The 71,393-nt window shown below is 49.9% G+C and overlaps 1 protein-coding gene across 3 annotated transcripts; it reads right to left on the bottom strand.

The window, feature by feature from the left end:
• Positions 1 to 10,893: 10,893 nt before the first annotated feature.
• On the bottom strand, positions 10,894 to 33,755 carry SSUH2 (ssu-2 homolog). 3 transcript variants are annotated; one of them, XM_069562101.1, is made up of 13 exons: positions 33,641 to 33,697; positions 26,571 to 26,669; positions 26,152 to 26,233; positions 24,730 to 25,577; positions 24,509 to 24,638; positions 23,298 to 23,358; positions 22,142 to 22,266; positions 21,013 to 21,075; positions 19,344 to 19,429; positions 17,915 to 18,007; positions 17,426 to 17,531; positions 15,678 to 15,785; positions 10,894 to 12,544 (listed from the first exon to the last, which is right to left on the bottom strand). In XM_069562101.1, the coding sequence occupies exons 4-13, from the start codon at positions 24,828 to 24,830 to the stop codon at positions 12,398 to 12,400; spliced, it is 1,020 nt and encodes a 339-aa protein (XP_069418202.1). In that variant the 5' UTR covers positions 24,831 to 25,577; positions 26,152 to 26,233; positions 26,571 to 26,669; positions 33,641 to 33,697; the 3' UTR covers positions 10,894 to 12,397. The 3 variants fall into 3 exon arrangements, with proteins under 3 accessions (XP_069418202.1, XP_069418200.1, XP_069418201.1); XM_069562099.1 differs by lacking the exon at positions 24,730 to 25,577 and having other exon boundaries at positions 33,641 to 33,755; XM_069562100.1 differs by lacking the exon at positions 24,730 to 25,577 and having other exon boundaries at positions 17,915 to 17,986; positions 33,641 to 33,726.
• Positions 33,756 to 71,393: the final 37,638 nt, after the last annotated feature.

Raw genomic sequence — 71,393 nt, 5'->3', positions numbered from 1 at the left:
CTATCAACCACTCGTAGGCCCACAGGAACCAGGTTATCCACTGTTCAGTCACCAGCTTGTTCAGTCACCAGCTTGCTCTATGTAACACTCATTCTGCCCCAGACTTACCTGTCTAAAATCTCCCAAATGGGCTTCACCACTGGATCGTAAAAACTCCCTGCACCTATTAGGGCTCATTGATGGAAAACAAGACAAAGATTCTAGGTACTTCAAGAAAGGAAGAAAGGCAAGGGCAGGGAATATATTGGAAAGACACTAAGTAGCTCACTTATGCGAAGCATGGAGCCAAAGATATAGAAAGCACTCATCCCAAGTTTGTTAGGTGGAAAATTGAAAGAGAGAATAGTGACCAAATAGGGCAAGTTGCTTGGTGAACATCATTTGTTTGTAATCCAATTTGGAATTGCTTTAAAAGCCCCTAGCAGATGAGGCCGTGGGCTACACATACCCCTTACCCACTACTGCCATCTGTTTCTGAGTTGGAAGGATTCCCAGAAAAGCTTCATCAAATCACAGGTAAAATAAGTAAAGCATCAGCCTAGAACCTAGAGATTTACACATTAGTCCTGGCTCCGCCACTCACTGGGTGGCATTCTTGGGCTCAACATGTCTCCTTTCTGCCTCAGTTTCCATGTTTGTAAGATGGTCATGCCTAGTAACTCCAAGTTCCCTGTGCTCAGAGGGGAAAGCGGTGGAGTGTCATTGTGCAAACCCTGAGTAAGTCCAAACACAAGCTCTGCAAATCAACATTCTCAATCATATTTTGGAACTAATATTAAAATAAACTCTACCCAGCCATGGGAAATAACGGGGCCATGATGGCAGCTATAGGAAGAGGGCTTTGTTCGAGGGAAAGGCAGTCCTGGGTTTCCAAAGCTGCTGCTATTATTATAGCTAAGTACATTTACAGCACCAGGGCAGCAGAAGGAAGTTGACAGTTTAAGATGAATGAGCTGGGACCTAGCCACCCTCCAGCAGGTAGACTGTACAGGAGAACATATATTTTGGATGTGTGTGTGCAGAGACATGAACACATGAGTGTGTGCACACTCAATGGAAAAGGCCCAGCAAACCTTCCAGCAGTGACTCACTCAGAGGAATGTGGAGGAAGCTGAGACTTTGAGGGGTCCTGCTGCTGCTGCTGCTGCTGCTAAGTCCCTTCAGTCGTGTCCGACTCTGTGCGACCCCATAGACGGCAGCCCACCAGGCTCCTCTGTCCCTGGGATTCTCCAGGCAAGAACCCTGGAGTGGGTTGCCATTTCCTTCTCCAATGCATGAAAGTGAAAAGTGAAAGTGAAGTCACTCAGTCGTGTCCGACTCTTCGCGACCCCATGGACTGCAGCCCACCAGGCTCCTCTGTCCCTGGGATTCTCCAGGCAAGAACCCTGGAGTGGGTTGCCATTTCCTTCTCCAATGCATGAAAGTGAAAAGTGAAAGTGAAGTCACTCAGTCGTGTCCGACTCTTCGCGACCCCATGGACTGCAGCCCACCAGGCTCCTCCATCCATGGGACTTTCCAGGCAAGAGTACTGTAGTGGGGTGCCATTGCCTTCTCCATTGAGGGGTCCAGTATCTGCTTTTTATGTGGTCACTGATTTTTCATCAATGGTCTCTGCAGCCCAGGGGTCCTGCTTCCACAGCCAGGGTGTGCCTGCTCTCCCGTCAAACCCCCACCCACAAATCCTTTCTACCACACATCCTGATGCTTCTCCTCCACGGGGACCAGCTGCCCGCCCCCCTCGGTCTGCCGGTGGCGGCTGCCCTGAGTCCACAGGAGGCAGGTGCAGACACGCTCCTCCACGTGAGCACAACACACAATGTTTTTTGTTCTAAGTGGATTGGCACAAACCCACCCTCAACCTGCCAAAAATCTCCTGTGTGCTTTGGGCTCAAGCCCAAGGTCATCATATCACTTTCCAGGGAGCCACGGAACTGGACCCAGAGAGAAGCAACATCTGGAAAGCAGAAAACGGACACATGTTACTCTTGGAACCAAAGCAGCTTTCACCCACCACACAACAGGCGCCAGGCTCACCTTCAAGACCAATACCAACAGACCAACAGACGCAGAACCTGGGGGAGGGGCCAGGACCTGGGGCAGGGCCAGGCTAGCAGCAGGGGGGTGGGGAGAACAGGCCCTGAAGAGAGGCCTACCAAACTCCCCACAGGCAAAGCTACTTTGAGATCTGCACCCTCCTGGGTGACTGGCAGGACAAACAGGGCTAGTAAAGATTCTCTGCAGGGCCTCAGTATACAGCAAGAGTCTTTTAAAAATGTATATAATGTTGCACACAAACCCTGTACTCACAATTTTGTGTTTCTGCGTTTACGTCTGACATCTCCTCTGGTGTCTGATCCTGGGCCAGGCGCCCTGTTTTCACTCCAGCTCCTTCGATGCTGCCTTCTCCTTGACGTGTAACTTTGAACCACTTAGAGCCTCGGTTTCCACACCAACGAAATTACTACATCCAGTAAACCTCAATCCCCCACTCTCTGTGTCTTACGACTCTGGCTATTCCCAGTCTCTGTGGAAGGAGGACCATCCCATGAAGGCCGAAGAGGTCTCAGCCCTGATGACATCTCAGAGCCACTCTGGTATTCTGAGATTCCCATGTCCAAGTGACCGTGGCCACAAGGGGCAGCAGGGCTGCCAGGACACCCCAGGAGAGGTCCTGTCTGTGTCTGCTGTAACTGAACCCAGCTCTTCGCTTGTCTGAGTGCACGCGATGCAAAACTCAACCCTTTACAGACTGCCAAGAGAAACGCACTGACCCCAGGTGGGTTGGTCAGAATCTGGCAGGAAACAGCCAGGGTGATCAAAACGAGCATCATTTAGGCAATGTTTAATAGAGGGACATTTTGCAAAGGTATGGGCAGGGTGCAGAGATACCCCAGGAGATCATGTGCCTCCCTGCCATCAGCACAACCCCCAGCACAAGGTGATGGGGATATAGGAAAACAAATAGCCTCCCCACTACCACTGCTCTCCTCCATCTCCCTGAAGCCCCACCCAGACATAAATGGGGGCACCCCACTGGCCAAACCCAAAGCTCCCTGTTGCCCAAACCCAAAGAAAGCCAGAGGGCAAGGAGCCCATGCAGGATGGCCTCACTCGGCGAGGGAAGTAGAGAAGAGGCACTGCCCACCGCACACTGGGGGATTTCTTAATAATTTTTACTGGCGACTCATGTGTTCACAGGGAAGGCAGGCCCACATCACCCAGCACCCTGGACTTCCCTTGAGAAGCTCCCCACCTGACTACCTGAATCCTCAGGCCCTCTCCTCTCAGCAGTGCTGTTTCTCCCCCTCTCTCCTGCCCTTCCTCTGCCTGAGGGTCAGCTTTCAAAGCCAGTCACTCCCTCCCCAACTTCAAACCCTAACTTCACACCTCTCCCTCCTTCACTATGCAGAGCAATTTACAGAGCATCCTGCCCTCTGGTCCAAGGGGTCATCCACGTCTGACTTCCCAACCGTACAGCGCCCTCCCTGAGAGGCCATCTGGCAAATCATCTTCTTGTCTCAATTCACGTTTCTGTCATTCGCACTGTGCAGTTCAAACTCATTATCAGCTGCGAAGCCTTGTTTGGGGAGTGTTGCAAGAAAAATAATTTCCCCTAATTGATCTGGATAAACATGTGTCTGTCAATACAAATCCCATCCCTTCACGGATCATTTGCTGTGTCTCCAGCTATCTGCCCCAGGGCAATGCTAAGGAGGCTGGATCCATCTTTGAGAAAGCTCTCTCTGAGCCAAGCTGGAAGAATGAAAAAAAATAAGCAGATGCTTCAAGCCAGGAGGGTTTTCATGTTGGCATGATCAATTCTGGTCTGCTCCCCTGCAAAAGTCCAGACTCCCTCGTCTCCACCAAGAGTCACTGCCCTGGAGCCCCGGCCCACACCTGCCCATCACTGTACCACACTGGCCCCGCAGCCTGGCTTGTCTGCATTCACTCTAAGTGTGGAGGCTGCTTTCTGCCGCACCTGAGGACAGCGTGTGTCACTTAGAGGAGACTGGCCCTCTGTCCTCCTAAGCATCTCCCCCCTTGGAGGCAGATGGACCATCAGTGGATGCTGCTCATGGCAGGAAAGAAGAAAAGTTGGGAGCCTGATTTTCCTCCCAGTTACTTACTGAGCTGAGGCCAGTGTAGACGGAGCACCTCCAGCCCACCCCTTGCATCCTCAGAGGGCATCTGCACCCGGGTCTTCATCAAGTTCATGGGTGACATTGAACAGGCACAAGCTTACTGTCTCTGGGGAAAGAGGTTGGCTGGGGGATGCCTCATGTCCAAGATGTGCACAAATCCTGCCCTGGTTGTTGGTTGTTTTGGTGTATAGATTCCCCAACCCCTTCTGGGAACAGCACCCAGATTTTCCTAAGGGAACCAGCTGTTCTGAGTTCTGGATCCAGGAGGTTTCCACAGGGCAGGTCCTAAGCCCTGGATCCAGACCTCGCCAATCAGCTCATTTAATCCGCCAGCTGTCAGCTGCTCTGCTCACTCGCAGGAGGCCGGGGCCTCGCCCCATCTCGCACACACTGAGAAGCACATCATCCACACTGCCACACCACCCATACCGGCACACCGTCCACACCGGCACACCGTCCACACCGGCACACCGTCCACACGGGCACACCGCACGCGCACCCAGGACTGAAAGGCAGACAGCGCGATTCTAACTTTCCTGTTATGTGACTGTGGGTGAGTGATTTAAATTCTCTGTGCCTCAACCTGCTCACCTGTAAGACGGGGATAAAAAATGTCCCTCCTTATAGAAAAAAGGGAACCTTCCTTCACAGTTGGTAGGAATGTAAATTGGTGCCGCCACCATGGAGAACAGTATGGAGCTTCCTCGAAAAACTAAAAATAGAGCTACCATATGATCCAGCAATCCCACTCCTAGACTTATATCCAGAAGACAAAAATTCTAATTTAAAAAGACACATGCAGCCGATGTTCATAGCAGCACTATTTACAACAGCTAAGACACAGAAATGTCCACTGACAGATGAATGGATATAGAAGATGTGGTGTGTATATATATGGAATATTACTGAGCCATAAAAAGAAGGAAATAACACCATTTGCAGCAACATGGCTGGACCTAGAGATGAGCGTACTAAGCAAAGTAGGTCAGACAGGAAAGACAAATATCACAAGATATCACTCATACTTGGAATCTTAAAAAATGATACAAATGAGCTTACTTTTAAAACAGAAATAGACGCAGACCTGGAAAACAAGCTTAACGTTTACCAAAGGGGAAAAAGCAGGGGAGGGATGAATTACAATGTAAATAACATACACACACTACTGTATACACAGGCCTACTGTATAGCACAGGGACCTCTACTGAATATCTTGTAATAACCTATAATGGAAAAGAACGTTAAAAAGGATAGATGCGTAACTAAATCACTTTGCTGTACACCTGAAACTAATATGACATTGTAAATCATCTATACTCTAAAATAATAATAATAATAATAAAGTTAGAGTTAAGACTTCAAACAAGGAGACTGCTTTTGCTAAACAACACAACACAGTTTAGGAATACCTTAAATAATCAATAATAAGTGTTGGAAGATTAAATTAATAATGTTGAAGAAAAAAAGTCCCTTCTTCCTAAGATTACTGAGATTTAGGGTCTAGCTTCCCTGTAGCTCAGATGGTAAAGAATCTGCCTGCAATCTGCCTGGGTTCGATCCCTGGGTCAGGAAGATCCTCTAGAGAAGGGACGGGCAATCCACTCCAGTATTCTTGCCTGGAGAATCCCAGGGATAGAGGAGCCTGACGGGCTACAGTTCGTGAGGTTGCAAAGAGTCGGACACGACTAGGTGACTAACCCAGCCACATACAAAAGCACATGATAAACTTAGTAAAAGCTTAACAAAGATTTGTCATAATTATTCCCAGTGGCAATCAGTGAAAAGGCAAAATGGGATTGGGCGGAATCACAGCACCTGCCAAGGCCAGATGAGATGAATCCCACTGGGCTCTGTCATATGAGTGAGGTGGGATGAGACAACACTTCTGTTAATGTAACAAAGTTCTGACACTAGGCTGGGTCTCCTGCATGTTTGGCCATGAGCTCCCAAGGTAGATGCTTGGATTTCTACCAGGTCCCTGGGGACATCTGGAAAAAAAAAAAAAACAGGCAGGAAGTACAGTATCTCTCCCTCTGATTTCTTCCAGGAACCCAGGGCACCACCAAGGAGGGCAAGGATCACACTAAAGGGCTGTCCAGCACCCAGGGAGGGGGGTGAGGAGGAGCAGTGAGTGGCTGAACTACCTGCCGTCACAAGACGGGAGCCCACTGCCTGGCTCAGAAGGCGTCACCAGCAGGCCTGGGGACAGGAGTAACAAAGGCATGCATCTCCTGTTGCGTCTACTGCTGTCCTGATCACGCCTACCTCCCCACCAAACCAGACACGGCGTGGGCTCTGGAGCCAGACCGCCCATACCCATGTATCCAGATACCTGCACGTGGGAACTGGATTTAACTCCTGTGGGCCTTAGTCCCTCCTTTGTCAAGTGGAGTTGGAGTTCATACGTCCCTTGCAGGACTCTCATCAGAGGACACGTCAGGAGTCAAGAACAGCATCTGACACATGGGTGGTACTCCCAAAATGTTCACCATTATTTTGAAGACAGGGAGTCCTCAAGGCAATATCAGGGCCTGATCCACCTTTGCTTCCCTGGTCCCTTAGATCCAACAGCTAATGCGCTGACCTGCAGCCCTAACTTCCAGTCTGGCATCCCAAGCCTGCTTTCCTAACTGTCCCTACTGATTTCTATGGTCTCTTTTTGGAAGGAGAAAGCAGTTTTAACTGGAGTCAACGAATAATGGAAGATATTCTGCATCTCTGAAGAAAATTTCTGGAGCCACATCGAGTTCCTCCATAGCCTGAGGACCGCTGAGAGACCCTCACAGGGTTCTGGGGCAGGCTCACCGGTGCAGGAGAGGCCCTCCAAGGTTTCATGTGTGTGCGCCTGCTGCCCCCTGGTGGACAGAGCCAAAGTGAGCAGGAAGTCTTCGAAACGATGTAGGCCGTCCTTGCTACTCCTAATAGGAGGAATATCTACGCAGTGTTTTAGTTTGCAAAGCGCTTTTCCGTTCAGCATCTTATTGTCGGTTGTTGTGTTTGTGCTAGTCGCTCAGTCATGTTCGACTCTTTGCGACCCCATGGACTGTAGCCCACCAGGTTCCTCCATCTGAGCCTTCAAACAACCCGCAGGGAGGGAGGGCAGGAATTCTCCCCCACTTCAGACAAAAAAACAGGGTTAGAGAAGGTAAGTCCACAGCAAGCTAAGGAATGAAATTTCAGGCTCAAAAATCTGATCCCAAAGCTATTCTTTTGACTCCAAAAGTCAGTGTCCTGTTCTGACCATTCATAAGAATCATCTTGGGCACTGGTTAAAACTACAGAATCTTAGCCACCAATACGCCAAATACCTAGGGCTGTGAGTGAGAATCTGCATTTTGACAAACTTTCTAGGTGATGATAAGTAGAGTCAGGTCCAGATACTGCAACTGGCTTTTGAAAATCACTGCCTGGTTATCACATAGCCTCAGATTCTGTGCTTAGACACCCTTCTAAGTCTGTGTGGGCTGCTAGAACAAAATATCATAGACGAGGTGGCTGATGAACCAAAGAAATGTATGCCTCACGGCTCTAAAGACCAGAAGTCCAAGATCAAGGTGCCAGCATACCCATGTGCTGTGCAGGAAGGGTCTCCTTTTTAGTTCACAGTCGCCTTTTGGCGTTAACTTCACACGACAAGGGAGCTCCCTGGGGTCTCTTTTAAAAGGACACTGATCCCATTCACGACAGCTCTGCCCTCACGACCTAAACACCTCCCAAAGGTCCCACTTCCAAACACCATCACATTAGAGGGTTAGGATTTCAACATATGAATTCTGAGGAGACATGCAGTTTATAGCACCCTCCCTCTGCTCTGCCCCCAGTGCTAAGGGTCTAATCTCTTCCTCCCAATTTCGGCCTCTCCCTGGATCCTGTCATACTACCAGCCCAAGTCATCTGAGAGCTCATTTGCCATGCACACTATTCCTTGATGCTCCACCCCCATAATCCTAGGGGTCAGTGTTCCCATCTCACAGTTGGAGGCCTCTGGGCCAGTACAGGTGGGCTGTAGAATCTGAACCCTGGACTGTGACCATGGAGACCACGCGGTGTGGCTCTGTGCCACGCTACCCTATCTCCCCGACAGAACTCCCATCCTGTGTTCCAGCCCCCTTAAAGCCCTGCCTGATTTTCTGATCATGAGACAAAATCAAACTGTCACTGAAATGACACTGACTCATTTTGGTCTAAAAGACGAACTGCCCACGTCCAGGTCACATCTTTCTTTGAGGCGGAAATCCCACGGCTAAATCCCATGTACTCCTACAGCATGGGGACCCGGCTAGAGGGAAGGGACCCCAAATCTGGATGTCCTTAGGATGCTCCAAAGTACAGGATTAATACCAACAGCTTAGAGAACCGCTAGACAGAACATCCTACTGTGCTGGTCTCGATGCATGCTTCACTACAAGAAATACACATTCCGAAAATAAGCTCAGGCCAAAGGTTTAATTCTCCGACGAAGAAAAGAAAAAAAAGACATAGAAAGTTCCCAGGACTGACCCACGGTCTGTCAGAGAGGCAGCCCACCTCCCAGTAGTCAGGCGCTCCTGACTCTGTTCTAGTATGTTCCCAGAAGCGGTAGGAAGGAGGTGAGGAGGGGGCACTGTATGGAAGGCCTTTGGGATCTCCAACCACAGCAGCCCCTCTTGACCTGTGAGCCTGGTGTATGTGTCTGGGTCCCAAAGATTTTATTTGAGGGAGAACAGGTGAAATTTTAAGAGGAAAAATAAGAAAAGGAAAAATGGGATCCAACCTTCACCTCGGAGTACAAAACTGAAGGCCCAGAGGGAGGTAAATGGCCTCGTCCAGGGCCACACAGCTGGTAGAGGCCAGACTGGAATCAAAACCCCATATTCTGTGTTAAATGCACGTGTGGCACCTCAATCTAGCCCGTGGGTCACGCTCAGCGGTTTTCTCTGATACAGGCCACGCTCACGTAATGCAATGATGGGCAAGACCCAGGGCCCGGCGGAGGCGGAGACCAGGCAAATCAGGGGCCGGCACTTGCGCATGCGCCCTGGGAGACAGCGAAGACGCGATGCCGCGGGACGCAGCCTGACCTCAGGGTGAGGGGAAAATGACCCAAGGAAGCAGTGTGTGAGGGCTGAGCTGAACAGGGGAGCTGGTGGAACAGATGTCACTCACAGTCACTTTGGTGCACGAGCTCCCACTCGCTAGCCACCCGGAGAGGCACTGTGACAAGCATTCAAGCACTGACTGCCCCCACAAAGGAAGAGATTTCCCTTCTAGGTACTGAGCACTACCCACGCAGAGCTCTGCAGTCTGATCTGTTTCCAATCTGCCCTCCAAAGCAAGCTGTACCAACCACCCCATCTCACAGAGGAGAAAAATGAGGTTCAAAGAACTGCCTGGTGTCACAATGCTGGTAACAGGTGGAACCAGAATTTGAACCAGAATGTATACGTTCTTTCCACAATCCCTGCCTATGAAATGTAAGCAAGCAGAGACTGAACGTCCCAGCCACTGAATCTAGATGGGTCTTTCCTGCTGAGAAACATAATGCCACAGTCCTGACTTAGAAAACACAGTTCTCTCATGGCTGTCTATATCAAGGGCTGCCCGTGAATTTGAAACTGAAGTTGGCTGAAGTACAACAAGCTGATAGGTGTTGAAGGCTGGGGTTAGGGAGCTACAAAGAATGACAGAGACCAGACCAGGAGGGAGAGAGGAAAACCAGGTCGGTGAGAAAGTCCCTTCCGCCTTCTAAGGAGTGACCCTTCCAGCCTGGCAAACACACACATGCAATACACACAAACACGCACACATCATGCCTGCACACACAACATACACCATGCACACACATGTATACACATGAACATACTCATGCACAAATCCAGGCATGCGCATCACATGCACACATCTATACACACACGCACATATACACACACGCTTGTACCCACCACCGCCGCCGCCACCTTGGCCCTTAGGCATCCTCGTCTTATAAAGCCACCTGACTCTCACACGGATTCTTTCATCTTCCTCCACTTGCAGACAGCCTCTTCTTCCATCCTGTAGTCTGAGAGCAGAGACATCAGATGTCTGGGAAACCCTCACCAAGCCCTGCATGGCTCTGGCCGCCTGGCAGAGGCCCAGCATCTGTCAGTGACTGGTAAAGAGCAGGGCTGGTGTTCTCCTTTGGCAGGTTTGTAAAGAGAAACCTAGCCACTTGCGTCTGCTGTGCTTCTACAACTGAACTGCACTGGGACCAGAGCCACAGTGTGCAGCGGCCCGGGCAGGGGTTAGGGCTGCCCTCAAATTCTGCACTCTACCCTCCAATGACTTTAACTGGTCTGGGGCGAGCAGTGACAGCCAACTCAGCCCTAGGATAACAGGCAGAAAGAGCAAATTAAGTCACATCCTGGCCACAGCTAAAGTCATGAAGACAGATAACACTGCAGGGGAAAACACACAGCAGTTATCAAACAGCCAGAGGACCCAGGGACCATCTGGGATTTTGCCAGAACCACCAGAAGCAAGGATCCCTGTGGCTGCTGACTCACAGGGGCTCAATTAGAACAGTATCCCCATGACCCAGTTTATTCCAGCTAGATTTTCTCATTGGGTCTGGTTCGCATGCCAACAGCACGTATGACTACATGGCCTCAACTCTAACATATTCAAGGTTTCCTTTTCACCCTACAATGACACTTATACACAACCCACTTACATCCCACTTTTAAAGCAATTTAATGCCCAGACTGAAATATAAAGGAGAAATGAGAAGAAAACAGTGGTTTAATGCATGTATTTTGATCTGTGATTCTCAAGCACGTGGCCCAAGGAACTCCACTGAAAGCAACAGAGTTACAAATGCAGACTTAAGGGAGAGGATCAGAAGCCATTTCAAACAAGACATACCGTAAAAATCAAATAACAGAGGTGAACACTAAATAAAAATCAACATTGCATTAATAATTGATAAGACCTTATCAAAGTTCTCTGTGAGTGTCGGCGGGGTATCTGCCAGCCTTGTAACATGTGGCATGATGCTCCACTGTGTGAACATCCCTGAGCACTGCTGGACACCCAGCTCTCCTGGACTCTGTCCACCAATGAGAGCAACAACCAAACACTACCCCTCCATTTGTACAATGCCCCGGGGGAATGGCCCCAGACTCCCCCCTCCACATCAAGCGTGCCGGGAGCAGTCCTCTTCCAGGTGGAGGCAGGCATTGGAAGATTGGCAGGGGCATCTGATGACTCATAGCCAGGCACACAGTGCCTCACACAGCCCCTGAACCAGCAGTCCAAAGGCGACCAACTGGGCATTCGGCGGGCAGGATGTACCCTCCCCCCTCCCAGCATCCCTGCACAGGACAAGGTACACAGGACATGCAACTCACCTTATTCTCAGTGGGTGGGTTGTAAATTCAGCATGTGATATAGCAACCTGCATGTATCCTCTAAAACCCTCTAAAATGTACCCATGCACAGGCACCAGAGTAGAAATGAGCATACAGACCCTTAGTCTACCCAACAAGCAGACTTGTTCTCCAGTCTTGGAGCAGATCTCTATGTCTTTAATTGGGGTGCACATGAGGGGTGCTTACCCTGAGAGCTGCCACGCTGTGAGGAAGCTCACGCTGCTTGGGGAGGCCATGTGTAGGTGTTCCAGCTGACAGTCGCCATCAACCACTAGATATCTGGGTGAGCCAGCCTTCAGATGATGTCAGCACCCTTGCCCTTGAGCCACCGCAGCCTTGGAATCTTCCAGGTGAGGTGCCAGACATCATGGGACAGAGACAGGTCATCACGCAATAGCTGCGTCTGAATTTCTGACCCACAGAATGAGGAGTAAAATTTTGTATGCATTTGCCTAAGTGGCATCAAATGGCAGCAAATTTACGTGTATCTTTCAACAATTCAAGATCACTCAGCTCCACAAAAGGCCCATGCTAGCAGACACACACCAGAACTGAGACTGACCCAGCGAAAAGCAACATCAACCCCACCCTCGATCAGCACTTTAGTTCAGAGGCCAGAGGCAAAGCCCCTGGTTCAAGTTCTTCTCCTAAAGGAACGTGCATAGATGAATTCTTGAGGGTTAAATACAAGATGGATTCTGCCAAAGGGGCTCCAGAGGGACTTGTGGCTAGACAGAGGAGATGAATTCTCTGGAAGGATACGCAGGGGTTTGTGACTATCCAGAGGGGCCAACAGTGAGTGAATTCAGAGACCTCGGCCGTCCTCCTTGGCACATGTGAGTGGCGGGCTCTGGGGGCAGCTGTGCGGCGTCAGATGATGGTGCAGCCACAGCAGTACCTCTCGGGGTAATCCACCACATACACTTGGTGGTCGGTGCCGTAGATGTAGTAGGCGTCAGTCTTTCCTCGGTACCAGTAACGAACTTCTGTGAGGGGGATCAGCTCCAGGGTCTGGCGCTGAGGAAACCATTGGCCAAAAAGAAAACCTCAGTGTTCTGTTCAAGTCACTCACCTCCTCAAGAACCCTCAGTAGCTCCCTACTGCCTATAGGAGGAAGTTCATACTCTGGAGTTGTCATCTTGGCCCAGACCTGCCTTCTAGATGTATCTCCTCCTAGGCTCCTTCACTCACCCGAAGCTCTGCCCCCAACTGACTTCTCATCTTTAACCATCACCTGATTCTCAGTTTCATCAAGTGAGGGCACAGGCAACCCCAGGGGAGTTTCAGGATGTAGGGAAAGTCACCAGCACAAAACAGGGCATCTAACAGGACAATAATTTTTAGATGGTGGTGGGGAGAGAGTGAGGTGGAGAAAATTGCAGGGTAAAGTCATTGTAAACATTTTTATATTAAAACAATCATGGAGATATTAGGAAAGGGGACATTAGGGCCCCATGTATGACAGCTGTCTCCTAACTGGATTCTACTTGCTAATGTCTTAACCCTGAGCAAAATATCATCACGAATCTTGGTCTATAGATGCCAACCCAAAAGACAATCTGGGGCGAAGATGCACAGAAGTGTTCCCTTATTATATCTCTTTTTAAAAAAATGCATGTCTGCCCCTAGTTCACCTCTCCCTGCCCCAGGACCACCACACAAATGGCCTGTGTCACCTGAGATGGGGCTGTGCCATCATAGAAAGCCCAGGAGACCCAAGGTGTAGATGGAGGCCTGCCGCCAACATACTGTGTGGTTTTGGGTGGTCAGTGCCCCTTTGCCAAATGAAGGGTTCAGAAGGACTCCAGTTGCCAGCCTCAGTAGTAAAAACATCCCAGGAGAACCATCTGTATCCACAAACTGCTAAAATCATGTCCTGATCCTCTTGCCCAGTCCCAAAACAGACACCTCAATATTTGGAGGTGTTCATTGTAGTGTCCCCAGAATACACCAGGGCTGCAGGAGCAAGGGTCCTTAGGTACCAATCTGGGGTCCTCTCTGGATGGGGCTGCAGACCAGGCCTCACCTCCAGGTGAACAGCCACTGAGGTATGGCTGACACTCAGAGTACTGCTTACGCTGCATCGCCCCCTTGCCTGACCATCCTGCTCTGGCTCCCCAACCCCTTCACCCATTTTCCCTGGGAGCCCTTGCTTAACAAGTGATGAGCACACAGATCCTTGCCTCAGAGCTGCTTCTGCAGAGCCCAACCTAATGCAAGGTCCAGCCACACCCACTTACAGGTGAGGACATGGAGGCCCATGAACAGAAGAGAGGGTTCAAAAGTCGTGACCACGCGCCAGAACCAGGGAGCAAAGCCTGACCTGGTAAGTGAACTCTCCCTGCAGCAGTTGTCAGGTGAAAAGCACCCTGAATCCCTCAGCAGATAGCCCTGCAAACCTTCCCTGGCTTTCAGAGAGTCACTTGTATGCCTTGAATGTGGTGGATAATAACATATTCCTTAGAGTTGAAAAATTTGAGTGCTACTCCTGAGCTCTTCCACTAAGAAGCTGTGTGTCATTACCTAAATTACTTCCACTCTCTGGGCCCCCTTTGATGTATTGGAAAAGTCATGGTTTGAAGTAGACCAGAGGTAGCTGAGGATGCCCACAGGCTAAAATTAGCCTGGCAGCCCATTCAGTGTTCTTAGCATTTAAAAAAAATTTGTTCTCAATATTGAAAAACTGGAAGGTTTCATATAAAAATGTGGACTTCAGAAGGTCTGAAATCTCTGCCCCACAGGGTTGAGGGGAGGCCCAGCCTTCTGGATAAGGGGCCCTCTCACCCACAGTACCACCCACCCTGCCGGCCTTTGAGTTTGCAGTGCCCTCATATCACGCTGAGGTTCATTCCAGCTCCAAGAGGGTCACTATTAAGTTAAATGCATCCTTTTCTCCCCTGCAAATAGGGTAGATGTGCAGAGAGAAGGGGAATACTCATTGCAAAGGGAATAAAAGGACACTTCTCTGGTGGTCCAGTGGTGAAGAATCCACCTTGCAATGCGAGGTGTGTGTGTGGGGGGGGGGAGCCTGTTTGAGCCCTGTTTGAGGAACTAAGATCCCACATGAGGCAGAGCAACTAAGCCCCTTGCATAGTCGATGTGTGCGCTGTGCGCTTAGTCCTATCCAGCTCTTTGCGATCCCACGGACTATAGCCCACTAGGCTCCCCTGTCCATGGAATTCTCCAGGCAAGAATACTGGAGTGGGTTGCTGTTTCCTTCTCCATAGGCCACAACAAAAGGTCCCGCATGATGCAACTAAGATCCGACACAGCCAAATAAAATTATTTTTCTTTTTTTTTTTAAAGGGAAAGGAAGGAATACTGACATTTTAAGTATCGGGTTCCGGGTGGTTAAAGCAAAGGATCTCATTCCTTCAAAACCCTCTGAGGCGATGGTAGCATCTCTTTTTCACAGGTAAGAAACTGAACTGCAAGGAGTTTGCAGCTGGTGTGGGACCACTTTGGGATATGGGAGAACCAGGATCTGCACCCAAACTGTAAGACTCGGACCCCGGAGAGACTCCTCACCAAGTTCAGGCGCTGGGCTTTACGGCTCGACCCCTCATCTTCCCGCCGCATTTCTTTTACACACACACCCGTCCCTTCCCACACACCACGCTGCTTCTGGAGGCGCGATGGGCAGCACCGCCACCTAGTGGCCAGGAGGATATAGCCGCGCAACTGCCCCGGCCCAGGCCGCCGGTCCAACACATAGGGGCCGGAAGATTTGCCAAGAGCCCTGTCGGGCCGCACGCTGGGTTCCAGCCCTGCCTTCCACCCGAGATCTTGAGCTTTCCATCCCCTCTCTGAATACCAGGGGGTGAGAATCAACATCACACTGAGCCACATTCCTGCATGAAACCCTGCAAGCTTCTTGTCACTGTCTGGATAAATTAACCCAAACCTCTCCCTGCAGTGTTCAGCTAGCCCGCCCTGTCCCTGCCCTGCGGCCGCTGTGGCCCCAAGTCAGTCCCCAGTACCTCCGTGCTCCTCCCACTGGGGCTCCATCCGTCTGCCCTGCCACTCGGGGCAAGGAGCCTCCCTGCAGAGGGAAGGGCCCACTCCCTCCTTTATGTCCACAGGGCAGTGCCCTGGAGCCCCAGCCCAGCCGGCACCTCACCTCCCACCAGCCCGGACGCCCTCAGCTCACCTGCTGCAGGACACGGGCCCGGGAGGCCAGGGCGGCGCTGTGTTCTGAGATGCCACGCCTGGAGGCCAGAGAGATCTCCCGCAGGGGGAAGTCCACAATGGGATACACCTGGGGGAGACGCAGACCGCCTGACCCTGAGCCTCAGCACCTGGATCCTTAGAGGGCCGAGGGGAGCATGAGCCCAGAGAGCGGAGGGCCCAGGCCAGGGGCGAGTGGGATGCATGGGGCTTTTTAAGCCTCCACAGACCCTGGATCCAACCAAAGGGGAGCACTCTGGACAGAGTACTCCCCCACCCAGCAGACCTTTGCTGCTGCCTAACTCAGGTTGAGGGTGGCTGCAGGGCTTCCTAGAGCGGTGAGCCTGAAGTGAGCCTTCAGGAAACAGAGTGACTGGGGCAAAGAAAGAAGGCTAAGGACTATAGCGCAGTCATAAAGAAGGAAACCCTGCCATTTTCAACAACATGGATGGCAAAGGGCATTATGTCAAGTGAGGTAAGTTAGCGAAAGATAAATATCCTATGGTCTCACTTATATGTGGAATTAAACAAAAACAAAAAACCAAACTTCTAGATGTGGAGAACATACTGATGGTTACCAGAGATGGTAATGGGAGTCGGGGGGAGTGGGTGAAGGGGGTCAATTAGTACAAACTTCCAGCTATAAATAAGTCTTGGGGATGTAAATTACAGAGCTGTGACTACAGATAATACTGGATAGTATATTTGAAAGCTGCTGAGAGTAGCTCATAAAAGTTCTCATCACAAGAAAAAAAATTTTTCTAACTGTATGGTGATGGATGTCAAACTAGATATATTTACCAGCCAATATGAGACAGCACATACTGTAAAAAGAGAAAGGAAGGAAGAAAAGAAAAGAGAACGAAAAACTGACCCTCCCAATAAACCTCTCTGCAGACGTCCTATAAAAGCCACATTCCCTTACCCGGTGGACAGCAGGGGGCAGCAAATCTTTTCTGTAAAGGGTCAGAGTAAACACTCAGGCTTTGAAGGCCATAGGGTCTCTGTCTCAACTGCTCAACTCTGCCCTTGAAGTATAAAGGCAGTCACAGACAGCACACAAACAAATGTGCTGTGCTCCAATAAAACTTTATTTATAAAAAGCAGGGTGAGGGCCAGAGTTTGCAACCCGCAGTGTACAGACGCTCCCTAACCTGGCTGCTGGTACCTGTTGTGTCACAGCCCCTTGCTCTGGCCGGTTCACTGTCCCCAGCCCCTCTGCTCTCTGCTGCTCTTTACGGCCTCTGTCCTTCTGCTTCCTCTGCTGGACACCTTGACGCCTGTTGTCACACCGTCCACTTGCTCCCAACACCACTCCCCACCCCAACACCTCTGCCCCTTCCTGCCTTTCTACCATACAACACTGTGAAGAAAATGCCAATATCATCTTCTTCCTCAACAACTGTGAGATCTAAGGGCAGAGATTCTGTTTTCCAGGATCCCCAAGGTCTAGCATAGTGCCTGGTATAGGAGAAAGGTCTCAAGATTTGTGCAGGGGAAGAAGGGAGGAAAAGAGGGAGAGAAAAGCAACAGGGGAAGGATGGAAGGTTGACGATGTAAAACTCAAAACAGAAGTAGCCCTGAAGGGTCCCAGCAGCTTGGGTCCTGCCTGGGAAGCTCTGCTCCTGCCCATTCTCTGGATGAAGGCAATGCCTGCAGAACTGGAAGACCCAGGCTCACAGGGGAGGAGGGACCCCGCTCCCTTTGGGGCAGTCACAAAGCCCTCCTCACCGTTGTGTTTTCATCCTTAAAGAGGGTCTCTCCTCTGGCTTTAGCAAGCAGCTCCCCAGGGAAGTCCAGCTGGTGCTCAGACACAAACTCAAATAGGCTGTTCTTCCTGGAAGTGAGGAAGATGAGAGACGGAGCTGGGGGTTTGGGTTAAGAACATGGCCTTGGCATCAGGCAGCCCAGGGCAGGAGGGCTTGCCATGCTACCCTTGGGACTGTGGAAACATGCTTTAGCCTCTCTGGGCCTCAGCAGCCTCACCTGTAAGGGGGGAAACTAGTCAGGTGCTGATCTAGCAAGGTGCCTGATGGGAAAAACCCTGAATGTGTGTGAGCTTTCCTGACGTGGGAACTCAGGACCTGGGACTCCTATCTCCCTGCAGGCCTGCACTGTGAGAGCCCCAACCAAGCGGACCTCCTCTGCAGACGCCACTGCAGGCCATGCCCCACCCCAGCCACCACCCCACCACGCCACGGCACGGAGAGGCCCACGTACCACGCGATGACCAGCTGGATGAAGTGCAGCAGCTTCTTCTCGCCCTTACAGGTGGCACAGGTCTTATTCCCCCTGCCAGAGCACGTGCTGCATCTGAGGGAGGCCCCGATGGTAGCAGACATTCATGGCATCCCAGGGGCTCCAGGGCCCTTGCCCCACTTCCTTCCTCAGAAAGGTGGGCTGTGGTGGGCAAGGCTTGCTTCCATGTGCCCACCATCTAGACGTGCTTCTCATAGCAGTGCTCCAACCTCCTCCTGGAGACCACCCTTCTCCCCGCTCCCCAGAGCCTACACGGTTCAAGGGCTTGTGCCCCGTCCCTCCTGCGACCAGCCTGAGACCTCAGCCTGGCCAACCAGTTCATTGCATCTCTCTCACCACAGGGCTGATATAAAGACTGACACATGGGCCAGGTGGGCGTATTGAGATCTACCCCAGAACTTTTGTTGGAACTATCAGGAAAGGGTCATCCTTTTCTACTGAGGTCGCCAAGCCTGGAGCTGCTGGTGGCCACCTCTGCCACCACAGGAGATAAGGTGCCTGAGAATGAGGCCAAAACAAAGGCAAGCAGAGAGGGGGACAGAGACAGATTCCTGGTGATACCACGGTAGCACCTGGATCCAGCTATACCTGAAGTCATCCCAGAAATCTATTCCTAGTCTTTTCCACTGCATGGGCCTACAAGTCTACTGTTTTGCTAAAGCCAGTTTGAATTGGAGTTGTCTTACTTTTTAAGTGAAAGAAACCTGAGTTTCCTTCCAAATCTAAGAACTTCTTTACCAATCACAGGTGGCAGATCCTCCAAAGCTCACCATCTGGCTTGTTAGAAGGATGGCCTGGGCCTCGGTGAGCCCAAAGTGTCATTAATCAGTGCACCTGTTGAGAGTTTCACTCCTCGGGGTTTCTCGTTCCCTTTTAAAATTTTATAAATACATGAAAGGCCATCATTTCCAAAATGGACAACAGCCCATTGACTGCAAAGTCCTGCGAACAGGCACTTTGTTGATCTAGCCAATCAGCTGACCTTCCTTGATTCCTCCTCCATTTAGTCCCTGCAGTGGGTTATAAATAAGGTGTGCCCAGGCCTGGATCCTCCGAGTTAAGAGTCTCACCTTGGGTGCTTTTCTATATTCACTTCCCCTCCACATGAGCAGGAAGAGGTCTCCTCTCTTCACCTACTGCCTCCCTTCCTCCTGGAAGTGCCTCATCCCTCCCACCACCCACCCACCCACAGATTGCCTGACGGGCTCCATCTGGTCTGGAGAAACACTCTCCGAGGTGACAGGCACCTACAATGCCCAGAGCTCTGGGGACATGGGTGACAAGACGGATTGCGCACCCACTTGCCTTCCTGAGGGCAGGCAGTGACAAGCAAGAACACCCGTGAGAGCACACTCAGCTCCTCAGCTCTGGCTGGGGACCCCGGTCTTACCTCCGCCTGCCAGACCCCGAGCACATCTGACACCGCCGGGCGGACTTGGCTTTGCGCTTGGCGCCACTGCAGGAGGAGCACCGAGCCTGCAGACACACACAGCCTCAGCCCCAACCCACCTCCCGGGAGCAGGCAGAGGGCGTCCTTGCTGCAGGCCGGACTGTGACCCTCCCCAAGCCACTTCCCAGCTCCCTCTCCCTGGGCCTCCGCCCCTTGTCTGTAAAAGACCCTGCATCCTCTCCTCCCTGTTTTTTCTGAGACATTCGCCTCTGCTGCTCTTCTCTGATCCCCACGACCCCCAGGGACCATCCCAGACCAAGCAGGCATGGCCAGAAGAGGCGGGGAGACGGGCAAGCTGGCCCCTTGAGTACTGGGGGTAACAGTTCAGTCTTAGAAAAGCCCCAAGAGATGGGCCAGGGGGCACCCCTGTAGTAGGCTCAGGGAGGGCTCGGCAGCCATTCCAGGGAAAGCCTGAGGGACGATGCGGGAGGAGGGGAGAGGGGAGGCGGCCCTGGGGAGGAGGGAGGCCGCAGGAGACACAGGGCTGGTGCAGCCGCAGCCGGACCCCGCAGGGCACAGAGCTGGCAGAGCGATGAGCCTGCAGCAGGTGGGAGGTGGCGGAAGGGAGGCGGGCAGGTAAAGGAAGGAAAATGCTCAGCTTAGAGCAGCAAGTGGTCAGTGTGTATCCAAAAGGCTGGGGCACAGATGGGGAGGTGGGGAGATCTGAGAACACACAAGGGGCGTGGACTTCCTGCTGGGACAGCCAGTGCCTACAGGGTTCTGCCGAGAACACTGATGCCACAGGGGCCTGGATGGTGCTGAAGGGCCCACGACGGGCTGAATAGTACACATTATCCCCTCACCCCCAGATTCGCGTCGAGCAGAACCTCAGCATGCGGCAATCATCTTTGCAGATGTAGTTAGTAACGGTGAGGCCACACTGCAGAAGGGTGGGCCCTGTGTCCAATGACCCGTGTCCTTGTGGGATGGCAGAGACCCACACATGGAGAAGCGACAGAGGCAGAGGTGGGGTGAGGCAGCTACAAGCTAAGGACTGCCAGCTGCCGCCAGGAGTCTAGAGGAAGGATAAGATGGCGCCTCCCTCAGGGCCTCCCAGAACACCTTGGGAGTTCGCCTTGGGAACTCGCCTCCCTGCCGACACCTTGATTTTGGATTTCTGGCCTCCAGAACTCTGAGAGTATAAATTTGCTGCTTTAAGCCACCCAGTTTGTGGTCCTTTATTACAGCTGCCCCGGGAAACTAATCCAAGGCCCAAGTCTTGCCCCTCCAAGGCCCCTAGTGTCCCTTCTCGGCACTTGGTCTGCACTGTAAATGCTGGGCGTCTGTCACTCTGTCCCACAGACAGAGGGTCCCTGCAAGGAGCACCCCAGGTCTCTGTCCTCCTGCAGCTGCACTGAGAGGTACTCAATAAATGTTTGTAGGTGGAGGAGGAAACAAGAGGAGAATAAAAATCATGAAGCATCAAAGTAAAATAAAGTCAGTAGATACCAGCCAATCCAACGTTCCCATTTTACAGGCAGGAAAGTAGAGGCCGGGAAAGGGAGGATGACTTGATGAGATCCCACTGTTAGTGCAGGGAGCCCCAGGCCCCAGCCCAGCACTCCACCCCCACACATCACCTACTCACCAACAGCAGCGTGTGACTTACCGTGCCAGCCCCATGGCAGCCACTGCACCTGTAGCGTCCACGCCCGTGGCATTTGTGGCATTCCTGAGAGTAAATGCTCCCCTTGATCCAGTTTCCCAGGAACCAGCAGTTCCTGATTTCACCACCCCCACCCCCAGGATGTCAGTATCCCAAATAAATGTGCACCAGTTCAGGCCACAGTGGGAAGATGGCCATTCGCTCATGACAAGGATTCCAAAGAGCCTTGAATGCCAAGCCAAGGAGGTCACATTACCATCTCCTTGGAGCTCCAAACAATCTGTCCTGGATGCTAAGACAGGGAGACCTGGTCTCTGACTCCCATGTCTCAACTCATACTCCCAGGCTAAATCACAACAGCCAGTATCCTTTGCCTAACAGGTGGCTAAAGGAGTCTTTGGGAACAGAAGCCATTAAAAAAAAACACACAAAAAAAACGGTATTTTTGCAAAAGGCAGTAAGCTAACTACTGGAATTCAATAACTGAATCAAAATAGCTTTTCCGCCCTGGAGAACAGAATGAAACACTTTCTTGATCTCTCAAAGTCGTTTTCGTCTTATGACGCTGTGAAAACTCAGAGGGTAAAATGACACGCTTGAATCAAGTTCTAAAGTGAAAACAAGGTAGGTAATTAGATGAGAACATAACAGAAAACATCTCGGCTGTGTCTTTACAACACACTAGGCTGCCCTCGCTGCCGGTCCTGATTACATTTCTGTAAAACAGCACGGATGTCGAATTCTGCTCCCCTAATGACTTCCATTTTTAAAAATCCCATGATGTTTTAATTTTATATTTGTTTCATTCAGCTATTTACCGATGGGCAAAAAATAAAAATAAAAAGGATAAAAATACTCAGATGTCCTCAGAATATGAATGCTCACTATTCAAAGCTGGTGACAATTTCATACCATCCTATTGCTATGTGAATGCTCCCTAGTCTGCGTGGAATTTTGTATGAGACTATATCCCATAGACTGGGTTTCCTTAGAATTCTGTGCATTTGATGGGCAAGGAATGAACCACCAGCCTCGACTCTCAGTTTCCTTTTTAAAAGGATAAAGTTTGATGAAACCACGGTGCCAGAAAAACCAGCTCAGAGAGGAGTAAAGTCTCCAATAAACAAGTTACCTTGACCAATGACGAGTGAGGGACTTGGAACCTCCTAGTGTCTTCCTGAAACATTGGGGGAACCTGGACCTTGATGTCCCAGAGCCTGGGGGAGGTTCCTCTTTGTGGCCCATCCACGGAGTGATCTGACAGAGAAAGAGGTCATTTTAAGACCAGCAGACAGCTGGGAGTACCAGGTTTCATTTACTCATCAAAGAGTCTGGACCTTCACCTGGTACCAGGTATTAGGCTCAACCCTGGGGCCAAGGGCCTGGTAGGCACAGGTCCCCTTGGAGTCTGTGGTTAAGAACCTAAGCTCTGAAGTTGAACAGACCTGGCTGACTCCTGTTTCTTTGTACTTCCTGGCTGCAGAAGCCCACCCCAGCTCCTCTACCTCTCTGCCCTGCGATTCTCTCCTCTCCTAGCCCAGGGCTGGTGCACGCTGAGAGATCAACAAACAAGGACTGGAACCGCTACCCTCACCACTCCCACCATCTCCTTCTTTCTCGTCCTCCTCCTCCATTCAAGGAGACAGACTCAGCAACAACCACGGTACAGTGGAACATGACATGGTAAGTGCTTTGGACCAGAGCTGAGTGAGTGAAGGGTTCTGAAAACTCAGAAGATGGACTCCCTCTGCTGGGCAGGAGGTATCAGGAGGGGAAATCTTCAAAGGCTTCCTAAAAGAGAGGACCCGTGAGCTGAGCCTTGAAGGCCATAGTGGTCAGCATGGAAAGCACGTTGAGCACAGAGCTTCCCAGACAGACAGCCTTAAGCCTTTGGGTGCTCCAGCAGAGGGCAGGATGGCGCACTGAGCAAGGAGGGGGTCTAGAGACTCGGGGAGGTGCTGGGGTGGCCTGGGAGGCCGGCAGACGCCCGAGCACACTTGCTCCCTTTGCCATCTGGCCCCAGGTGGCAGCACCAGCCTGTGGCCAAAGATAAACACTAGACTTTTTCAGGATCTCCTGCTTACCACTTCTTGGACAAGGAAGTGTTTGCTAAGCTCAGCTCTGGGGAGGCTCCAGGAAGAAAGGCTATACTGTCATTTTATGGGAAATCAGGCTCAGGGCAGCCAAGCATCTTCCTCAGGGTTAGTAGCTAAGACAAGTCCTGACATTCACCACCAGCCCCGTCTGTATCTGCTCCCAGTTACATTGATATCAGACAACTCACTTACTGGTAAAGGGCTGAAAAGTCCATTCACTTATCCTGGATTCACTGAAGGTCTCCAATCGATACTGCAAAGGAAAAACAACGTGTTCACACTCATGCCCTTAGGAAGATAGAGCCTCATGCAGAAAATGAGGCTTCCCACCCCTGGGCTCATCATGCCATGCACAGCACCCAAGGGCTGCTCCAAACAGGCTGGCAGCAGTGACTTCTCCCAGGTGGCCCGGGGCACTCCTGCAGGGGTCTCTCAGTCCGAGGAAGCGTCCCCTGACCGGCACACAACTGGGCAACTTCAGCTCCCCGTTTCTTTACACATAGAAATGGTCTATCATGTAAGTTTTGGAGCAAAAACCTCCTTTTGACAGATGGAGGCTGCTGGAATCAGCCACTCCGAGCATCCCCTTGGAGGAATTTATCTGCCTGATGTCCAGACCCTCCTTCCTTCTTGAGCCTCATCCGCAGGATCACAAAATGGAAGGGATCCTGGGCATTTCCCAGCTCCTCCTTTCCCATGTGAGGAAAGGGATGCTCATCAGAGAGGTCCACTGACTTGCCTGAGGTCACACAGCCACACAGAGACCTTTACCCCAGATCTGCTCTGGCCACTCCCTGCGAGGCCGATTTCTCTGTGACTGTGTGCCCTCTGGGGGAAAGCTACGCCAGTGACACAGGACATGTGAACTGACAGCTGACCGTGTCGAGGCAGAAGGCAGCAGAGGTGCGTCTATGGCCTCGGCACCAGACACAGGCCCAGCCTGGAGCCTCAGGAGGATGAATGAAATGATCCTTGGCACAGATGAAACAGGGGAGGCAGAGGGAGCTGGGATCAGGGCAGGAGGTGGTCCTTTTATCCCTCTGGCAAACAGATTAGTTGTGTCTTAAAAAACAAGGCTTTGGAGCCAGCAAATCTGGTTTGAATCGCAGCTTGGTCACTTCTAGCTTCGTGTTTGGGGGCAAGTAACTCCACTTCTCTAAACATCCGATTCCTCCTCTTAACTGGTGACGATGGTCATCTCCAGTGCAAGGCAGCTATGAGGATTTGATAAGACACCCAGAATGTGCTTTCCATAATGCCCAGGGCATTCAAGCTGCTTCACGGTGACTGATGCTCATGATTCCCTGTATTATCCCTCACTGCAAACCCGGGAAGTGACAGAACCAGCATCACCACCAGTCACACACACACGGCCTCCCCAGAGCCCGCCGGCCACCCCTCACCCGGCACAGGTTCTGCTGCTTCAGCTCCAGGATGACGAGGTCACCGGCGGCTGCGCTGCCGTAACAGCATTTGGAGTTCACGAAGCTGAGGAGGGCTTCCCGGGCCACCTCTTCTGTCACCACGGGGACTCTGCCGGGGACCGAGCAGAGGGGCAGTAGGTGTGGGGACACCCTGCAGGCTCACCCAGGCCAGCCAGCCCCCTCCCTGTGCAGATGTTAACTGAGGGCTGGAGACTGGGGAGGGCAGGGAGTTGGGAGGTGCCACGGTCACCAGCAGGGATAGAGCCCTCTGGCGTCCAACTGGGCAGGGTGTCTCCAGCATCAGGAACTGTGTGAACAGATTGCTGGGGGAAAAGCGGCACCGTCTAGAGGACAGAAATGTACTTTAGCTGGAACGTGGAGCTGGGGAGAAGGGCTGATAGAATCTTAGAACTTGAATAAAATAAAAACAAACAAAATAAAAAGATGAATGATGTCATTTTGTAGATATGGAAAACTGAGGTCCAGAGAAGATGTCACACAGCTAGACAGAGGCAGAGTTAGGCAGACAAGGTTCCTGCTCTCGGGAGCTGTAAGCAGCGCTCAGGAGGAGAGCCCAGTCGAGAACCTTCTGACAGTGGCGTCCAGGGAGCCTTCCTGTGAGCCTGCAGCAGGAGAGCAGCACTGGGTGGAAGGCAGACGAAGTGGTCCTTCCTCGGCCTCCTCTCTGGAGACTCCCCTGAGGCCCAGCTGCCCTGTCCCTCCTCAGCAAAAGCCCTCCTGCCCTACCACTGCCATAGGCAGGGGCCCCTTCCTCCACTTCCCCCTCATCTTCACATTCCTCTCCATGGCAGCCCAGCTCCAGATGTGAGCCCTGCATTCACACATGCTGTGTCCCCAGCACCCCTGCCCAGGGCACAGAGAGGTCTGTGCGCCCACAGATGGTGCACAGCAGATGGAGAATGTGGAGGCTGGGGCGGCTAAGACAAGTCCACGGAGGAAGTGGGTCCGTGGGCACACAGGGCGGGTGGCCGACGAGCAGAAGGGAAGTGGTCCAGGCAGCAGTGGGGCAAGGAACCAGGAGGACACCCTGGAAGGCAGGACATAGCCGCTCTAGACTTACAACAGGCATAGCTCCTCATGGTGTCCACCCACACCTGGCTGGACAGCTGGAGCTCTGCCCTGAGTCCTCCTCACAAGGAGGGCCTGCTCCAGGGAGCCGAGCAAGGGCGGCAGACTTTTGCTAAAGGCTTAGAGAGCAAATGTTTTAGGCTTTGTGGGTCATATGGCCTCTGTGTCACCACTCAGCTCCTCTGTCACAGTGTAAAGGCAGCCACAGACACTAAGGGAAAAAATGCACGGCCGTGTACCAATAGGCAGTGGACTGGATCTGACCCAGGGGCTGTCATTCACACCCCCTCATCTAGACTAGAGTTTTCAACCCTGGCGTGGCAGCCAGACAGCTTGGAAAGCTTGGACAAGTACACATTCCCAAGTTCCATCCCTGGAGGATCTAATCGAGCGGGACTGAACTCTGAGGCACAGTCTAGGTTGAAATCTGTGGCCCCTGAGATCTCTGAGAAGGGCTCTCAGGGGACAAAGGTGACAGAGGATCGTCATGCATGACCCCATGTGATGGCTCCCTGGGGGTCACCAGAGCTCACCTGTGTTCCAGAAATGAGGACCAGCATCTTTGTTCCTGGGGTCTCCCTGCAGTCTCTGAAGGTGGGAAAAATATCTGGTGTCCTGGAGGAGGGGGAGGAGTCAGGGTTCAACAGTCTGGCTTCAAGGCACAGGTATTTGTGGGATGAAAGAAGGAAAAATAGGCCGAATGTGAGAAAGAACAGATGAAGAAGGAGGGTTCCAAGACCAGCATCATCCTGGGCTTAATTGGAGATGGATGTGGTCATGGAATGTCCATGGACACAGGGCCTATGCCCCTGTCCTCCAGTTCCCTCCAAACAGTGACAAGGGGCTTCCCAGGGTCCCCAGGGGACAGAGGAGTTCTCCCAGGCCAGCCTATTCCACACACACCCCCTCGACAGCATCACCCCTGGAAGAGGATGGAAGACCACACACTTACTGTCCCCTTGAAGGACCCAGTCACAGCTGGGCAGCGTCTCTAGGAGTTCTGCCGGGGGCGCCAGAGGACTGTCAGCCTCAAAACTGAGGTCTACCACACCTGAGGGAAAACAGGCAGTGCTGAGCCTCGGGGAGGAAGGGGCCGCGGCAGCTCAACCGGCAGCTGACAAGTGAGGGCCAGTACATGGGGAAGAGCCTCGAGGTTTAGGCCAGTCTCGCTGTGGTCCCCTCAGGCCCCCTGGGACATACATCTGCAGGGCAGGCAGTGATGGGGTGGGGTGATGAGTGTAGCAGCAGTAATAACGAGGAGAAGAACACGAGGCAGGGCAGCTCCTGCTTGTTAGCACCTGCTCTGAGCCAGGCATCAGGACAGGTGCCTCATAAGCAGCAGCATATCCCCCGGCCCCAAGGGACAGACACTGAGTAACAGATGGGCACACTTCTACGATGCTCCGCTCATCACAAGATGCATGAGCGTTTCCTCCCTCGAACCTGGGCAGGCTTGTGACTGCTTCACCAAGGGAACATGGGGAACAGAGAAGAGAACCGCAGCTCCTACTGCTGGCCTCCTGAAGCCAGCCCTCTTGATGCCTGAGCTGCCAGGTAAGAAATCAGACCATTCCACTGGAGAAGCCAAGTGGCAATGCCCACAGATTACGCAGACAGGGGCCCAGTGGTATCCTGCCTTCTCCACGAACCCTGCCAAGTCACCAGGAATATGAGCAGAGCCATTTGGGGCCCTGTAGGCCAGATCACTGCCTGCAAGATCACCAACCCTTTAAAGGACTGCATGTCTGCATCCCCCCCCCAAAATTCATATATTGAAACCCACACCCTTAACGGAGCTGGGGCCTTTTGGAGGAGATAAGGTTGACATAAGGTCTTAAGGAAGGAGTTCTGTGATGGGATCAAAGTCCTAAGAAGGTTGCTCTCTGCTGTGTGAGCAACCAGTGAGAAGGCAGCTGTCTACCAGCCAGACGCCGGGTCTGAGAACTGGAAACTCAGGACAACTCATGAAGCACCTCCCACACGTGATGCGTCAACCTCACCATCCCTCCTGCAGGTGTAGAAGGCAGGACTTCTAATTCTGCTTGACATGAGCAGTGTGAGGCTCAGAGAAGTTATTCCAGTGTCCTGAGGATACACATGGCTAGGGGTAGAGAAGGACAGAGGCTCCTTGCTCCAGCTCTAGCCCACTGAGCCATCCATCAAACCCGTTCCCCAAAGCCCCCAGGCTGGGGGACAAGGATCCCTCAGCTCTGTCTTTCTAGTGGTCAATTGACGACAGGAAGTTGACTTTAAAGGGTGAGCTGATAAGCAGTTAGTGGAAAGGGATTCTCTGCATTAAGTCACTGAAGCCCACTCGATTCAAGCTTTCAGCGGATCCACCTCATCTCCTGGATCCGTCTCTCTTTTTCCTTTTGCAGTTCTTTAGAGCCTGTTGCTCTTTATCACTACAAAAATAAAAATAATATGCTCTGTCCTTTAGAGATTAATAAAAACAAAGGCAAGGGGAATAAGAAGATCTTGTTCAAAAGTAGAACAGCCTAGGTTATCTGGAAGTAGAGATAGACGGCAGGTAGTGAGGAAGCCTGAAATTTTGGAATTCAGGTCAAGAACAGTGAAAGAGGGGATGTAATTAAAACAAACAAAAAACCCTGGCTCAACCACCTCCCCTGTTAGGGATGTACTTGTCCTCTGACAGTAAGAAATACTTATGGATCTCTTAAAGTTCTGCCTCCTGGGCGGAAACTTTCAAAGGAAGCAGAAATAGAAGGACATTTGTAGATGCAGAGTACCTTTCTTAGCTGGAAAACTTTATCTGTTGAGACCCTGGGGAAAGCCCTGGGACAGATGTGGGTATGACATAAAGTGACATCATCCCAAACCTTTGAACACCTTTGAACCTCAGAACACTGTGTCCTGAAGTCCCAGGATGAGAATTCACCTGGAATTACTTGTTGAACCTTGGTTCTCAATATTATTTTGCTTCTAATGAGTTTATTAGCATTCTCAGCAACTCTAGCCACCAGGCACCCAGGGATCAGCAAACATTTTCTACCAATCAATTCAGTTCAGTTCAGCCACTCACACGTGTCCAACTCTTTGCAACCCCATGGACTGCAGCACACCAGGCTTCCCTGTCCATCACCAACTCCTGGAGCTTGCTCAGACTCATGTCCATAGGGTTGGTGATGCCATCCAATCATCTGACACTCTGTCGTCCTTTTCTCCTCCTGCCTTCAATCTTTCCCAGCATCAGGATCTTTTCCAATGAGTCAGTTCTTTACATCAGATGGCCAAAGTATTGGAGCTTTAACTTTAGCATCAGTCCTTCCAATGAATATTCAGGACTGATTTCCTTTAGGATTGACTGGTTGGATCTCCTTGCAGTCCAAGGGACTCTCAAGAGTCTTCTCCAACACCTCAGTTCAAAAGCATCAATTCTTTGATAATCATCTTTCTTTATGGTCCAACTCTCACATCCATACATGACTACTGGAAAAACACTGTCCCAAAGCTTTGAACACCTGTCACTGTGTCCTACAAATAAACAGGTGGTAATTTCAGACTACGGGCTGTACAGTCTGCCTCAGCCATTGTGCCCTGAAAGTAGCTACAGACAATAGGCGATTGAATAAGTGTGGTTTGGTTTCAATTAAACTTTACAAAACTGGCAATGGGTGAGCTTTGATTCATGAGCCATATTATGCCCTCCCTGACCTGCCACACACTTGTGTGGCTGGGTTTGAAGGGGATCAGGAAGGTGCAAGCTGGAATTTGAAACTTTCTGGGGTGGGGTCCATGCTCATTCATTGCAGTATCTATGAATCCAGTCAAAGGATGAGGGGCAGGGTTGGACTGCAGCCTGAGGTGATTAGACTCAGAATCTGTGGGCACAGTGGTTAGGAATCTGGGCTCTGATATGCCACCATCTGAGCCAGGTAATACATGACACTGTCAGACACACATCCTCCCAACACTCAACCTCCCCAGCTGTGAAAGAGAGCAGGTGATATTAGGGCCCACCTAAAGAGACAATCTTGTCCCATCACTTCATGGGAAATAGATGGGGAAACAGTGGAAACAGTGTCAGACTTTATTTTGGGGGGCTCCAAAATCACTGCAGATGGTGATTGCAACCATGAAATTAAAAGACGCTTACTCCTTGGAAGAAAAGTTATGACCAACCTAGATAGCATATTCAAAAGCAGAGACATTACTTTGCCAACAAAGGTCCGTCTAGTCAGGGCTATGGTTTTTCCAGTGGTCATGTATGGATGTGAGAGTTGGACTGTGAAGAAAGCTGAGCGCCGAAGAACTGATGCTTTTGAACTGTGGTGTTGGAGAAGACTCTTGCAAGTCCCTTGGACTGCAAGGAGATCCAAACAGTCCATTCTAAAGGAGATCGGTCCTAGGTGTTCATTGGAAGGAATGATGCTAAAGCTGAAACTCCAGTACTTTGGCCACCTCATGCGAAGAGCTGACTCACCGGAAAAGACTTTGATGCTGGGAGGGATTGGGGGCAGGAGGAGAAGGGGATGACAGAGGATGAGATGGCTGGATGGCATCACCGACTCTATGGACATTGAGTGAACTCCAGGAGTTGGTGATGGACAGGGAGGCCTGGCGTGCTGCAATTCATGGGGTCGCAGAGTCGGACACAACTGAGCGACTGGAGTGAACTGAAAGAGACGATGTGTATGCAGCTCTCGGCCCCAAGCCTGGCATGTAAAACATGCTTGGTCAATGCCTCAGACCTGAGGAAGGCAGGTCTTCTTCTTTCTTTGTGCTCCTTTAAGCCAGGGGACCAGAGTGAAAATGTCAATCGTGAAAAGAAAGGCAAGGTTATCACAGCCCCACTCCCTCGGAGGGCCACCACCCACCCGGAAGCCTTGACTCTGATGGGGCATCAACACTCTCCTGGACAAAGGAGACAAGGAAATGCCACGTGGCTGCTCTGTCCTGCTAGAAACCAAACAAAGAGGCAGGAAGAGGGGAAGAATAAGAGGTGGGAAACTCAGAGCTCCATCCATCAACTGGGACTCACCCTGACCTCTGGCAACATGTCAGAGCTAAATTAACCTCCCCATTATGTTATAGACAAGAATAAAAACCTCCAGGCTGAAGCACGGTCTGACGCATCATTTCCTGGGCAGACCGCATCAGGCACAACAGGAATGCGGACGTCACGGGACATTGTGTGGCGCCCAGTATGGGGAGCTCTGATGGGGGCCACCAGCCACGTCACCACTTCCGCGATGCTGGGCTCCGTTCCAAGGCGGTCGTCCAGCTGAACCACTGCCCTCTAACAGTGCTGGGCCTGGTTTGGGGATGCCCCATGGTCTCTCTTGCACCTCATGACAACCACTTTTGTAGAAGGACAAGATGGGGTTCAGAGATGTGATTTGAGACAATGAGCTCACAGCAGAGACAGAAACACTACTTAGAACTCAGAGCCTGACTCCAAGCCCCACGGCCTTTCCACTCGGGTGGACATCCCACTGCTCCAGGCATACAGGTCAAGTGGGTGTCAAGAGAGCTTCACAGAGGGCTACCCAGGTTGTGTTTCTATTCACCAGATACCAGCCGTTTTTCTTTTGTGTGGAAAGGAATTTTTCTTGTGGAGACAAACACAATTCATGGATAACCCCTCAAGTTTCTGTTTTTAAAATGTCACTCCTTTGAGGTCAGAGGATCAAAGGAATCCATGTCTCCCGCTCCTGATTAACCATTGTCAAAGCCCTGAAACGGGATGGAGGTGATGCTGAACGTGACTGCCAGGTGGATGCCACATCCCAGAATGCCCCTATCCACGCCTCCTTTGGTACCAAAGTATTTTCTCTGAAGCTGCTCCACATTATAGACACAAAAGCTATGGAGAAAAAAACTTTAGTGACTGGGAAGGGTAACTCAACTGGCTAAAGGGGATACCATCTTTCACCTAAGAAGGGACATTTAAATTATAGAAGTCCCACAGCAGCCTTCCTTTCTGAAACCAGAAAAAAAATTTTTTACCTAGTTTCAGATTTCATCAACTTAGTTTCTAAAAAATTTCCAAACCATCTCACACCTTGCAGTAGACCCAAAGTGCAGGCTTCAGGTTTGACTGTGTTGGAAACCAGCATATAGAGTGACCCTACAGCAGAATAAGGGGTTTTAGAATTTTAAGGGAACTAAAAAGAGTTCACCTTCCTCTTACCTTGCTTACCAAAAAGCTTGATGCCAAAAGAGAAAGAGCACAATAATAGCATTTTCCATTGAGAGCAGGTTAAAGTTCTAGGGGACATAATCCAACCATTTTCTGATCATTTACTCCATGCCTACCCTGGGCTAAGTGATATACTGGGCACTTTACATTAAAATTAATATTTCACAAATTATACAAGATGACACAATGTCTATTTTTTTCTCGGGGGAAATAATGCTCAGAGAGGTTTAGTGACTTAGGTAAAGTCACCCTGCAATTAGGCAGCACTTGGATTTGAATTCAACTCTGACATAGCCCATATCTACTACAACAAAATCCAAATATAAATGGAAAGCTAATGAGTAGTGTTTCTAAGATGAAAGATTTCAATCAACTATTAGCAGAAACTTATTACAATAATACTGCTGCTGCTGCTGCTGCTAAGTCGCTTCAGTCGTGTCCAATTCTGTGCGACCCCTAGGACGGCAGCCCACCAAGCTCTGGATACACAATTCCAACCTATCAGAGGTGAGAGTAGGTCCTCCTCAAATACATGCTAATGATCTATGTACATTCTCTCACTTCAATATGAAAAAGGACTCCGAGAAAACGTAAACTGAGCTCTCTAAGATTAGCACGCATTCACTTTCTTACTCACTGAAGTTCTGAGGCTTGAAGCTCTGAGAAACCAACATTAAAGGCAGTAAAAAAAGTGTTGGGCTTGCACAGGACCTTCAAAGTCACCAAGTTCAGTAGCTCTGAAAATGCACTACTGTCACAGGCCTCTGAGATGCAGATGAGACCCGCGGATACCCCACCCCAACCCAACACACACAGAGCACATATACATCATATTTTGCCCTCGACTTCATGCTCCTCAAATCAAGAACTCCTGACCAATCTCCTTCTACAGCTGGGAAACTGAGGCTCAGGGAGGTTAAATGACTAGGCCAAGGCCGCACAGCCAACTGGCAGCAGGCTAGCGCTTGAACCCTAGCCCCCCAGTTTTTAATCGGATGCCCTACTGTGTTGCCTCTTCCAAATTTAGGATCAAACATTTCTGTTTTAAAACCCAGCACATCTCTTCTGAAAATACCACTTCCTTTTTTATTTCTTTAAATAGTTATCAGATTCCATTGAATTTCTGTCCCAGGAAGGACAAGATGGACTTCCCTGGTGGTTTAGATGATAAAGAATCTGCCTGCAATGCCGGAGGACCCAGGTTCAACCCCTGGGTCAGGAAGATCCCCTGGAGAAAGGAATGGCTACCCACTCCAGTGTTCCTGACTGGAGAATTCCATGGACCAAGCAGCCTGGAGGGCTATAATCCATGGGGTCGCAAAGAGTCAGATATGACTGAGTGACTGGCAACCTGACTAAAGACAAGATGGGGTTACCTGGGCTGTGTTTGATGAGTGGCAGTGAGCAAGCCACCTTCTTGTTAGAGGGAGATCACACATAAAAACCTTTCACTGACATTTCTTTAAAATCAACTTCATCTAAGAACTGCTGCAACTGTGACTGAAATGGGAACCCTGATATTCAGGCTCACATTTGGCTCTGGAGAATGGGGGTGGGGACCGACTGTCAATCAGAAAAAGGAAGGATAAAGAATCTTAAGATTCAGATAGAGTTACAGGATTAGGGAGGAAAGTTCTCACCTTGGTTTCTGCCTTCCTTTCCCACTGCCCAGAGGTACCTAATGGAAGAACAGCCCGCAGGGTGCAAGTGGGCTTTTCAGGCAAGAAGAAGGAGGGAAGGAAGGGAGGGATGCTCTAGCAACACAGACGCAGAACCAAGACAGTGCTGAGGGCAGCAGAGAGATTTCAACTCAGTGTCCCCTGGAAGCGGCTCCCTTTGCCCTGCCCGGCTGTACTCACTGTCGTCACTCAGATCCCTGTCCATGGTCCAGATGTCCAGTCAAGGAAGTGTCTGCCCTCCCAGTGGGCCCAGGCCGCTGGGATCTGAGGGACCACCCTCGGCCCCTCCCAGAACAGCGGGCCCATTGTTGCCTGATTTAAATACAACAGAGGGAAACATCTGCGGGGAAGCACTGAGCCCATCAGAGCACTGCTCGGGTCTAAGTGCTGCCCTTGGGGCTCCTCCTCACAAGACCCTCTACTTGCCAGGCTTGTGCTACCCATCTCCTTCACCCCCACACAGGCCAATGAGACAGGCACTTCTATGGAGCTCACTCTTCTGAGCAAGAATTCAAATCTTCATCTGTCTAGACCCATCTCCTGCATCCCCACACAGGCCGATGAGACAGGCACGTCTATGGAGCTCACTTTTCTGAGCAAGAATTCAAATCTTCATCTATCTAGACTCTTAAGTCAGAGCTCTTGACCCCTGTGCCCCATGGCTCATCTGAAGGAGGCAGGTTCCTGAGTGCTGTGTGGGCAGGATTGGGGAGGAGGAGACACCGAAAAATGTAAACTATAACAACCATGAGGAGGTTACCTCCCCAAGGAGCAGAGGAGAAGCACGTGGGATCTCTCAAGACTTAAGTGTCAACCTCCTGGGCTCACAGGGGAATTGTTGAGGCTGGGATTATGAGGTGATGCTCCAAAACCACACGGAACATTGTGGGCAGCGCCAGCTCCCGACCCAGGCTGCGTGGGCCCAGCTCTCTGTGAAATATCTGTGGGTTTTTAAAGGTCTCTTCCTAAGCCTTCTGCCTCAGGACTGGAAATGCCTGAAACCCCAACCTTTGTAAGGATACCCCTCTCCTCTAGAGGAGTCTGGACAATGGACACCTGGACCTGGTCAGCTGCTGCTGGAAGCAGAGAGCTCATGAGCTGGCACCACCTGCCCTGGATCCCTGGCAATGACCCCTCACATCTGGACCTGGAGTTCTCTAGCCAGGACAGCCTGGCTTGGTAGGGCAAAGTACATTCCCTGTGCCCTGCCTGCCCAGCCCAGCAGTGCCCATAGGATGTGTCGCGATGCCCACAGCAGACTGTCATGCCCGCCTGGGAGCACTGTGACTGAGGTGTATGGGCCTGGCCTCGACAGCCACACCAGGCACAGAGATGTTTCCAGAGCGCCCTCAGCCTCACTCTCCCACATTCACCCTCACCATCCACTGCCCACCCTCAGCAGAAAGCTGGCGACAGTCATGAACACAGGGGCGATAATTTGACAAATGCTTCTTGAATATGCTCAGATGACTCAGGGCTCACAAACAGGTTTTTCATGGCTGACTGGAGCACTGCTTTCTTTAAACCTGAGAGTTGATTCCATTACTGCCTATTCATGAGCAAGACCAAGACCCTCAAGAATTCATTTGGCTTTTTGATAGCTTCGTACATTGAACAATGGTTTGAAGCCCTTGTAGAACTGTCCCCGTGGTAATAGGATTACCAGAGATGTATGTGCCTGGTGTATCTTACTCTAAATATAATATGCATGTGTGTCTACGTCTTCATCTGCATGTGTGTGCATGTGTTTGAACCTAAACATGACGGATGATAGATGGAGAGAGACAATTTGTGGCTTAACTAAAACAACAGACCACTATCACACGCTGAGTATTTCGTTGTTGTTGTTCAGTACTTTTCAGGCAACAATGCACGTTTGCCAAAAACCCTTCTCAGCATTTGAAACAATCATAGGAAATTATTAAATGGCAAACAGAAGAACAGAATTTTAAATACAGCTGAGTACTAAGGGGTCCAGAAATCTCAAGGCTGCAAAAATGCAGACAACCATTACCTGTACCTTAGGAACCAGGGAGCGGTGATCAAAGGCGGTGAAAGTCCCTTGCGGAACACTAGGTTAGATCACACAGTAGTGGGTTAATCAGTCTCTCTTAAAATACATGGAGAATGAACAAATCAACTGATAGACCTTTCTAATCTTGCTTAGGCATCAAGACAGGAATGCTGTCTGCAACTACAATGGCATGCTCGAGTGACTGAGGCCAAACAATATCCATCACCACGTAGAATTCAGGTGTCAGGAGAAGTAAGCATTGTTAATTCTAGGATCCAGGCCAGTATGAAGTTAATCCTGGTTCCCACCTCTTACTGGTATCAGAGAGGGGCTTCGGGTGGGCGAAGAGAGGCATCAACTATGTTCCCAACATTTAACATTCATCCTGTATCACTGCTGCTGCTATCAAGAAAAGGGTTGCTTATAGCTCTTCTTCCTGAACCTGTCCACAGTGGTCCATGGATATGATCCATTATCACACTCTTCACATCTTGCACATGGTAAGTACTCATGAAACATTTGTTGAATGACCGTAAGTATGTAAGAGTTAACTCTGTTTACTGCTGAGAATCTTGTTTGCTCTTGGAAATAAAGTCTGTATGATCTCACAGTTTGCTCTCTTGAGTCGTGAGAGCACTGTGGCTGTGGGACTACTCAAAGTAGTTGTGGCTGCAGGAACTGCGTTAGGCAGCACAGGGTTTTAGAAGAGAATCCAGAAGTCATGGTATATGGCTGCAGCTGAACACGATGCTGAGGGAAATGCCCAAAGGGAGGGCTCCGCCAGTAACCGCAGGTATTTAAAGGGTTGTCATGAGGAACTGAGTCTCAGGACACTCTTGCTACAGGCAGACTCACTGAGAGCAGATCCAGAATGGGGGGACCATTTCAACCTACCAGAGAGAAGATCTGTCTAGTGACAGATCTTTCCACTGAGTTGGGCCTCTCCAAAGAATATTAAAGCAGAAGCTTGCTGACTAGCAAAGTGGACAGTAGTAGAAACTAACAGTTTATGGCTTCAGAGGCAGTGTAAACTGGGTTCAAAATGCAAAAGTGGGTGCTGCAACACTATGGCCCCTTTGAGTGCATACCTGGAAGACAGTGAAAGGAAATCCTCCTGGTGAAGAGAATCCTGAACAGTGTGCTTGGCTGTGCATTTGGCCAGAAAGAAGAAATGGCCACCAGTAAGAGTCTCTACCAGGCTTCCCTGGTGGCTCAGATGGTAAAGAATCTGCCTGCAATGCAGGAGACCCGAGTTCAGTCCCTGGTCAGGAAGATCTCCTGGAGAAGGAACTGGATACACTTTCCAGGATTCTTGCCTAGAGAATTCCTTGGACAGAGAAGCCTGGCATCTATAGTCCATGGGGTCGCAAAGAGTCGGACATGACCGGACGACTAACAAGAGTCTACCAGTTCATGGGCAAAGTGCTTCTGCTAGATGGTCAGAACTTTAGAAGGAACATCACTGGAATACTGGTGACAAGGAGGTCTGGAAATGAGGAATATTGATAGATCTCTCTGAATGGGCAAAGAATACAAAGCCCTTTGCATCTCGTGTTAATGTTCATCAAAGGGTGACTTCAGCAGAGGCGACTTCAGCAGATTTCAAGCATCGTTTAAAGCTGAGGTATGATCCATCCTGGGGTTCAGGCCCTTTCTGTAGTTACTCTGCCACTACCAAGTGGGTCATAGTGGTAGGGACGGAGGGTGTGCATGGACTCAGGAAAATGGCTCACCATGGCTGGTCTGGCTACTGCCGAGAGCCCAGTCTGCCAGGAGCAGAGGCCAACAAGGATCCCAGTGTGGTGACCAAGAAGCCCGCTGGTGGCAGGATGAGTGCCCTGAACAGCTTCCATCACAGAAGAGGCAGAGCTCTGCGCTTCTGAAACACTAGTTACTCACAATACTCCACCTTTCCCAGGCTCTAGCAAAGAAGGGACAGAGGCTGCCTCCTCCAAGATGAAAGAAATCATCAGACCAGGCTGGACGAGAGGCAGAGACTTCTGGCAAGAGGGTCTCATGTCTAAGCCACCGCAAAGGTCACCAGATGCTCCTTCAGCGGTTCAGAAGTGCCCACCGTGTGCCCAGCCCTGAGAAGAAAACCAGGCAATGCCTGCACTGGAGGAACTCCAGGTCTTAAGTGGGAGACAAGTTCATAACCCAGTACTTGAAAATCGGAGGCCCAGAGGCTGCAGCGGAGGAGCAGACAAGATGTTCTGGAATGTCGGGGATCAGGCACTACGGGGGATACACACACTGGAATGGTCATGGCAGAAAATGCACCGCTCACTCGGCTGGTGACACCGGAACTGTTGAATGAGTACTGGGGGATCTCCCTGGTTACTCAGACATCAGACTTCCTCGTGGGAGACCTCTCAGCCAGTTCAGGCTGATGATCTCTTTGTATCAGAGGAGGCAGCTTCTACTTAGTTCTTATAAGGCAGCTCTGGACAAGCGTCCATCCCCACTTGCCTCCTCCCTGTGACCACACCTCAGACCCCTGGAGGCTGTGGCTGGTTTTTCTCCCATCAGAATGGTGGCCACTCAACAGGGCCAATGTGTCTGGTCGCAGGCTCTTGTTTCTCAACCAACTCACCAAGGGGCTTCCCAATATTGCAAATTCTCAGTTTCCACCTCCCAAAATCCTGATTAATCATGTCTCTTGGAATCATGGGTCGTGTCTCTCTTTACAAAAGAACTGGGAGATTCCAATTCAGGTGTTCTATACTTTAAAAAAACAACAACAATAACACTGACTTAAGGATCAGCCCAATTCAGCATTCTAACTTCTTTCTTTAAAGAGTCATTTCAGGGTACAATCCGCAGCAGAAAATGAGGTTATCCCCTACCTGAGGTGTTTTTTTTTTTTTCCTTTTTATGGAGAGGATTTTTGTGGGGTCAAGATGAAGGTTAATACGGGATTAAGTTCTTTAGTAAGATCATTCTATCAACCCACAGATTTTAATTTTCCTCCCTCAAGGGCACAGATCTTATAGGGGTAACAGCAACACCACAATAAGGACTGAGGAAGCTTTTTAGATTCATAGAGCATTTTCTGAGATGTCATCTCATTTGGTGGCAGCTCCAGCTTGAGTCATCCTAGGACATTCAAATACAGAAGTCATCTCTTTCATGTCTCCTCTCCCCTTCGGATCCCAAAGAGCCACTAAAACCAGCTGATGAGCAGATGGCATCAAGAATTCACCTAGAGGACTTCCCTGGTGGCGCAGTTGGTAAGAATCCGCCTGCCAAGGCAGGGGACCCAGGTTCAGTCCCTGCTCTGGGGAGGTTCCACATGCTGCGGAGTAACTAACTGGAGGGGCCACAGCTACTGAAGCCCGCCTGCCTGGAGCCTGTGTTTCACGAGAGAAGCCGCTGTAATGAGAAGCCTGCACACCGCAACCAAGAGCAGCCCGGCTGCCCACAACTACAGAAGGTCCATGTGCCGCAGCGAAGACCCGGTGCCACCAAAAGCATACAAATAAACTTCTTAAATAAAATTTTAATTTTTTAAATAAAAAATAAAGAATTCACCCAGAATTTTAATGATTCAGGATTCAGCCATTGCTACACAAAGCCAAATAGAAAGGCTCAATTCCGGTCAAAGGGAAGTGTTTTCATGAAAGCAGTGGTGGTCATAAAGCACCTAAGAAAGTTTAATTGTGCACATAAACTTTACTGTCTTAACCGTTTTTACGTGCACAGCTGAGTGGCATTACCTGCATTCACACTGTATAACCATGACTGTCATCCACGGGTGATAGTGGACTTCTTCATCCTCCGCAGAAACTTTGTACCTCTTAAGCAATAACTTCCCAGTCTTGTCCCCCACAGTACCTGGCAACCCCCATTCAGCTTTTGGTCTCTATGATTTCGACTACTCTAGAGATCTCATATAAGCAGAATCGTACAGTATCTGTCATTTTGTGACTGGCTTATTTCACTTATATTGCAGGGATTTCACGGTTCACCTATATTATAGCATCTGTTAGAATTAACTTCCTTTTTAAGGCTGAACAGTATTCCTTTGTATATTTACATCATGGACACTCAGGCTGCCTCCGCCCTCTGGCTAGTCATGTTCTTGTGAACACGGGTGGACAAATATCTCTTCAAGATCCCACTTTCAATCCTTTGGGGCATATACCCAGCAGCGGACTTGCTGGGTCATGCAGTAATTCTGTGCTTGATGCTTTAAGGAACTGCCATATGATTTTTCCACAGCAACTGTGCATTCCCACCAACAGGGCACGGGGTTCCAATTTCTCCACATTCTTGCCAGCACTTGTTTTCTGTTTACACAGTCCTTTCAGCTTACAAATTGTTACTAGCTCCGCCTGACAGATGTTTCCTAGAGGCTCAGAGAAGTGAAATAACTCGCCCAGGATCACACAGTAAGAAGCCAGGCCAGAGCCTCCTAACTCCTGCTGCCCTACTGTCCCCTTGCCACATGGCAGCACCTAAGCACTGATCCCAAACTCAACCTTACTCTTTCCAGATGGGGGTCCTGCCCCCCACCATCTACAGAGCTCTCACCACTCAACTCATTTGTCCATTCAGTGAACATTCACTGAGCATCTACTAGGTTCCTGGCCCTGCCCCAGGCCCCCTCAATAGCCCATCTAAATAAACCTGGATCCACCCACAAAACCCCCTCAGGAGCCAAGACTGCCCAACAAAGGAATTCTACCCCACAGGGCCTGGCAGCTGAGATAACATTGTTCCTGGCTTATCAGCAGGCTGGTAGATGGAGATCAGTGGTGCCCACGACAGGAATCAAGGATGGAGTGGAAGAGAATGGTCTTGCCACAAATAAGAAACTGGCCCAAGTGGGAGGCTCCCGGAACACTGCACCCAAGCACCTTCCTCTCCCTGGGAGCCAGGGAAACCGGCACATCCCTTCAGGCCCAAATCAGGGGCTCCTAACTGCAGTGACTGAAAGGGGACTGAGGTCTTCCAAAGCCTCCTAAATGCCAAGGATGAAGAGAGATGTTTCACAGGTGCTTTCCCACCTAAATCCTCACAGCAACCTCGTAAGGTAGATATTGCTGGCTTTACAGGTAAAGAAGCAGGGGCTCAGACAGGGTGAGTGACTTACCCAAAGTCACACAAGCTCAAGTATAGCAGAGGCAGGATTCTAACAAGATCTGTTGGCACCAAAGTCCTAATGTAGGCCACCAACAATCCTATGTGTCATTGCAAGAACCTGGGGGAAGAGAGAGATGTGATTTTCTGACCTGGCTACAAAATGGCTCCATCCTCATAAACCTGGCTACCAAATCAACCAAATAGGAAAATCATGAAGAAAGGTGTGTAACTCTGATGCTGGCAATTCCCTGGCCTTTGGAAGGTCACTCTTCACCCGTCCCTATTCTTCCAAAGTGATGATAATCTGAACCTCTGTCTCCTTGACAATAGAAAAGCCACCCTTCAGCAGATGTCCTTCCCAGGCCTTCCTGGAAGTTCCCAAGGATCACCCTCATTGCACTAGTCCATGCAGGGTGCGCAGCCCCTGGACACTCTGGCTGGATGCCCTTGGCTCCTCCCTTTAATCTCCTCTGGGTCTCTGCTCCCCATCGCTCGCTGTCCCCTTGACTTCGGTGAGGTCCCTCCTTTAGGTCTTTAGAACCAGGCTATCTCACTTTACAAAATTCAGCTGCAAAAACTATGGAACACAACGGAACACTTGACCTGGAAACCGGTCACATCACAGCTGCTGGGTTCCCTCAGTCCTGACTCTCCAGGGAACCCCAAACTCACCAGCTCCTGTAACAGACCCTGGCCTGCCACTGTCTTACCAGGGCCTGGCCACATCCCCCAGCGGGGGCTTCAGCGGGCAGGCCCTGGGCTGCACCCTCAGCTCCCTCAGCACTCACTCCCTGGCCCGGGAGCAGCCCTGCTCAAGGCCCAGAGGGAGTCCCTTGCAGAAAGGCCCTGGGCGGAAGGGAGCTGCCCGGCCGCAGGGCATGCCTCACCCTCCAGAGGGGCCCACGCCCAGGGACCGGTCCACGCAAGGTCTGCTTGCCTGAACCTGGCCCCTCGGAATCCGCTGAGTCCTCTGCTGTGACTGCCCCGCAGGTCAAGTTCCCTCCCTGGGGGCCTGCACCTCTGCTCCCTCACAGGACGGGGTTCCAAGACACGCCCCCCCCGCCCCCCACCCCACTGCCTTCCCGCCTGTAGATTCCTCCTCAGGCTTCCTCCTGACAGCCAGCCGCACACCTCTCCTCACGCTCACTTCCTGGGGGCGCCAAGGTGGGGATGGGGCCTCCTCACCCTCAACTCTAAATCTAGACACCTGGACTCACCGTGTGTCCACCATGCTCACTCCCGGGTGACTTCACACCGCTTCCTGACCACTAACCATTTCCAAATGTGCTCCCTTCCTCTGAGCTCCAGGCCCCTCTCCAGACTCTCAAACAGACCCCCTGACCTCTGTGCCCCTGATCTCCGAGTCCCCTCTTCTCCCCATATGCACGTGCAGGTCAGCACATCACATCCATTGTCTGGGTCACGCCATAGTCTGACTCCTTGCTCCCACGGCGTCTGAGCCCCCACCCTCTTTCCCCTGGGTCATCGCAGGAGCCTCTCCCTGGTCTTCCTGCTGCTCCCTCACTCCCCAAGAGCTGTGTTCCGCAGAACCCTCAGAACCCTCCTACTGATGCACGTCCCACAGCGGCCTTCCTCTGTTCAACAACCCCCTGGCTGCCATCCCACAGGTCCCGAAAGTCAAGCCCCTGCCACAGCCTGTGAGGAGCACCCTGCACTCCTCCTGTCCTCCCGCCCTGGTCCCCGCTATCCCCCATGCCAGCACCCTCATTACTCCAAAGCCACACCAAGCACACTCCTACCTCAGGACCTTTGCTCCGGCTGTGCCCTCTGCCTGGAATTCCAGACCCCACAACTCATCCCTCACCTCTTTTAGGCCTTTGCTCAAATGTCACCTTCCCAATGAGGCCATCCCTGACCCCACGACCTAAAACTGGACACCCCCACACCAACTCCACCAACCCTCCAGCTACACAGTCCTACTTCCTGCTCTTGTCTTTTTCACAGCACTTATTACAACCCAACACTTTAACTATCTTACTGTTTTATTTAATATCTCACCACCCTATAATCAGGACAGAAGACTCCTGAGGACATATTTTCGCCTGCTTTGTTCCCTGCTGCATGCCGAGCACCCTGAACAGGGCCTGGCAAGCGGGAGATGCTCCCTAAATATGTGGTGAACGAATGACTGCAGTCAGCATTATCATGCCGTGATGTCATCACCCCATTGTTCTGGACTTCTGAGATTATTCAGATGAGTTTTTGTTCATCTATGGAACAAAGAAAGAAAAGAGAAAAGAAAAAGAAAGAAAAGAAAGAGATGAGAATAGTAGTAATTTTTTAAGTATCAGTTTGTAGACTTTCACACTTTGAAAAATAGGAACCCAGTGTCAGAACGTCTTGTTACAAGAACAGCAGGAGGAAATTCACTGTGACCTTAAAGGGTAATTGCTCAGCTAAGGACGCTTCCCCAGTAGCTGGGAATTTGGAAAGCCCTGTCCCCACAGCGTCCTAACACTGACAGGTGACAGCTCAAGACCCACCCCTTGGCTGCAAAGCACGTTCCTCCTGGGTCCTTTGGTAGGTCCAAGCAGATACGCTGCCTGGGCGCTTCCCATCCCAGCAGCTAGAACCAGTTTCTGTGGCCTGGCTGCCAGCCCCTCTGGGCAAAACCTGGCGGGGTTTGCCTCCTCAGCTCCTGGGACACAAGGAGGACAGAGCAATCTGCTCCCAGCAGAAGTCCTAGAGGCTAGTCTCCTAACGCTTAAGGCTGCTGCCGCCAGCAACTTCCTCCCTTCCTCTTCCCTTCCACCTATGCCATCCATTTGTCTCCACAACCAATTTGGAATTTTTAAACTCTATTCGATCACTTACATTTTCAAACACAAATTCAATTTGCTCTGTGAGGCCGAAGGACAGCCCTGCCCTAGCCCCTGTGACCACAGAGGGGGCTTCCATCATCAAGTCTCCGGGGTCCGACCTGTCCCTCCTTCCACAGCCCCCGTGGGGGGGTGCAGCTGGGAGGGGTCATCATTGCTGTGGGTGAACACCTGCTGGCAGCTCAGAAATCCTCTGGTCCTCTCCCCACCATACACATGGGGGAACTGAGGCCACGGTAGGGAAGGGTCTTGCCCAGGGTCACGTGGCAGGAAGAAACAAGCCGGCACTCAGGATCTCTTCCATGACAGAGAGGCCCTCACATTTTATCCTGAGGTCCCCAGACATGAAGTGGCTTCTTCGGGCCATGCGGGGAGCTGCAAGCAGTATGGAGCACAGGAATTGGGGGAGTTGGGAGCAGAGTAGGGCACAGGAACCGGGTACTTTTCACTCATCATTAGTGATAAGCTCTGACCCTGGCAGAGACCTCTGCAGGTGCCAGAGCCATAAGATACACCAAGGTGCCTCCCTCAAAGCCAAAAGTGGCAGAAATGATTTCTCCTACCCTTGATATTGGGCTTCCAACCTTATGTCAGCTGGAGACACTACTCTGAGCAAGGACGAACTTGCGGCCACAACCCCAATTTAATCACCTTCCTCCCCAGGCCAGCCCTTCCCTCCTCAGCTTCTTCTGGCCCAATGGCTTCACATCCCCACACTTACCCCTCAGCCACACAAACTGGAAACCTCTAGTTCTCCTCAACTTTGCCTCTCCTCGCCCGCGACACCCACTGTCCATCTCTCCTCCCCACATCTCCGGACACCTTCCTCATCCCGGCCCCCACTACCCCTCCATCCTGGGACCCGGGCCCCCTCTCATCTGCTCTGCAGCACCAGCCGGCGGCCGTGGGTCTATACCACACGCATGCTCCTCAATGACTCCGGGGGTGAGGTGACCACCACCAGATCCCAGAAGGGAAACCACATGAGAAGACGATCCTGAGTAGCTCAGGTCCCGGACAAAGCTGCAAAATACTCTTCCCTTCTCCAGCTGAGTCACCCACCCCACCCACCTTGGACTCTTCTCCCTGATTCCTGGCCTCTACACTGCTGCCTCCCTGACACCCCATGGTCTCAGGTGCTCTGGGAAGGGCTTGGCGACCTTCTGGATCTGGAATGGAAAGGGCTTCACTGGCTCTAGACTTCTCCAAATAAAACAGTCACAAGACCCTGGATTCCTCCAAATAAAACAACCACAAGGCCAGCAAACCTCTGTGTCACTAATAGCGGCCGCGCCCCACAACAAAACCTCCTGCTTGTAAGGTCTACCAAGGCTCTACCTTTTACTTCTACTGATCAGAGTCCCTCTTCCCGGAAGGCAAGATGGAAGAAAGAGAAAAACGGAGAAGTATTGAAAGCTCCTTTCTGCCACACTTCACGAGCTTATTTCACATCTTCTGTGGCTTCCTGTCACCCATGGAACAGAGTCTAAATTTTCAATCTAACTACCCAAAGCTTTTCTAGCTGCACCCCTCTCACTTTCCCCTGACCCTCCCACACCCCCTGGTTAAGTCCAGACACTGAGCTCAACACCAGTAACAGAGAAATGACTGAAATATTGTTCATGAGCCTTTTGCTCTTATTGATAATCATTTTTAATTGGGCGGGGTTTTTTTCTTTATGTGAATTTCATTTAAATATAACATGCACCATAATAATGTGCAAATTTAAAACACAAGGTTCAGTGAATTTTCACAAAGTAAAGGCACCCATGTGACCACCAGTCAGATGACGGACAGAACAGGACCAGATCCCAAAGCCCTCTTGTGCATCTTTTGGGTAACCACTCCCCTGACTTGTAATACCAAAGCTCAGTGTGCCTGTTACTGAACTTCATGCACTTGAATTCATACAACAGGGACATACATTAGTCATCTCAGGCTGCCGTAAAACTAGCCTGGAGGCTCACACAACAGAAATCTATCTCCCACACTTCCGGAGCCTGGGAGTCTAAGATGCAGGTGCCAGCATGGTGGGCTTTGGTGAGGACTCTTTGCACGACATGCAGACGGCCACCTTTTCTGCTGTATACTCACATGGTAGAGAGATATTCACATGGCAGAGATATTCACATGGTAGAGAGAGCGCACAAGCTCTCCGGTCTCGTCTCGCCAGGACACTAACCCCATCAGGAGCTCTAGCCTCATGACCTCACTGAATACTAGTCACCTCCTCAAGGTCCCACCTCCAAATATCATCACATTAGCATGGCTGGGGTCTTCAGGATTTGGACCTCATTTGTGTCTGGCTTCTTTCATTTAATGTTACATTTGTAAGAATTATCCCTGGCATCTCAGCTTCATCCATCTTTAACACTTCCTGGCATTCCACTGTAGGAATGTACTGTGATGTATTCAACCATTCTCCTCTTCATGAACTCTAAAATTATTTCCTATTTTTTGCAATTACAAAAAAAAAATGTAATTTTTTTAAAACTCCTTGTACATATGCCTGGATTGACATATTTCCACAGGGCAAGCTGATTAGAAACAAAATTGCTGTAACTATTCCATTTCTCAGACAGGGAAATGAGGTGCTGGGGCTCAAGGGGAAACACGAACACCTCAGTGTTTCAGTGAGTGACCTCTCCAAGGTCACAGTGAGTGAGCAGACTATCCAAGGTTACAGTGAGTGGTTTCCCCAAGGTTGCAGGGAGGGCATGGCAGAGGCAGTGCCAACAGTACGCCTCCCTGACCTCCCATACCTGCCCCAAGAGTCCGCACTATCTTTACTTCATTTCCCTGAAAATATTCACTTGGACTTAGTTGTGCACACAAACTTCGTGGAATCCCAAATCATGCCTCAGGCCAGTTTTCTGATTGACATTTGGAGCTGATGGTACAGAGAGAAAACACTGCTGTTCCGCTGTTCAGAGAAAATTGGGCAGCCTGATGATACAGCCTCATAACCATCCAGCATTTGTTCAACTTAACACTTGAGAGTTTCTAAAGCACAAGACTTGGATCCCTGATTAACGGTGGAGGTGGGAGAGGCGAACAGACACAGACAGAGGTTCTGAAAGTACACTCTGGTTTTTTTCAAGTTCAGGACATTGGGGGATTGTTCAGATTTCTCCACTTTTTTCCTTCCCCTGGAACTATCATGGAGCAAGGGAAATTGCATTTTCAAAGGCTGTTTTTCTAACTAAACATAAACCTGTGCCATTATAAAAAAAACAGGGTTGTTGGTTTTGTTTCTTTTGTTTAATAATAATTTGTGTCCCATTTCAGCAATGGTAAAAAGAATAAAATTTTAAGAGAGAGAAAGCTTGGATAAGTACAAATCTCAAACCTTGCTTCATATTCAGGCTTCATATTCAGGCTCAGAACTGAGAAACTCACAGCTCTGGCAATACGCACCCTCCCCCTTCCTCATCTCCAAAGGCTCATTTCCCATCAACAAGTCTAACAGGAAAGGGAACAAAAGGCCTGGCCCAGGACAAGTGTTAGCGTTTATTTCAATAGCACCTGGGAAACCTCTTGGAACACACTGCCACCATTCCTGTCCAGAATCCAGGGTTCCTCTGTTCAGGTAGCTGGGCTGCTGCTCAAGAGAGAAGGCACTTTCCCTCCATTCACTGGGAAGATACAATTCCAAAGCCTCCAAGGAAATTGAAGCGGTTCCAGGAGCTGTGGAATGGTGCGTGCAGACCAAGGTGGCAAGGAGTGTTCTTCAGAAAATGAGGGGAATCGGGGGATGCAAAGGGCCGGGCCCTGGTGATTTTGCCTCCTCGCAAGAGCAAAAGCAAGTTTAATAGATGAACCAAAATCTGGATCTGAACTTTAGACGTGACCCCAGCAGGTTCTGCTATCCTGCTATGGGCTTTAGTTTCTCTGCTTGTGAGGTGAGGCTTGGGGCTCGTCCAGGAAAAGGGGAAACTTCCCTCTCTCTCCCTAAAAATGTATTTTACAGATCAGAGGCAGGAAAGAAATAAAAAAAGACTGATGGAGTTGAAGTCTGATTCAGAGCATTTCTGGGACCACAGTGCACAAAGCCTGTTTGATGACGGATCATTTGAATTCCCAAACTCTCAGCTCCCATGGACCAGCAACAGGCAGATATTGCTTCTCCACAGTGATCTCATCCCCACATGCCCCTGCCTGTGAGGAACTAATGTGGCAAAAAAAGAGTGAGACCCAGGTACCTCACACACATCAGCACAGTGAGACCTCACTTCAACCTAGTGAGAGGGAACCACTACTATCCCCATGGTAGAGATGAGGAAACTGAGGCCCAGGGAAGGAACTGACTTGACCAAGTCCTACAGGTGAGAAGTGGCAGAGTATGGGTTTCTGGGACTCTCACAACCTTCTTATTCATAAAATTTATCATCCTTACATCCCATACAATTAACATTGTAACTGCTTCCCTCCTTATCAAGACTCCTTGGTACAGGCTAATATATCTTCACATCTCTAACCCTAGACTCAGTAAGTATTCATTGAATGGGTGCATGGATAGATGGGTGGGTGAGTGGGTGAATGATGGGTGATGGGTTGATGGACAGATGAGTAGATAGATGGATGAGTGGCTGGACAGATGGGTCAATGGCTGGATGGGTGGGTAGATGGATGAATGGGTACATGGACGGGTGGGTGGATGGATGGGTAGATGGATGGTTGGGTGGGTAGATGGATGGATGGACAGATGGATGGGTGGACAGATAGGTAGTTGAGTAGATGGACAGATGGGTGAGTTGGTGGACAGATGGGTGAGCAGAGAGACAGATGGGTGGGCAGATGGAGGAATGGATGGGTAGATGGATAGGTGGACAGGTATATGGATGGATGGATGAATGGATAGATGGATGGACAGGTATATGGATGGATGGATGGATGGATAGATGGGTGGACAGGTATATGGATGGATGGATGAATGGATGGATGGATGGACAGGTATATGGATGGATGGATGAATGGATAGATGGGTGGTTATATAGACAGATGAGTGAACGGATGAACAATGGGTGGGTAGACGGAAGGCTGGATGGACAGATGGGTGGATAAATAGATGAATACTTGACCCTGATGCAGTAAGAAATCATTGAAGGGTTGAGGGCAGAGGAGCAATGTAAAGTGACATAAAGAAACGTAAGATTCAGCCTCTACCTTCAAGGAGACTTCAATCCAGTTGGAGAGACTCGGCATGGACACCTGAATTGTCTCTTATCACTAAGAAGTCACTTCCACTGAGGTGCCCCGTATTTACAGAGCGTGGATATGACAGGCGGTCAGATGGAAGGGAACCCACGTGAAAGAAGTCAGAGAAGGCTGCCAGGCAGAGGGGAGGTTGGTGCTGTATACCGAAGGATGCGAAGAAGTAGATGGCTGGGAAGGGGGAACAAGGCAGACTCCAGAGACCATGCCGCCACATCGACTCCAGGGGTCTGTCTGCTGGCAGGCCATTCCGCTACACCCTACCAGGATACAGAAAGAAGGGAAGGGTGGGAGAAAACAAAGGAAAAGGAGGAAAGAAAGAGGAAGAGAGAGAAGGGCATGAGGAAGTGAAAAAGAGAAGAGGGAGCGAGAAAGACGAGCCTTCTCTGGAGTTCTCTGGGGTAGCCTGGAGGTTCAGCTCTGCAGGTTTCTGACCCAGCCCCCTAACCCCAGTTCATTGGAGATTCAGCCACGGTGACTCGCATGCCCTCAGTGTGGGGGCATTCTGGGCTGACATCAACATATTGCTGTCACTTGCTAAACCTTCCTATCCTCCCCCTGTTCTCACGGCCCTACACGGCCAGGAGCACAAGCATTAGTCTCTCCATAAAAGCTTCAAGGCATGAAGGAGCCACTGATGTGAGGTCTGGGTCAGGGGAAGACCAGGACGAGGACTAGCTCCCCAGCTCCTCCCCGTTCTCATCCCCTGGCAGCGAGGGCCGGTAACAAGGGAGGAGAGAGGGGCGTTCGCCATGCAGCCCAGCCAGCAGCCTGGGGTCAAACCACCTCCTATCTGGTTCACCCTGGGCAAGTGATATTTAACCTCCCTGAGCTTTGGTTTCCACATCAGAAAAACGGGGGCTATACCCTGTAGAGATATTACAGTATACCCCTATGATATTATAAGAGATGACGCTTGGAAAGCCTGAGACCCAGCAGAACGTCAGGAAGGGGCAGGCATTACTGTCTGCAGCAGTGCTGCTTTGATCCACAGTAGATTAGGTGAAATCTAATCTGTTTCTGTTGCCTTTTGCCTGATGTCTCCAGAATCTCTCCGAGTGAGAATCCTGGTCTCCTAGTCCCCGGCTGAGAGCAGGTGGGTGGGTCACTCTGGGACTTTCTAGGATGCCTGCCTCCCTGCCAGGGAAACTGGTCCCCACGGGGCCCACTGACGCCCGCAGGAGACCAGCCGGCCTGCGCTGGCGACTGGCTCGCGCCGCCGGGCCGGGTGGGGCTGGCCTGCGAACTGCATGATGCATTCTTGGGCCCCCCAAGGTAAAAATAGTTTTGTTTTGTTAGGCTGGGTGGTTACACACTCTTTGGCCTGGCAGCCTGCCTGCTGGAAAGCCAAATGCCAGACTATTTCAGGCTGTAAAAACAAGCCCCTGCCAGGCCCCAGGGTCAAGCCCCCAGAGAGTGGTAATAATAGGCCACTAGCTAATTATTTCAGGCCAGAAAAAAAAAGAGTTCTATGACTGCATGATTCCTCCTCCTGTTATCCACAATCATAACAGCCAGCTGCAGACAATGCGTATGATTGTCAAAGCTAGTTCCCCGAACAAAACACAAAACAGCTGCGGTAGGAATCACCATCTTCATCATCTTCCAGCACTTTCCACCCACAAAGCACCCTGATGGGCATGTTGCTTTCATTCTATCATTCTTTCACAGCAGCCCTAGGGCGTAACTATTACAAGTCCCATTTCCTAGAAAAGGAAACTGAGGCTTGGAGAGGTGAAGGAACCTGTCGCAAGGCCACGCAGTGAATATCGGCAAGGCTGGATTCAGGTCTGTCTGACTTTGAAACGGACACTCCTTCCACCAGCCTGATTTTCATGGGATTTCTTTAAGTAAGAAACTGCACTGGGACATTTTCAATGGCTTTCTGGTGCCTCTGAGATAAATTCCAAATTCCTTAGTTCAAGGCCCTAGGAAGTCTGACTCCTCCTACCTTGCAGTCTCCATGTTTCCCACAAATTCGTATGTTGAAGTCTGAGCCCCCAATGTGATAGTGATTGCAAAGCAATTAGGTCATAAAGATGGGGCCCCCTGATGGGATCAGTCCCCTGATAAGAACCACCAAAGAGCCTCTTCTTCCTAGTGAGGACACAGCCAGGAAGAGGGCCTCACTAGGCACCAGATGGACCGGTGCCTTGATCTTAGACTTCCCAGCTTCCGGAACTGTGAGAAATAAACGTTGGTTGCTTAAGCCACCCGGTCTCCGGTATTCTGTCCTAGCAGCCTGAGTTTAGACACCGCCCTACACTGCCCAGCTCCAGCTCCACCTTCTCCAGGCAGCCTTCCTTGATTTCTCCCCGCCCAGAGCCCGGCGAGCATCTTCCTGTCTGACCACCTGTCACAGCCACTGTGTGTGTGCCAGGCACTTCTGCAGAGGTGGCCCATGCTCTCTTCCCAGGGAGAAGGCAGAGGCTGCATTTGTGCCTCTGTTCCTATCACTCCCCTGTCCCCAAGCCTTCAGTGACATAGGATCATATTCACCCCTCTGTCCACACATCATCCATCCATGCATTTCTTCACTCACTCAGCAGACATCCATTGGATGCACTCTGAGAGAAATGGAAATCAACTAAACACCTACAGTGGGGGTGGCAGGGGAAGCGGCAGATGAAATGCAGCCGATCAAGGCCAGGGACTGGGGGAGCACAGGGGCCCTGGGAGTCTTTCCAGGGATGGGGTCACCTGAGTGGACTTTACAGGAAGAATGGAGGTTGATTAGGTGAAACTAGGAGGCCATTCTTGGTCAGGTCTCATGACACTCCCTCCATGACGGGACCTAACATCCTTGTCCCCCTCGGCTGCTCTATCAGTCACGTCCCAAGAGGGAGACTGGCCCACTCAAATCGGGTTAGGAAGAAGTGTGTGTTCCCACGGGGATGACTCTTCCCAGGGGGCCGGCGGGGGAACCACATGGTCAGTGTGGTCTGGCTAGTTGTTGTGGAGCTGATACCACCCATGAGGTTTGAAAGGGCGAGGACAGACAGGGTCTAGAGGAAGCCACGGGCACAGAGTTGGGTAGAAGCCTCAGGAGAGGAGCAGTGACTTTGTGCCAGAAAGATCCATACCCTAAACCGCAGTCTCCTTTCACTGCCTGACTTCCCACTGGTACCTCCCACCAGCCAACTCTGCCAGAGTAAAGGAGCTGGCCGCCTCCCAGGCAGACAGCAGGGTGCAGAAGGGTGACTCCAGAAGGCAGAGGAAGCTGAGTGCAGCCGTCCAAGCGCTCCTGAGGGCCGCACTGGGTCCCCTGAGCTCACCCGGGCTTTCATCCCCGCTTCCTTTGCTTGCTCTACTCCCTCTGCCCGGAACGCCCTTGTGCAGCTTCTGAGCCCATCAAAATCCTCTGCCTCCTTTAAGCCACACCCACAGGCTATATCCTCTGAAAGTCTTTGCTTTTCCTACTCAGAAAGCATCCACCTTTTTAATGCTTGTGTTATACTCTCAGGGGTCTTTTTCCCTCCACCCCTTTTAAGGGCAGGAGCTGAGGCTGATTTTGTCTTTAAAACTCCGAACCTTTGCCTCCTCTAAGTCATAGCCTAGAATACCTCAAAGCCCGGGAAAGGTCTGAGACATGCCTACTTACCAGCTCACTGGTTAGCCTGACATTTTCATGGATGCTGCCAGAAGACAGGAGACTCCTGGATCAGAGACACAGAACTTTATCACTCACAGCAACAGTGTAGCATTTCTGCCCCAGTTTCCTAAGCCCCAGTCCCCATGTCATGCCATGCCAAGTCACTTCAGTCGTGTCTGACTCTTTATGACCCCACTGACTTGAGTTCTTCAGGCTCCTCTGTCCATGGGGATTCTCCAGGCAAGAATACTAGAGTGGGCTGCCATTTCTTCCTCCAGGGGATCTTCCTGATCCAGGGATTGAACCTGAGTCTCCCACATTGCAAGCAGATTCTTTACCATCTGAGCCACCAGGGAAGCTCAGTCCCCACAGGACCACATAAAGAGAACCATGTTAATGCCTGTACACACAGTGGGTTGCATTACAGAGAACAACACTGAGCTAAGGAAACCCAAATATTTTTCAGTGGGCAGTAAGCTCTCTGTTCCAGAGGAAGACTCTCTCTTCTAGCAAGGATGTCTGCTGTACAAACATCCTGGTAAACACAGTCCAGAGAACAGGACAGACGGGGAAGCACCAGCCACGGGGAAACACCAGAGGCCCAAGGAGAACCATCCCCCAGCAGAACCTAAGAGGCATGCGCTGACTGTGGTATGGCCACCTTCGTGTCACTCTGCCTTCCTGATGGCAAACATCAGGACTGAGCACCATCAGAGCCCTGGCTTGGTCCCTCCTTGTGGGGTGCCTCCCATTGGATACCGGGACCCACAGTGATATTACTAAGAGAAACTGTGAAGGAACTGACAGGTAATAAAGAAACTTACTGGTTCCCCCAAGCCCATGGGATCCTTAGCCATGCAAGGACATGAGAAAGGGAGGCAGGATCAAGGAGAAGGAAGAGAGCAGGCTGGGTCCAGTCCTGCCTCTTACTAGCTGGTGGCTATGGCAAGGCACAGAATTCTCTTCTGAGCCTCATTTTCCCCATCTGTAAAAGGGGTATAACAGGAGCTGGTTCACATGGTGGTCAGAAGGATGAAATTACTTTATTCCTGTGAAGTACTTAGACCAGCACATAAGTAGTAAGTACTCTATGTGTTAGCAAAACAGAAGAGGCAACAGAAATGCAGAAGGAGGAGGAGGCTGGGCATGGGGGCCAGACCGCCTGGCTCTGCTCTGGAACGGGGAGCAGAGTCTTAGCTGTGATGTGAAAGGTGGAGAACACCATTATGCAGGAATCTTCTTCCCCTGATCGGGCTCAGGTGAATGTAACTTCCTACATCACTGGCCCTGGTCTCTGACCGCATCTTCATTCGCAGGTGGGACGTGACAACATCCATGTGGGTGACAATGGGTGGCTCTGACTCCATTTCTTGAGACAAATTACTACCCACCGGAAAACAGAAACAAATAAATCCTGTTAGAATCTCTTCGCATGCTAAATAAACACCGTGCTACTATTCTTATTCTCCTTTAGAAACTGACTTGCTCTCTTCAGCAGCCAACCTTTCAGGAGCAAATCAGTGGAAGATCATAATGGCATGAAGGAAAACAGCCATCGCCACAACCTGAGCATCCTAACAAGCTGGCCAGGCCCAGCGCTGGGGCTTTGCATGCATTTCCTGTCTGATGCTCAGCATGATGCCCAGGACGGCCGTATCGTCATTATCCCCAGGTGAGAGATCAGAAAGCTGAAGCTCCTGGAGCTGAAGTAACTTGAACTCAAGTTCTAAGCTCAGAGGTGAACCCAGGCTGACCAGACACCACCACACTGCATTATGCTGCTACAAGGAGCCTTGGGAATCACCTCTCCCCGCACCTCTGACCTACACAACAGCAGACATCAGGCAGATTGGCAGTGCCACCTGCTGAGTTGGAGAAATGCCTGCAACCAAAACTCTTTAACTCTGGGTCCAGACTTCTGTTCACCACCCTCCCTTCATTCTTTGTCCTCTGATAGCTGCATCGGTTAAGTTGTGAGAAATAAACAGAAAACAACATAAAACACAGAGAAAATTAAGAAGGTCGGGTTGAGGAGGAACCACAGCAGTGTGGCTGGAAAGCCAATTTCCAATTCAGTCAAGCCCAAGAATTTCACGGTCGAGCTGAGCAGGGATGTCCACCAGGGGGCGGTATGAACCTGTTAAGTGATAAGAGCCTCCATCCAAAGTCACAGGGATGTCCACAACTTCCCAAGTGTTTTCCAAGGATGGGGCCCCCGTGAGTACCGCCGGGACACACGAGGTAAGTACAAAAGGCACACAGATGAACTCGTAAAAATACATAATAAGTATGCATCTTCTAAGAGAGTTTTGTTCTCTTTTAAATACACTCGACAAAGGAAGAATTTGCTCTCTGCCTGAAGCATTAATATTTTCTTGGATTAGAAAGTGAGAGGTTCTTTGGTTCTTTAGCTTCCAAAATACAGCTTCTAAAAGAAGCAAGTGAAGAATCAGATTATGTCATAAGTTCTTCTGGTTCTGTTAGGGCTAAGTGTCTGCTGATCGGGACGTCCAGCTGCAGGTCCTTAGCAGGTCATGTAGCCCCATGGCTGCTGCTAACCAGAATACACTCAAGACCAGTGACTCTGTAAGGCGAGAGAGATGCAGAACCCACGTGGTTGCTCTGCAGCTTCTAGAACATGACACTAGGCAGAGAGGCATAAAGAAAAACACATCTTCCAAGAGCCACACATTTTCCCTGGCAGTTTCAGGTCGTGAAATGCATGTCCCTTGGGAGCAGGCCACCATGTCACACAACTCCTGGGTCACGATTTCCCATCGCAGTCTTCATGAACTGAGGTGTCCCTTTACCCTGGAGTTGTGTAAAGCCCAGCCATACTTGGTGGCCCTGATTATAAGCATTCATTCATCCATACATTCATTCATTAAACAGGTATTTCTGAGAAACTGCTTTTTGTCAGATGCTATGGTTGGCCCTGCTTTTAAAAAACATAGAGCCAAAAGTGCTAAGTGTCAGGAGTGAGAGCATGGGGGAAAGAGGGGACACAATTTTGAACTGAGTTAATGCATCCCATTTTGAGAAATCAAACTTTCCCATTTCACAGATGAGGAAACTGAGACCTTCAGAAGCGATCTGCACACTAACAATGACACATCCAGAAAACAGCAGAGCCTGGTTATAGCCCAAGCACCCTGGCTCCTCCCCATGCTGTGGCCTCTGACCCAGGCTGCCCTCCCCTGACCCAGAATGGGTCGGGAACCTGCTGGAAAAAGCCAAGATCAATGCTTCCATTTCACAGAAAAGCAAATTAAGGCACTCAGAAGACAACCTGGACCGGTTAGCAAGATCAACATCCATCCAACTCTGAAACATTTCTCAAGAAAGACTTCTTCCAGTTCCGAGAAGTCTTTTCTGGATGTGAACCATAATGACACTGAGCTAGGATTCTCCCCGGCATCTAGCGCCTGCTGACCCACCCTTACAAATGCCTCCCCCAAGAAGGGCCCCACACGTGCAGATCCCCGCCACCGACACGTCTCCTCTCCCCACTCCTACTCGGACAGATTTTCCGCTCCACATTCAACCGAGAAAACCCTTGTGTGTCAATCAATGCCCTGGACCCTTTACGGTCAGAAGGGCGAGACGCTAACTGCAAGCACTTCAGTTTGGGTGCCTTTCAGTGGCTACAACAGGAAGAGGAGAAAAAGGAGAGGAAGATGAATGAGGAAAAGGCACTGGAGAGGAGGGAAGATGATGAAGATGAAGGAAAGGAAGAGGTGGAGGAAGGTGGAGAAGACCGGAGGAGGAGCAAGAGAAGGGGGAGGGAGCGGAAAGTGAAGTTTAATGCGACTGCTGCAACATCCCCCAATGAAAAGGAAAGCCATTCTGACTTAGCGACAAGTCTTAGCTAAGAAGCAAAAAATAAATAAATAAATAAATAAATAAAGAAGCTTAACTCTAAACAAATGTCAGAAGCAGGGCAAGACCACAGAGATCTCTATGGGCATCTCAGCTTCCAACCCATGCACACCTTTCCGTTAAATACCTCCCCCAAAAAACCCCAAAACACCTGCTTTCTTTAATGTTACTTAAAATCTCTAAACAGATTATATATCATTACTAAAAACAAACCAAGGCCATGGAGAGTTTAGATCAAAATTATTTCTCCTTAAAATGTAAACTGAACCCTGATTTCATTCACATGCTACCAGTCTGCTTGCCTGCCCCAGCTTTCCTCTCTTAGGTCAATAGTGGCAGCTAACACATCACCAAGATGCGTTCCAACATCAAGGCTGTTGGATGCCACTTGTTTATGTTGACAAGAAAAGGGGAAATAATGTACAGCAAATGCTGACTTGCTTTCAGAAAGTGAGAGAGAACATTTACCTCACCACCCAAAGTCAAGCTGAGGCGGGTATAGGTTAAAGCGTCTGCCTCCAATGCGGGAGACCCGGGTTCGATCCCTGGGTCGGGAAGATCCCCTGGAGAAGGAAATGGCAATCCACTCCAGTATTCTTGCCTGGAGAATCCCGTGGACGGAGAAGCCTAGTAGGTTACAGTCCACGGGGTCGCAAAGAGTCAGACACGACTGAACGACTTCACCTATGTTGTCTCTGCCACTAAGTCAAGCTTGTGTTCCAGTAATACCTCTGGGAGATCTGGCAAAGAATGAATGCTGCTGGGGAACAGGTTCCTTATAGAGTTTCAAAAGTGCTCTTCAGCCACAATATCAGAAAAAATGTGTTCAGTTGACCCTTCATATCCCCAAGTTTTGCATCCACAGATTCAACCAACCCAAGATTGAAAGAAATTTTTGAATTCCAGAAAGTTCCAAAAAGCAAAACTTGAATCTGTCACACACTAGCAACTCTCCTCATAGCTTTCACATTGTGTTAGGTACTGCAGCTAGTCTAGAGATGATTTAAAAGATGACTTACGGGAGGATGTGCATAGGGTATATGCCAATATTATGCCATTTTATATAAGGGACTTGGGCACCTGTGCATTTTGATATCAGTCAGGGATCCTGGAACAAACACCTTGGAGGTCTCAAGGCACAACTGTATAAACTGAAATTCAAGTTTGAAAAAGTCTTTCCCTGAGTAATCCAAAAATAGGGTGACTGTGACTTTCACTAATTTCATCAAGGTTAATCCCTTTGGCAAAAAAATGAATCTTGATGTTCTGCGATTAGGGCTCAAATCTTCACACAAAAAAGTAAGAGATAACGTGATGTTTTAACAAACTCTTTTCCCCAGCTGTCTACCTGAACAGCCAGTCTGAAGCTGCCCTCACAGAATTTTCCACTGGGCAGTGTTTAGACATCCTAAAATACAAATCTTCCCTTGGATTTTTGTCCCAGATGCTGATCTTGAACCTAGCACTGCTAAAATGGCATCAACAGATGCCAAATCTTATTTATTTTTCCTAGCTAAGCTCATTACCTCAAAGAATTCTGGCAAAGCTTCAGAGAGATTCTCAATGTAAGGGGTGTCTCCAGTGCTAAGGACCGCAGTACAGCATGCATAAACAAGCAGCAAGAACAATCTCCCTTTACTGGTGATGAATTAACCTGAAATGTTATTTCCTCTGTGAAGTCCTCTTTTCAGCCTTTGACCATTAAAGTCAGACAAAACAATGCCCTGGAATTTATCTGTAGTTTTTTTTCTCCAAATTAAGAAGCACTCTGGCAACACTCAGGATTCATGGTTTTCATGATTCTCTTCAACAACATTAAGTTCCTATCACTCCCCGTTTAGACTTTTAAAAAACTATCTCAGTTGTTTATAAGCTAGGTAAATTCCTGATTCTATATTCCAGCACAATAGCAGAAGAGAACTGTACTCTATTAAAGAAAGAAAGAAAAAATTCCATCCAGACCTGTTAAAGGTTTGTTTGAGGAACTCAAATAAAGCTGAGCTGTTAATGGCTGGTCTCAGCAGCCTCTCCCACTCGAATAGAACACTGGTTCAACGTAATAGAAAGCAGTTGAAAAGCTATTTTAATTATCTGTACTTTGCTGTACTGTTTAATTTATAAAAATAGTATATTATGTCGAGAGGACACAAGAGCTAACCTGAAAGAGCTCCCACCAGCCAAACCTGAAACAACTGGGGCAATAAAAGAAGTAGCTGTAATGTTTTACTATAACCCAACAAATAAATACAATGTCCATGAGCCCAAACTCATATTTAAAAAGACTGAACAAATAAATAAATGGGAGAGAAGTGATGGCTCTTCCTTTCAGAAGAACTCCAGTTGACAGATGGAGAAGGAACGGGGGAGACAGAAGGCCCCCGTCAGAGCACTCCAACGGCCACCGTGGCTGCAAGGCCCACAAGCGCTACGAAGGCTAGCGAGTGAAAGACGAAGGAGAGACAGGGCATTCGAGAACCTCGGAGAACGCCCCCCCCCCAACTGTTTACTATTCACTAAGGGAGAAACTGCAAGCTTGCAGTGGAGAAGTGGCGGACACCACGTACCCAGGCGAGCTTCAGCGGGAACAGACACACCCACATCACGCACCCTGGCAGGAGGCACCGGAAGGGCACTCAGCTCTGCGGCCTTCTCTCCCCAAACCCATCACCACCATCCATCCAACACGAGGAGACAGCAAGCCTAAACTGAGGGACACTCTACGAAATGCCTGACCAGCGCTTTCCAACGTGGTCCAGGTCACAGGAGACTGGTAGAGGCTGAGGACCAGAGGCAGTGCATGATCCCAGACGGGGTCCTGCATCAGAATGAGCATGTTAGCAGGAAAATGGGGGAAAGCTGAGTCCCTGTGTTCTGCTTAGCAGCCTTGCTGCAGGACTAATGCTTAGTTTTGATAAATGTACCATGTTAACATCATAGGAGGCTGAGTGGTGGGTGTATGAGAACTCTCTTTGTAACTCTCCTGTAAGTCTACAGCTATTTCACCAGTTTAAAAAAAAAATTAAAAAGAAGAAAAAAGTAGAACATGGTATTATAAAAAGTCAAACCAAATAGGAGGTTGAAAGAAAAACTTCACCCACCCCCTAAACCCAGTTCACCCCTTGAAGTAACCTGTTTGGTATTGACTTTATGGTTCCTTTTACTCATTAAAAAAAATATAGATACATAAATATAGATATAGATATAAATTTATTAAGGTTTTCCCTTTGCCTTTTATTTGATTGTGTTAAATAATGGATTGTTGTGAAAAGGTGAATATTTACTGATTTAACCTTTACTGAAATCTCTTTAAAAACCTCCAGAGGGACATTCTGCTGTATGGTGCCCATAAAACATGCGGGAACCCTTCTTCACCCTGATTTACTTCTGAAGCTCTTATAGTTCCTGTTCAGAACCCTTCCCTCTTACCCAGACAAAATAACAATTTGAAAAGGCGCATGCACTCCTATGCGTACAGCAGCACTATTTTTAACAGCCAGGACACAGAAGCACCCTAAATATCCAGAGACGGATGAATGGATAGAGAAGATGAAATGCCACTCAGGCATAAAAAGAACGCAGTAACGCCATTGCATCAACTTGTATGGATCTAGGAATGATCCTACTAAGTGAAGAAAGTGAAAAAGAGAAAAAAAAATACCAGACGATATCACTTACAGCGTGGAATGGAAAGTACGACACAGATGAACACATCTATGAAACGGGAACAGACTCACAAACGTAGAAAACAGACCTGTGGTTGCCAAGGGAGAGGAAAGGTGGCCGGGATGGTGGGGAGTGGGGAGTGGGGAGTGGGGATTCCCAGACGCAAACTATTATACGGAATAATAAACAAGATTCTACTGTATGGCACAGGGAACTATATTCAACACCCTGTGATAAACCAAAATGGAAAAGAATACACACACACACTCTCATATATAACTGAATCACTTTACAGCAGAAATTAACACATTGTAAGTCAACTATACTTCAATAAAATTTAAAAATCAAAACCAAAAACAAACCTTCTGTCTATCTCTTCACTGTATCCTTATATCCAAGTTTCTGACCCACAGTGATTTCCTTCCTGGTCTACTCACCTCAACCCACCACCTCAGCCCAGCAATTCTTCTCTGTTTATGCCCCTCTTCCATGGCTACTTCCCCTTTAAAAGGAAGCAAGTTAAACTTCCCGGTTCCTGCAGATGCCCCGGTTCACTCGGTAGCACAAGCTCCATCACCAGAGTCCAAAGCAAGCAGCAAAGGACCCTTTGAGATGGCAGGGAAGTTGTGACTTTATCAGCGTCTTGACTCTCACCCCACAATGTTTGACTGAAACACTTTTCAAGTCAGGTGGGCTACATGGTGGCATTACCCAGGATTTTTAGGTATAACCCATCCTGAAGAAGTTACATTCTGTCCTTTGCAATAAACATGGATCCACACTTGATACAAGCCTTAGAAGTTCAGGGGAAAGGGGTGTGTGTTGCTGTAGTCAGCAGGCAGCACCCCCAGAGAAGAAGGGAGGGGGGTAACAGTGAGGAGAAGAGGGCCAGCTGCACTTGGGTGACGAGTGGTGTCAGCAATGGCCTGTGGGGGGCAGAGTGGCCCCAGGAATCCAGCTACCCTTGGCCCCATTTCCGTCCCTCTCCCTACACATACAGAGCTGCAGCAGGCTTTGATCCCATCTCACTATTTAATGGAATTTAAAGGCAGATCCATGCATCCTTATTCTGATTTCTTTGGGGAAGAAATAGGGGAGATTCTAACTCCTGAGAGGATGTCATTAAAATAATTGATTTTGACACTCTATTATACCAACTGTCAGAAAAAAAAATTTTTCTCTTTATTTGACACCAGCCTGCCTTGGCACTGAATCTCAATCCTTCTACTTACTTGTTGTGTGATCCTGGGACAATTACTTCCCCTCTCTGTAGAGCCTACCGCCCTCATATGTAAAAAGATAATAATATTATCCACGTGTGGTTGCTGTGAGGGTTAAAGAGCTAATGTAGGTAAAGTACCTACACTAGAGGTATTTAAAAAGCCTCCACCTTAAAAGGATAATGCAAACTACTTATTGAAATTAAATGGGTGGATGGATGGACAGATAAATAGATGTACACATATATATTTGGCATTTAGAGATATTTTGGTGATCTGACAAGCTCATGTATATGAAAGTGCTTACCAATCCAATTTTACTAGAAAAACAAGCAGACACTGTACTGTATCTCGAAGCTTCACAGATGCTAAGTAGTGGCTACAGAAAATGGCAGGAGAGGCTAGGCTGCCCTCAGGGCACACCCGCAGCAATCTGGGGATTAACCATGCTGGTCCCCTTTCAATGGTGACCGGCTACTGTTCCTTGATAACCCAGCACCAAGTGAGTTTAGGGCCTGAAGTGATTGTTCATGGAGTCAGGGTATGTGCTTGTCTGTGGATGTGAAAGGAGGACTCTCCCGGGCCTAGTGCTGCAGGGAGCCAACGTGGGCCTCCTGGGCCACCCGGCCCCACTCACCACGCTTCACAGACATAGGCAGCGCTGCCAGGGCCTATCTCAGCTGCCACTCCTTTCCGCCTTGGAGCCACACTTTTACACTTACCCCCCTATGGTGAAGTGTCACTTAATCTGGGAATTTCAGCTTTCAGAACATGACTCAGAAGAGAGAACCAAAAGGTCCTTTGGCAAAGTCAAAGCTACTGGCAGCACCAAGTGCATGCACCAAAGCATGCTCGCAGCCATGACTCATAGCTGAGACAGAATTGTAACCAGGTTAGTTATCCGATAGCCCAGATCACAGAGGATTAGAAACAGTGACTTCAGAGGGGGCAGAAATCAGAGGCAGCCGACAATAACAAGGAGTGGCAGTTGAAAGTGAGGAGAGAAATGGAGAAGTCGTTAAATGCCGCCAAAAGCTTCAAACACCACAGCAATCTGGGGTCCAGAGATATTAGAAGCATCACGTCAAGGAGGGCAGGGCAGAAAAGAATGTGGAAAGGGGTGAAGGCCACCAACGCAGAGCACGGCTTCACTGAGCACAAGACTGAGCGGGATCTCAGGCTGCTCACAGCCTGAGAACGGACACGCAACAAGCAGGACAGATGGAAAGCCAGGGCAGATCCCTAAGTCCCCGACCACTGACTGTAGCCCCCTGACCCTTCTCCCACACTCAGGACACGATGGGAGGTGCAGAGGGCCTGGGGCAGCCCCAGAGGGAAAAGCATGTGGGACAGAGAGATGACACCCCAACCAGATGCCCCCGTGGCCTGGGAGTCAGAACGTCTGCCTGATTCTCGGTGTTCCATGAACTAACAGGCAGTGGTGAGTAGACACAACCAGCCCTGCTTGGGGCCCAGGGAACCAGGAAGGACACTTTGGGGAGGGACAGGAGTGTCCCAACAGGTCGGGAAGGGGATCCAGTCCCCTCGCTCATTTCTTTTACTCTGACTGATGGTGGCAGCAAAGCTCACGTCAACCTGAGGATATGCTTGTTTGGCTCCTCCTCGGCTAAAGAGTTAGAAGAACTGAGAGGCAAAGGGGAAAGCAGGGCAAGGGAGAGCCGCAGAGCTGGCACCAGCCCTGTGACGTCAGGTGCTAAGAAACCTACTCCTGCCTAGACTGCAGACTGAAGTAAGCCAACTCATTTAACTGCAAATTAAACATGCAGTATTCCAAACGCTCAGTCTCGGGCAACATGGTGAATTTACCAAGCATCCTAAGTTAGAGGCACACAGAGCTGTATGATCACAGGTTGAGCTGGGGAGAAACATTAAGCATCAACAAGCAGACAGACTCACCAGAGAGTTAGTATCAATATTAACAGCTGGCACAAACCATCAAAATGTGAAGATGAATGTGAACAGGGGATGGGAAGGAAGTTTCCCCAGGAGAGAACAGAAACAATAAAATTCCATAGAAAAAACTGTTTGGCATCACCAGTTACCAAAGACAGGTAAGTACAAACTATGGTGTGTCACACGACATCGATTAAATAACCAAAAAGAGAAAATAACAATGATGCCCGATGATGGCAAGGTTGTAAGGAAACTGGTAAATTCAAATATTACTAGTGGCAGAGTATTTTGGAAAGTAATTTGGAAACATTTCTTGAGCTTTAAAATTATTGGTACCTTATGGCCCAATGGTCACACTACATGGAATTTTTTCTAAAAGAATCCAAAAGTGCAATGTCCAAAGATGGTAGAACAACAAAGAAAAATTTAAAAACAATCTAAAAGACCCTGATGCTGGGAGGGATTGGGGGCAGGAGGAGAAGGGGACGACCCAGGATGACATGGCTGGATGGCATCACGGACTCGATGGACATGAGTCTGAGTGAACTCCAGGAGTTGGTGATGAACAGGGAGGCCTGGCGTGCTGCGATTCATGGGGTCACAAAGAGTCGGACATGACTGAGCGGCTGAACTGAACTGAACTGAAACATACATCGTATGGAAACAGTTCAGTAAGTTATACCATGTGCACCTAATGGAATATTCTAGAGCCATTTAAGGTGACAATTGTGAGAATTATGTAACAACTTAGAAAACGTTTTTATTATACCTAATGTGCAAAAAGAAAATGTACAGTTGACCGTGAAACATCAACAGTTTGAACAGTTCTACAGTCTGAGGTTGCTTGAATCTAACACAGAGAAATTTGTGTATACTGAGGGTCAACTATAAATTATAGTCAGATTTTTAACTGTGTGGAGGGTCAGTGCCCTGACTCCTGTGTTTTTCAAGGGTCAACTGTATAGAGGTAGGGTTACCATTATGGAAAATTTCTGTTTCTAGGGGTACAAAAATAAAAGAAGTTCAGAATAATGAAAAGTGCTGTTAACTCAGTAGGGTGGTAGGGATTAGCTGATTGTTCAGAGTGAAAACTGTCTTAAGTGTTAATTGCACAGCTGTGTCCAACTCTTTGTGACCCCATGGACTTTGCCCATCAGGTTCCTCTGTCCATGGGATTTTCAGGCAAGATTACTGGAGTGGGTGGCCATGCAGTTCCCCTGGAGAACCCTTCTCCAGGGGAACTTCCCAACACAGGGATTGAACCTGAGTGTCCCACATTGCAGGCAGATTCTTTACCATCTGAGCCACCAGGGAAGCCTAAAAACTGCCTTATGGGAAGTTAAATACAGAGGGTGCTTCTGGCCAGCACTGCTCACATCCCACATGCTTCTGTCTCCAAGCCCAGTTTCCCAACATGCCTGCATCCCTCTCCCTACACTGGTCAATCAGGGACTCAGGCTTTCAGCACCCAGAGGTCTATTCAGAAGAGAGAAGAGAAACCACCTGAGTCCCTCTCAGAGAAGAAGCCTGGAAGTCATAAGGTGACCCATACTCCCTGGGTTTCCACTTTATAACGCAGCTCCAAAGATGTGATCTCCCTCAAGACTCACAAGAATCACAGGAGGAGGTATAATTAGAGAATACTGTTTGAGTTAGAAACTGAGGCTCAGAGAGGTGAACCACCCTCTCCAGAGCTGCCTAGCACATAAGCAGCATAGACGGCAGAACCCAGGCCTGCTGACTCCAAAGCCCATGTTCTGTTGGCTAAACAGGGAGGTTACTGGCAGAAGCTTAACTGCCCTTGAAACTTTCTTAACAAGAAGAAATTTGGAATCACCAAAACCTCCCAAAGGAAAGAACACTGATTGTCCAGAGGTTGCTGAACTTGAGCTTGTATCAGAATCATGTGGAGGTGATCTAAATGTGGATCACCAGGACCTACCCTGGTCTGGGGAAGCCCAATACTCTGCACGTCTGACAAGCTTCCCAGTGACGCTCTGCCGCTCGTCCACAGACCACACTTTGAGAACTGCTGGTGTGGAAGTCCTGGTAAGGGCTTCTGCTTAGAGGGGCACTTGCAGCAGCAGGGGAGAACCGATCTCCAGGAAAACCAAGGAGAAAAATGCATTCTCCCATTAAAGCAACTGGAACTATGCGGGCTTGGTGTTAGTGGTGTAGTGGGTTGGAGGGTGTGGAAATTGAGGGCATAAGTGGTTAAGTGTTGTGTGGGAATAGGGGTGAGACACATGGCCAGTGATGGCCAGATGGACAGGCTGGCTGTCTGTATTCCAGCCACCTGGAGATTAGGGAAGGGCTATCAACATCCAAGGCCGTGGTATCGGGGGACAAAGTGCCTGTGGGCAGTCAGCTGACATGCAAATCAGATGAACCAAAGATGAGAGCGGCCTTTGGTGGCCTCTACCACGTGCTGGCGTGAGATCACTGTCACGCACTTATGAAAGCAGCATGAATGGACCGATCTCATTCAGTGGCTGCGCCCCCTCTAGGGTCAGGGAGGAGTCTGGGCATGGGGCGGTGAGGATGCCGAATCCAGCTGAACACCCTGGATCACAGCGGCTGGTGTGACGTCCAAGATCCCACCGCCAGAGATTAATGTTTTCAGGGAAGGCTCTGGCATCTTCCAGGATCCTCTGTTAAAATGTCCCTGGGAGGCTGACTCACCCATTAGCTCAACAAATATTTACGAAGTATCAGGCAGATGCTAGGCAATATAAAACCTTTAGACAGTCATGAGCTCATGCTTTAGTGGGTGTTAATCGGCAGTCAGTCCATCTCATCTTCATGTAAAATGGTCAGCAGAGGGAAGGAGTAGAGGGCTGAGGAGCAATCTGTGACTTGGGATTTACGTTCTAGGAGTCAGCAGGCTGGTGCCGTTATTCTGATGGTGGCTCCTGTCAGAGTGGCCAGCGTGGCCCAGAGCTCCTGATTCACGCCAAGTGTCAAGCCTGATGACGGAGGAGCGTGAGTACCAGTGGTGAGAATACAGTGGAGGGTAGGGAGTAGGGAGGGCAGGCAGCAGGGGGCACAGGAAAGATGGAGACATGGGTGGCTGGGTGCTCTTGACCTCAGTTTGACAAGAGCTCCAAAGACATGCATGTAGGATGAACTCCAGGGGAGTGGTGGGGAATTGGGGTTGATTCTTCTGGAAACCCACCCACGATGTCCCAGAGGCCTCCACTGTGGAGGAAAGCGTGTTTTCTGTCAGTGTGAGAGGCGTCCTGTAAGTTTCACTGCGCTTGAAAGTATTCAAAAGCCAACCAAGGGAACCGAGGGAAGAGCACTAGACTTGGAGTCATGAGCCTCAACTTAAGACTCCGGGCTGTGCCATCTGTGGGCTGGGAAAACTCAACTCAGTCACTTCCTCTTTTGAGCCTCAATTTCCTCACTCATGAGAGAGGTGCTAACACCTACATCCTAGCCTCTGAGAGGCCGCAAGAATGGTTAGAGGCCCTGACTCCAGAGCTCCACCACTGCGACGCACAAGCCACGTGACTCTGGGCTGGTTATCTAACTCCTCTGTGCCTCCATCAATACATTTGTAAAATGAGGCTAATTATCATTTCTAACAAGATTCCTTGTAAGAACTAAAGAAGATAATATGTGTAAAGCATCTACAACAACTTCTGGCATCTAGAAAATGCTGTCTAAGTGTTTATTTCAAAAATGACTGAACAGGATACTGAATTGCCAAACCCATCACCTGCCACCATGGATGGAGGATTTCGGAAGGGAATTTGCTGCAGGTGCAGGGACCAGGGGGTCCTTTCCAAGCCAAGTGGGGGGAGCCCCGGAGAAGCATGTGGGTAGGCTAGGGGGTGCTGGCAGGATGAGCACAGGCGACACAGGCATCCCCTCCTGACTGATCTCTGCTGAGCTGCAGAACCTCAAAGGCCACCCTGAGCATTAAAGAGTTCTGGTGGCACCAGACAAGAGGTCCTAGGAGGCTGGGGTTTATGCAAGGACAGGCCTAGTACTGGCCCCTCAGAGAAGCCTAAGGAGGCAGAGGCAACCTCTAACAGAAAAGCAAGGAGAACAGCCTGCATGCTTGGTGGGCCCAGTGCTCTGACCTGAGTTTTGTCCCCCACTCATAAGTTCATGTTATGAAGTCCTAATCCCCAGTGGGATTATCTGGAGTAAGGAGGCAATAAAGGTTAAATGAGGCCATAAGGATGGGGCCCTGCTCTAAGAGGACCAGTGTCCTTTCAAGAGTAGACACCAGAGAGCTCACTGTCTCTTTTCCCCATGTGAGGACGCAGTGAGAAGGCAGCTGTCTGCAAGCCATGAAGAGCACGCCCATCTGAAACCCAAACAGCCTGCACCCTGATCTGGGAACTTAGTTCCAGTCTCCATAACTCTGAGAAGTAAATGTCTATGTTAAACCGCCTATCTCTGGCACTGTGTTACGGCAGCCCAAGTGAAGGCACCCAGGACGCCAGCAAGTGCCCTGGCATCCACAGGACTCTGGAGTCCTGTGGCTACCTCCAAAGTGCAGGGGCCCCCGCAGTGAGCACGGGGGCAGAACCAAAGATCAGGCCAGGAGCGCAGCTGGTGAGGCCAGGACAGAGGCCCCCACCAGGCGTTCTGCAGGGAGAGCAGGCTAGGGATCGGCCACTTGTGTGCCTGGAGGGACAGCCACAGACAGCACTGGATGGGGCAAGGGCAGCACCTGGAGCTTCCCTCTTGAAAGGAGACGCTCACACCTCTGTCTCTGCTATTGCCTGTTCTTGCTGTACCATGTACCTCCAATCCCAAATTTCTGGGACTCCCCAGGGGAAATCTGGCCTGTGTCCAAAAAATTGTTACCATCAACCAATTCCTGGGCTCTATAGGGCTGGCTCTTGTTTCGAGTTCAACTCCAGACGCCCACTGGCTCCCGCTGATCCACCCCACGCTTCCCTGGCCCCAGGCTCACCCACCAGAGTTCCCTGCCCAGGGCTGGAGGCACATGAGGCTCAGACATCATGCGTACCTTCCCGTGCTGCTAACCCTGTTGGTATCAGCTCTACCCACCAGGACCTCTCCCCAGCACATCTCCTCCTGGCTGTACTCCAAGGGAACCCCAGATTCATTAAGACTGAAGGTCTAGAAACAACTTACACAATCAGACCCAGGATCTCCTGCCTGATACTCCCAGTCAGGACCCTCTAACCCCCTTTCAAAACTGTCCCAGAACCCATGTGCAGCATTTCTGCACAGGCTGACCCTCACTCTCCACCAAAAGGTCATCTTCAATTGCCAGCCATGGGTCCTCTTGTTCCCTTTCTGAAGCACCCTGTAACCTGAGGGAGAGCTTTGGGCATCACTGAGTTCGAATCTCAGCACCAGCGCTTAGCAGCTGCATGAGCTTAGGCACATTTCTGCGCCTCTCTGAACCTCAGTAGCTCCCACCTTCTAAGTTACGAGCGCGATCCCATGAGAACTAACATACGTTACCCCTCCCTCCATTAGGTAACTCGCCTGAAGTTACACTGGGTATGTAGCTCTAGAATCAGGGTGAATCTGAATTTATACAGCCAATTTATATCTCATCTTCTCAAAACACACATCTAAAGATTTTCTGTGTTTAATATTAACCATCAATTCAAAAGTATGCGGAATTCAGCCGAAAGCTGCTCAGATTTCTTGACTCAGCTGTGACATGAGTCATTCTGTGCGTATAACAAGAGCCACTCCTAGCAGCTTCCGGAACCGTGCGCAGCCTTGATGTGCAGTCAGCTGCTTCCCACCTAGTGGAGCCGGCATTCAACGTGACTGGAGCTGGACGCTCGTTCACAATCCTCCCCTTCTGTCAGTGCGAAGCCAGCCCAGAGATGCCTTTAATCCTACCTCTCTATAGCTCAGAAAAAACATTTTATACAGAAAACCAAAGTTTTTCTCTATCACCTGTGAAAATTCATTCATAGAATTTGCCAGCTGAGTATTTCTGCTCTTTTTGTCTTCTCAGAGAGAATCCAGGTGGTATGATTTTCATTTACTCGCTCAACAAATATCTATAGATCTCCTGCTGGGGGCCTGGCACTATGCTCCAAAAAGTTCAGTTCAAAAGAACAACTTATTCCCAGTTGCTACTCATTTTCCATGAACCAACTGCTCAGTTAATTCCTCAGAATTGAGTTCAGAAACCTTGAAAGTCCTGCAGGCTCCATAACTACAGGTGACCTGATTTTATTCAAAGAAAGAGTGTCCTGTTCCAATCCCGTTAAATAAATCCACTCCCCTCAACCAGGCCAGCCTGGGGTGGTGTGCCTACGAGGCCTCTGCTTCTCCTCCATGATTTCTCATTCTGTTTCCACCCTCCTCTCTGTTAGCAAGCTTCCCTCCAACTCTCTGGGTCATCTTGCCACAAATCTAAAGCCACTTTCCCCTCAGCACCTTTCGAGGGTGAGGGGCCCAGTCCCTGCTCCAGTGTGTCTTTTGCCCCTACCACCACCACAGCAATTCTCTGACAACAGCTGAGTGTCGGACAATTCAATTCAATTCTGACACTCCCTGGAGATCACATGAGATAGTGCAGCTTAAGAGCTCAGTTCCACAAGGCTGCGCACTCCCCCCCCCCCCCCCCCCCCCCCCCCCCCCCGCACTCCTCCAAAAACACACATTTCAGATGCAAATCACAAATCCAGATTGCCACCCGGGCAATTGGCTATAGTTCAGAGGTCCCTTTGATACCCACCCTGGGTTCAGTTAACTTGCTAGAGTGGTTCACAGAACTCAGAGAAGATCACCATTGACTGATGAGATGACCACTTTTTTTTTGTTGTTTACTATAAAGAGCTATAACTCAGGGACAGCCAGATGGAAGGCATGCATAGGGTGAGGGTATGGGGGAGGGCCACAGTGCCTCCAGGCCCTCCCTGGACACACCTCTCTCCCAGGACCTCCACTTGTTCACTAACCCAGATGCTCTCCCAAATGCATCCTTTCTAAGAATTTCTGCAGAGGCTTCATGACATAGGCATGACTGATCATCACTGGCCGTGGATGACAGTTCAATACCTAGCCCCCGCCCCTCTAGGGAGGTCAGGGGTATGGGAGTGTGACAGGAACGGGGACAAAGACCAAATACATATTACTTTAAACCACATTGCCCCTTTCCCTCATTCTAGCCACTGCCTGCTGCCTCAACTTCCTTGGCTCCTGGGAACCAACCAAATGGACCACTCTTTGCTTTGTCCACTTAACGGGGATAAAACTAAAGTCTGCCAATAGGACATCTCATTTCACCCAATAAAACTAACTCCTCCTACACTATGGTACACACAATATGGATGGAAATATGCACGTTGGCTGAAACTTCTCTTTACAAGCCCAGGCCAGCACTACAGCGCATGAAAATGAAATGCTATAGGGCGATCCTCACACGACTGAGCAAAACAAAGCCCTTGTCTATCTGAATCTGAACAAAATAAGGCCAGTCCCCAACTACAAAAGTTCTATTCCAGTAAGAAGGACTTTTATTTACCTGGCAGAAGTGCCAAGTTCATCAGATAAATGCAACCTAATGAATCCGTCTGCTCGGCTGCCTCAGTTTAATGATCTTATTAAATGTTCCCAAATGGTTCCCCACCGCCCCCACCGGGGGTGATCAAGGACTCTTTTTCTTTAAACACTTCATTTAACTTCTGACAGTCATTTCTCACACAGCCTATTATCCTTGTCTCCCTTGAGCCAATTTAGGTTAAATTTTAAGCTGGAGTTTACCAAGTTCAAGGAGGCTGGTTGGGACATTTTTATTTCCTGTCGGAGCCTCACCAGCCACTTGCTCTGTAACTCCCAAAGGACATCTTCCTGTTTTCCAATCTGTCAAGATCCCTTCTCGGGACTTCCCTGGTGGTCCAGTGGCTGAGACCACTGGACTTTGGTCCATGCTCCCAAAGCAAGGGGCCCAGGTTTGATTCCTGGTTGGGAAATTAGATCCCATATGCCATAACTAAGTATTGGTATGCCACAACTAAAGATCTCGCATGCCTCAATGAAGACCAAAGATCCCATGTGCCGTGACTAAGACCCAGCACAGCTAAACAAATAGATATTTTTTAAAAGATCCTTTCTCATTGTAAATGTACATTTTGTCACTCTTTTTGTCTGAGTTCTGAAAAGATGTATTGTGTTTCCCATAAAAGACCAGCCACAGCTAAACAATTTCACAAGGACTCTGGGCTTTCGTCCACAGTCAGTCAGTGCCCTTCTTACTCACAAGAGCCATTGTAGCCCACATCAGTTTAATGCTGAACTTGGCCCTTTCCTCCAAAGCTCATGAAGACAGGCACACTAGGATATGTGAAGCTTTATGAAGACAGTGAGGGGTCACAGGGCGAAGACCCAGCTGATAGCAATCACCCTCAAACCCCTATCATGGACTCCTTTTCCCCCTGCGTCTTTCTCCCTGGCCCCCGTGGCTGTGCCTTCTCCCCCTACTGCCAGACTACTGGTTCTGAAACTGGGAGCCACTGATCCCCATGTTCACGGCAGCACTGTTTACAACTGCCAA

This window comes from Ovis canadensis, chromosome 19 (assembly GCF_042477335.2).
Source record: "Ovis canadensis isolate MfBH-ARS-UI-01 breed Bighorn chromosome 19, ARS-UI_OviCan_v2, whole genome shotgun sequence".
Classification (NCBI taxonomy): Eukaryota; Metazoa; Chordata; class Mammalia; order Artiodactyla; family Bovidae; genus Ovis; species Ovis canadensis.
Note: the sequence above shows the minus strand (reverse complement) of the source record. Positions and strands in the feature narration are given on the sequence as shown.

Bases quoted from the DNA above. Each gene is read 5' to 3' on its own strand.
- SSUH2 (XM_069562099.1), bottom strand. From the start codon at position 33,665: ATGGACAGGGATCTGAGTGACGACA. The intron at 19,430-21,012 runs GTAAGTCACACG...GTGTGTCTGCAG, and splicing joins GCTGCCATGGGGCTGGCACG to GCTCGGTGCTCCTCCTGCAG. The intron at 17,532-17,914 runs GTACGTGGGCCT...CCTCACTTCCAG, and splicing joins ATCCAGCTGGTCATCGCGTG to GAAGAACAGCCTATTTGAGT.